Source organism: Culex quinquefasciatus, chromosome 3 (genome assembly GCF_015732765.1).
Source record: "Culex quinquefasciatus strain JHB chromosome 3, VPISU_Cqui_1.0_pri_paternal, whole genome shotgun sequence".
NCBI classification, from domain to species: domain Eukaryota; kingdom Metazoa; phylum Arthropoda; class Insecta; order Diptera; family Culicidae; genus Culex; species Culex quinquefasciatus.
This window is the reverse complement of record NC_051863.1, coordinates 31,115,425-31,187,513: the sequence shown is the minus strand read 5'-3', so window position 1 is coordinate 31,187,513 and position 72,089 is coordinate 31,115,425. Positions and strand designations below refer to the sequence as shown.

The 72,089-nt window shown below is 38.9% G+C and overlaps 2 protein-coding genes across 2 annotated transcripts; both read right to left on the bottom strand.

Annotated features, from left to right (window-relative positions):
* Positions 1-59,418: 59,418 nt before the first annotated feature.
* Positions 59,419-61,082, bottom strand: LOC6034992 (mitochondrial import inner membrane translocase subunit TIM50-C). Its single transcript, XM_001845186.2, has 3 exons — positions 60,771-61,082; positions 60,524-60,710; positions 59,419-60,471 (listed from the first exon to the last, which is right to left on the bottom strand). Exons 1-3 carry the CDS (start codon positions 60,970-60,972, stop codon positions 59,622-59,624), a joined length of 1,239 nt encoding a protein of 412 aa, XP_001845238.2. The 5' UTR covers positions 60,973-61,082; the 3' UTR covers positions 59,419-59,621.
* Positions 61,083-61,309: 227 nt separating this feature from the next.
* On the bottom strand, positions 61,310-71,850 carry LOC6034993 (dnaJ homolog subfamily B member 12). Its single transcript, XM_038264381.1, has 7 exons — positions 71,661-71,850; positions 71,387-71,594; positions 71,094-71,265; positions 70,636-71,038; positions 70,462-70,577; positions 61,947-62,110; positions 61,310-61,880 (listed from the first exon to the last, which is right to left on the bottom strand). The coding sequence occupies exons 2-7, from the start codon at positions 71,511-71,513 to the stop codon at positions 61,771-61,773; spliced, it is 1,092 nt and encodes a 363-aa protein (XP_038120309.1). The 5' UTR covers positions 71,514-71,594; positions 71,661-71,850; the 3' UTR covers positions 61,310-61,770.
* Between the last annotated feature and the right edge of the window lie 239 nt (positions 71,851-72,089).

Here is a 72,089-nt window from a genome sequence, read left to right as displayed (position 1 = left end):
CAAGCCGTTCATAACATTTCTCGACTTTGCCGGGCGCAGTTCCGGACGGAAAATCCAAGGATCGCCCTCGTCCCGCAGGAAGCAGCCAAGGTGGCCCCCGAGACGGTGGAGCCACGGAGAAGGAAGCCGGGGAGGTACTCTACAGTTCGGCTGAGCTGTGGGGGATTTTCTCCGAGTACATCGGCAGGTTCAAGACCTGCAAGACCCGCTTGGACCAAGTAACCCTCGTCAGTTACATGATCTCCAAGTATGGAATTTAAGGAGTTTTTTTTTGTTTTATATATTGTTTTACTGATCCTCGGTCCCAACCTGGTCACAGCACCTAAAAGGACCTAATAAAATAAGTGAAGAAAAAAAAAAACATTTCTCGACTTGAGTCATGCGTGCCACCTTGAAATCAATTCGTCCAAGAGCTGAATGATGTCGTTAGAGCAAAAAAATCCGCTGTCTTTCAAAGCTTAACCAACTGACCATTATCCACTGCAGGTCCGTGTGTGCTCAGATCAAATCGCGTCAATTTCACGTGTGCATGTTACAACGCGAGATGCTTGTCAGTCAGCTCCGTCCCAGAGAGGACGGCGACGATCGCGCGCCCACGATGGTCGAGATTTATTATGGTTTTATCTGTTTCGCGATCAACTTGGGCTTGGGAGACCCGCATTTTCATTTTAGGATTTCACTTGGCGTTTTCGAGTACAGGTGGCTTCTGTTGATGAAACACTGGATTTAGATATTGTTTTTGTCAAGGTTACAAAGAGTTGAAGAGTTCACGTGTACGTGCTACCTAATATATCTCATGTGAGAATACTACTTAATGCTATGATGCTGCATGATGGTCTTCGGACCACTGTACGACTGCCCGGTGCAATGGACGTTGCAGCAGCAGCCTTGTCTACGATGATGGCCACGCGAGATAACGAACCACGACGGTGGAAATCCAGGTGGGTTACCCGTCTGGCAGAAATCTCGCGCACCAGATAATGAATGGCAAACGGGGTTGTTTCAGGCGGTGGTACTAACCATCAAATATTGCAGCCGGTAGCAACGCTACGTGGACGTTGTCGCCGAACGTCCATTTGGAGATCTGGCCCCTAAAGTGGTCGCGTCGTCATCATCATGCTGTCCGATGTTGGGGAGTTAGTTTTGCCCAGGCACTTATCGTTATGTTGATTTAAAACGCGTTTCTGTATAGCGAAAGTTATGTTTGCGGATTCGTTAATGGGACTGTTTGGTTGAATTGTGAAGCGGAGTCCATAGTTCATTTCAATATAATGGTTGCCTGTACTCCCGGTTCGATCGTGGGTCAATCACCTTGACATTAAGCTATATGTTATCTAGTTGAATATCAAATATTCACGATCATTAGGAACAAATCTTTAAATCAAATTTTGTTTTGCAAAACTTGCAACCAAGGATGCATTCGAAGCATTTTGGTTGCTCATCACTGTTTACTTACATTTCTAGCATTATCTTAAGTCTATATCAACTGAGACTAATGCACCCTAGCAAGGCATTACCTAACCAGTCGCATATTTCACCACGGTCGTTGACGCTCAAGGTAGATGATCCGCGCAATCACCACTTCTAATTAAAGGTTCATAGCTGCACTTCATCAGCAGCAGCATCGTCACTAAAAGACCACGATAATTCATTATTTCCGCTGCAGCTTCTTCATCGTCCCACCTAAATTGACTCGCGAAGCGATACCGTGCTGATATTTCAGGCCTCTTAATTGCATTAGGCCTTGAATTTCAAAACAATCTGTAACAGCAGCAGCAGCTACGACAACAGCTTAGCGGTTGGTCGCGATAAAATTTCGAAAGAAAGTGAAAAAAAAAATCTGGTTTCAATTTCTTGCTCCAAGCCCGGGATGATGACACGCCACTACACGTTCGCGTATATCAGCTGGGGAAGAGAAATGGGGGGAAACCTTGGGGTAATATGGATCAATAGACATATTTATTTATTGACAGTATCAATAAAACCACCGACGCGGAGCGGCAGAGAAAGTGTCTCGGAACGGTTGGTTTGGTTGGGTAGGTATTTGCTACACATGTGGACGAACCCACCCCGGGTAAGTCGTCCAGTTTGTTGGCCTTAGATGGCAGGTTCCGTCCCCCTTAGGGAGGAGCAACGTGACAGGTTCATGGGTGGTTCTCCAGAGCAACAAGACGATTTTATTTTTGAATTTTCCTTAACTATAGAATTTATTTGAAAATAGAAGATTGAGATTTTTAAATTTAATTTTTCTGTCATCATACTCATAACAGTGCAGTCTGCTTGTCTGTGGAGCAGTCGTGAGTTCAACCGTTGCAAAACGTTGACTCAACAGCTTGTGATCGTGATTATGGTTTTCCAGTTGTCGAAGAAGAATGTGGGGCTTTGACCGTCGAAATGGTCAATGGTCAGGGTCTTGCACCGACTGCATCAATGTCAGGTCGTTATTTTGTCATTGACCAAAGAACAGCCTGCAGCAGTCAATAAAAAATGTTCGTTGTTTATGCAATGAAGTATCTTAGAAAAAATACAGTTAAAATTAACGATTTTGCAGGTGACCCGATCCCTGGGGGGATCTGATCCCGGTCCTGTATCTCGTCAGCGTTTGAGTAAAAAATGTTATGTCCAGAAAGTTGTGTTAACTGGTCCTGACCTCATACTCATCTACTACGTGATAGTTGGTCGGAGATGCTGTCGGTTCTCCTGCGAAGCTTTTTATGACTAAAAGTTAAATCCCCAAAACTGTTTTTTTAGGTTTTTTTGCATCTTAGTCAAAGTATTGTGACAGAGCTTAATTTATATCTTTGAGCCCAACATCTTTGCAAAGATAGATGTTGTCACCTTAAGAGGATCTTGTCCCTGAGATTTTGCAATTCTATAAGATTACATGCAATATGATAAAAAAAAATCATTGTTAAAAGCTGGGGAGTGAATAGACGGGGCTCAAAAGTGGAACCATTTTTGAGCTGTCAAAGCGGGACCATTATACTGTTTGCCAGAAGCAGCAAGTATTGTAATCGATCATTGGTTTGTTGATTTTGGTGAATGGTGAGCACGGCTCTCGCTTAAATTTTGGTTCGAACCGTCTTCTCAAAACTCCACCCACTTCTGACGCAGTTCTTGCTCTCCCGAAAAGAAATCTCCCGGAAGAGTCCTTTTTTATCCGACCGCAATTGGTGAAATGTGCAGAAATTGGCGAAACCTCGGGAGACACATTTCATACTGTATCAAAAAATTGAAAAAAAAAGAATATGCACAACAGATTTCAACCAAATTATTAAAGTGCAAGAAAAAATAACTACGCTTGTGCTTGAACCACCTCTTACATTTTCGATGTAAACAAAGTGGGATCATGCGAAAATCACGTTACGCGTTCTCTCTTTTCACCCCCAGGTTGAAACATTCAGAAACTTGATGCTTCTTTAGCTGACTTTTCAAGTGTTATTAATTTTTTTAAGATCTAGAAACATATGTGGACCGAGAAACCCGAGCAGGGGTAAATAACACGGGAATACCAAATTTTGGTATTACTTGGGCAAATAACAGCGACCAAAATGTGCCCTTGGTTGCCCAGTAATAGATGGTAAAATACCATGAAATCATACCAAAATCTTGTATGTGTAAGGGCACAACAATACCAAACCATGTTATTCCAAGGGTAAAATAATACCTCAAAATAAAACCATTTCAATACCAAGTTGAGGTCTTCTGGATTTTTGAACATCGCTTGAATACCAAAACTTGGTATTGCCATGGTTTTATTTTTAGGTATTCCCGCGCCCTTGGAAAATCATATTTTGGTATTTCTGTGGTCTTTCACATACATGACTTTTATGATTTCATGGTATTTTACCATCTATTACTGGGCAACCAAGAGCACATTATGGTCGCTGGTATTTGAACAAGCAATTCCAAAATTTGGTATTTTCATACCATTTTTAGTGCAGCAGTTGCAGTTAGTGAAAAAACGGAAATTATTCATATGCAACAGCCAAATCTACTCACCTGATGATTCCATGTTGTTATAAGTGATATTCTTCACCACACCGAATGCATTTGTCATTGATGAACGGCCTGTGCTTGAAGTTCTTGAAGCTTCTGAAAAATAACAAGATTGAAAAATAAGTATTATTAAAATGAAACTGAATTGAAATTCACCAAAATTCATTAATCTGTCGATTGACTCGTTTTTCAAAGTATTTGGTTATCCCGACTTAGAGATATTTCAACGTTTTTGAAAAAAATATTAGTGGGTATATCACACTAAATTTTAAAATCATCTTTAACATTTTTGGGTTTCAAGTCATTTTAGCGCAAAATTAATTAACTCGTAAATTTTTTTTAACATAATGCCCATAGTTTCAGAGAAAATTGATGAAACCTTTCAGTATTCAAATAATACCAAAATGTGCCATCCTGACTTAGAAAATCTTCCACAATTTCAAGTCATTTCTGTAGGGGTTAAATCAAAAATGTTTAAAATAAAGTTTGAAATTTCCGGTTTTGAATGAAAGCATTCGCTTTGAGACATGATTTTAGCGCAAAATTAATTATTTTGTCAAAATCGGTCAAAATTTTCCCATAGTTTCAGAGGAATTTTGATAAAACAATTAAATACCAAAATAATACCAAAATGTGCCATCCTGACTTAGAAAATTTTCCACAATTTCAAGTCATTTCTGTAGGGGGTATATCAAAAGTGTTTAAAATAAAGTTTGAAATTTCCGGTTTTGAATGAAAGCATTCGCTTTGAGACATCATTTTAGCGCAAAATTAATTATTTTGTCAAAATTGGTCAAAATTTTCCCATAGTTTCAGAGGAATTTGATAAAACACTTAAATACCAAAATGTGCCATCCTGACATAGAAAATTTTCCACAATTTCAAGTCATTGCTGTAGGGGGTATATCAAAAATGTTTAAAATCATGTTTGAAATTTGCGGTTTTGAATGAAAGCATTCGCTTTGAGACATCATTTTAGCGCAAAATTAATTATTTTGTCAAAATTGGTCAAAATTTTCCCATAGTGGCAGAGGAATTTGATAAAACACTGTAATACCAAAAGAAAACCAAAATGTGGTGTTCGATCATTAACAAATTCTGCAATTTTGCAATATCAGAACAGTACCTTAAATTGGTATGATACCACATTTTGCTCTTGCATAATCCTTAAGACAAATTTTAAAGGGTCCAGGAATACCAAAATTTGGTATTGATACCAGAGAAAGGTATTATTACGCATTTCCCTTGTTATTTACCCATGCTCGGGAATGTTGTTCAATTGGTTAGCTCAGATAGAAATAATCTTGAAAGTTTCAAAAATCTTTTGCAATCTCGCTGTGAAAATACTTAATCTTCCTGTCATTTTAGATCCACAAAACACCCTTCTCATCTCTAACAAAAATAACAGATTCGAATTGAAAAACTTTTCAAAACAAAGGTTTAAACTTTTACTTTTTAGCACTGAACTTCAACTTTTCAGCACTTGTTTCGAAAAGTAATACTTTTGAACATTGTTTTGCTTTTAACTGTGAATTGACTTACAATTCTGTTCAAAGGGTGTTTTCCAGAATTGCAAAAATGTTGTATGAAACTCGTTGCAATACTTGAGTTTTCAGTACTTGTCGTATTTATCACATTCGTGCTGAAAAAATATTCTTTTCGCAACATGTTGCATCAATTACTATATTCAAATCCAAGCGAAGAAACGGAAAAGAATAGAAATGTTTTAATATCCCTTATTTAACCGTGTTGAGATGTTGAAATTTCATGCTTGACTGTTGTTGAAAATTATTGTCATTTTTTTTTGTTGATGACTAGTGGAAAATGTTATAAAATTTAATCAAAATGTCTTATAACGTAAGTTACTATGGTAAAGCATAACAAATACTTTCTTCTACGACACAACGTTGAAATGCATTTATGCTGCTGCTGTGACTGCCCTTGCATGCAGGCACCTCTTCATCCAAATACATAAAACATTAGTCATACAAACCCTCGATGGGTGCGCATTGAGGAAAACGCAACCAACTTCCAGCCTCCAACAACTGGTTCGTCAATCTCAGAGCAAATAGAGCGAGTGAGATCCACTGGTTTCACCGAGGAAAAAGAGAGAGGGAGAGAGAGAGAGAGTTTGTAAGGGTTGTAAAAGGAAAAATTGAAAGAAAATTAAGAGGAAAGTTATGTTGGCACAACGGTGTGGCACTATTGTTTTAGGTATTACCGATTACCGATAATGATGACTATTAGTTGATTTAGATTGAAGGTGAAAAGTTAGAGTATTTTTTGACAACTATTTGTTTTTTAGAGCTTCAAAATTATCGAAATACAATCATAAACTTCAAAAGAAAGTGACTACAGAGAGACATGCTCTAAACTGAGAGGAAACAGAGCATTTTCAATTGGCTATGTTTGCTGTATTGTTAATGTCGAATAAAACTGAACTTTCCCAGGAAAGAGCTCTCTGTGGAAAAGGTGGAATTAAATTTATTAATAATAGATGAAAAATTATTTGTTAAATGCCCATATGAGACCCTGGCAGACACGTGCAACAACGAAGAGGTATGTGGATGCGACCAAACGACCTCCCATCTTATGCCGAGACAAGATTCACTTTCGTTCGTTTCGGCACGATTTAAACCCAGTCATTTAGTTTGGGTGTACTTTCATTTCTTTGAATTAATGAGCAAAAATTAATGTCTGCTTGTATAAATGGAAGAGCATTTAGGAAGGGGCGCGTTGCAATGAGAGAGATCTATGAGCTCTCTTGCTGGTGATTTATTTAAAGTTTCATGTTTTTGGTATGTTACAGAGGAATGTTGAGTGGAATTTCGCATCCGGTCTGTATAATATCAATTCTCCACGAAATTGGCCGATTTGAAGAGGTTTATATTTTTGTACAATTTTGGTGGCTGTTAATTACAAAAATAGTATGTAAATATTTCGTTTACTTTTTAAAGTCGCGTGGGTTCCCCGAAATTTTGCCACTAGTAAACTAAAAAAAACTTGTCTCCTAGGGCGTAGCCTTGAAGCACAGTGTGGAAATTTACGTTCTCAGATATTTTTGATTGTACCGGGCAACAGTTAAATTGTGTACCTTTTAGCTACACTCTGAAAAATAACCTTTTTTTTTTAGTAACTAATTAGTAACAATTACATTCCCAAAAAATAAATATTCTGATCGATTTGGTGTCTTTGGCAAAGTTTGAGTTATTAATAAAAAGACTAGGAAAAAATTATAAAGGTTAAAAAAATACTCACTACAAGCTTTGAGTAAAATTTGTAATGACCTTAATCTTAAAAAATAAATTCATGATGTTTCCAATCATATTATTTATACTATTGATTAATTATATTGTTAAAAACTTTACACTTTCTACCCCTTTTAAAATGACACAGACAAAAAGAAAGCCATCAATAAACTGCTGCACAGTCAATTAGCATTCACATCTTTTGACGGAAGCCTTTATTTTACATCCGAGCACAAAAATGCACCTGTAGGTATTCAGTTTTGCTTTAGTTTTCTCCTTACACGCTGCTGCTGAACTGTAATTGATGGGCTTTCTTCCACTCAAAAGAAGGTTGCATGCACGTGCGCGAGAACAGGCGGAAATGAACCACAATCGCTGCAGCGTTCGGCTGCATTCAACCGAATGGTGCATGCAACAATCAAACATTTCCAAGCGGAGCAAATCTCTAGCTTTTCCTTCGGAGGTGCCTCAAGTAATCAGGGGCAACTTTATACGCCGCTCTCTCCTATGACTGTCAATAGTCAGTCAAGGGCTGCATTTCACGGCCATTGACTAATATTTATAAAATTGATGGAAAAGCAGGACCATACCATGTCATCAATTGGTAAGGGAAGCAAAAACTGACAGGTAGATTTGTTTCTCGCTTGTCGCACCTGTGTGTCCTCTGATGATGTGCTTATGGCCTTGCGTGAGGCGTACTCCGCGCATGACGACGACAATTTTTTCGGCGTTCCATCCATCTTCGCCGCCGCCGTGTTTATTTATTTTTGTTGTTTTACTTTCTTTTGGAAATTTTTTCGGAATTTGATAATGATTATTGTTTGAATTTTTCGTTTGCGCACGTTTCCCAAAAGTGAAAGCGCCACGCTCGCGCACGTTGGAGCTGAGGTGATCGCAGCAAATAGATTAATTATGACAAAGATGAACACGCGCGACGCGCAGAAAAGCGTCGCTCGTCAGCGCCGCCGCCAAGACTCGCAACGTGACGAACGTGGTTCGGGGAAACACGTAGTTTTGGCGGCAAATGTGGTTGAAACAATTTTGGGGAGGTGGTTTTGACTAGTTTGCACAAGTGTAGCGGAAAATTATAAAGCTGCAAGTCGGTGATCAATCATTACGGCGTTGTATTCAAACTAATGCTTTGAGTAAAGCAGACAATCGTAAAAACGGAAATTTTTTCCAGCTAAAAACTAAAAACTAAAAACTAAAAACTAAAAACTAAAAACTAAAAACTAAAAACTAAAAACTAAAAACTAAAAACTAAAAACTAAAAACTAAAAACTAAAAACTAAAACTAAAAACTAAAAACTAAAAACTAAAAACTAAAAACTAAAAACTAAAAACTAAAAACTAAAAACTAAAACTAAAAACTAAAAACTAAAAACTAAAAACTAAAACTAAAAACTAAAAACTAAAAACTAAAAACTAAAAACTAAAAACTAAAAACTAAAAACTAAAAACTAAAAACTAAAAACTAAAAACTAAAAACTAAAAACTAAAAACTAAAAACTAAAAACTAAAAACTAAAAACTAAAAACTAAAAACTAAAAACTAAAAACTAAAAACTAAAAACTAAAAACTAAAAACTAAAACTAAAAACTAAAAACTAAAAACTAAAAACTAAAAACTAAAAACTAAAAACTAAAAACTAAAAACTAAAAACTAAAAACTAAAAACTAAAAACTAAAAACTAAAAACTAAAAACTAAAAACTAAAAACTAAAAACTAAAAACTAAAAACTAAAAACTAAAAACTAAAAACTAAAAACTAAAAACTAAAAACTAAAAACTAAAAACTAAAAACTAAAAACTAAAAACTAAAAACTAAAAACTAAAAACTAAAAATTTTGGAGAAACACCATTCAGCCTGGAAAATTCGTAGTACACGTGGTTCTAGGAACCCTAAAATGAACCTGCGAAATTTTGTTGGTAGGTGTAATTTTTATTGAAAAGATCGGAAAATTTCAAAAACATTGAAAATCGAATCAATTGTTTCCAAGATATCGTTAAGTAACGCTTAAATAAAACTCATTTTCATTGATTTTGAAAAAAAATAAAAAAAGGGAAAAAAATTAAAACTCTTAGTCTTAAAGTCTCAGGGAGAAAATTGAAGAAAATTTTCACAACTTTTCAATAATATTTTTTCAGGGGTGGCTTTTCTTCATGAAGTAGGTATTGAAAAAAGAATAATTTCCAAAAAATACCTAAAAGTAACTAAAACGGTTATCAAAAAATCAGTTAAGGTAAGGCTACCAACTCTTGCTAAGCAAAAATCCCTACACTTTGCCGATATGACACCATGGTGTAACAAAAACTGTCAATGAATTATTTAGATAAATTAAATTTAATAATTTTGAGAATTGAAAATATAAAACTGTGTCGTTTTCACAGCTAACAAATTTCACAAAATGCTATCAGAGTGCTTATGACTTGCACGTTTCATAGTATTCATAAAATAATCCGTGATTTCAACCAAATCATTATGTTCTTTTTTTTTGTTAAACGTTTAAAAGTTTACGAAATGACAAGTTTGCTTTTACGAATAATATCGTTCCAAGTGTTTTCACGAACTGGCTTCCATTTTCCAATTCCCAGATTTTTTTTATTGAAAAGGTCTTATAACATGTGAAACACAACAGTTTATAGGACCTTTAAAAAACTCTAGATTTGTTAATTCAAATGTTCAAATGTTTTCACAAGTTTTAGAAAGCTTTTGGAAATGGATAATAGTAAGGAATTTCTAAAAGAACAATTCTAGAGTTTTTTTATAGGTCCTATCAACATATGAAAGAAAATAGTTCAAAAATTAAAACTTTAGAATTATTGATAATCAAGTTTGAATTGAGGAAACCCCGGAAAACTCTCCCTTTTTAAATCAAACTCACAGAAAAATAAACATTTCTTGTTAACAAAAGCTTCGACCAAATCAAAAAGCAATTCAATTATTAAAAAGTTGTTAAAATTCCGTACAAATCCGTATTATGCGTAAAATTCCCTACAAAAATTCCGGCCTGTTAAAAATCCGCGAAGTGATTCGAAAATCCGTATGGTAAGGAAAAAATCCGTACAGTTGGTAGCCTTAGTTAAGAGTTTTTCTATTGTAAATTTGTTAAGCCCTGAAAAAACTTTTTGCTACCGCTGTTTCAATATTATTTTTAAAAAATCAAAAAATTAATACCTCTGGATCCTGATTTTGCACCATCATGCTCTATGGCTCAAAATGTGTATTGTTTAGTCCCATAATAAATAATTTCGGGAATTAAAAAATATTATTTTTGAAGCATGGGTATTTTGCCTTCCTCACTGAGGTAAGACTATAATCCTGCTCTAAAAATTAACTTTTCACATAAAGCTCATAGACCCACCATCATGTTTACCTATCGATTCAGAATCGAAAACTGAACAAATGTTTGTGTGTATGTGTATCTATGTCTATGTTTGTGTGTATGTGTATCTATGTGTTACTAAAATTGTCACTGAGTTTTCTCAGCACTGGCATAACCGATTAAGACCAAACCGGTTGCATTTGACTTGGTTTAGGGTCCCAAAGATCGAGTTTCAACAAAGTTTAAGTTTCTATAAGTAGTTTAAAAGTTATGCATAAAAATGTGTTTTCGCATACATCCGGATGTTAGATAAATGACCTAAAATCGTTTCAAATATTACCATTCTATACATCGTTGGATAGACCTTTCCAACTAGTCCAAAACGTTGAAGATCTGGCAACCCTGTCTCAAGTTATGACCACTTTAGTGATATTTATGTACTTTTTTGAAACCGGATCTCCCTTATTTGTATGTAAACTATGTCCGGATCCATATTAGAATCTTTTAGTAAGAAGTGAAGAAGGGACCAACATCATAGGCGAATTAAGTAAGTTTTTTAAAAGTGTTACATTTTTTTTCGAAATAGTCTTAATTATAATCTACAACATTACCGAAGACACCAAAAAAACGAAGTTGACTTTATAGCTGTCGGCCACCATTGCTAGTACCAACCACTAGTGTCTTCCTTTTATCTTCAAGGACTTCGCCACACTGGGCTCCTAAGTGTATGAAAGTATGGCACGGAGCGACGGCGCCGAATACCCATATTTACACAAAGAATTTTAGAGCGCCCGCCGCGGGATTCGAACCGGCGAAAGACACCAAATCGATCATAAAATCCCATCTCAAGGAACAGATTTTCATGTATTTACGTACCCAAACTAATTATGGAAACTTGCTTCTTTTTACATAGGGAATGGATAGACGAAGTTTCATCAAAATAAAAATAAAATGCAATGAAAATTCAATCTGGGAAATCGTAGAAATCGCAGTAAAATTTTCTGTAGACCGAAAGTTTCTCAAAATGATCTAATATTAGATTAGATCATTTCGAGAAAAATAAAAATACAGAACAGATTTTTTTCTATGTTGGTTTTTTCTCTTTTAACTAACACTGTGAATAACAAGTAAGTAACACTGTGAATAAGAAGTATCGAAACTTTTAAGACCATCATATTGCCTAAAGAGTGCCTAAACAAACAATCTTCATCGTACAAAAAATAAATAAGTCTCACGCAAAATCGTACGTAACTTTCCGTTTCATAATAACTCAAATCGCCAAATGTTATAATAGTGCAGCACCCCCTCTCTTTAAACCACACACAATAGCTTCTTCGAAAATTTCTCCTCTGTTTATCGAAAAAATTACGAAACTTCGCTTTGTACTGATTGGTCTTCATTGACTGCCACTTATTCGCTGATGCTATTTCTCTCGGTTGTTCGCCGATTGCAGCCTCCTCTTCGAACCATCGACGGCTTTGCTGATCGTTCGCGACCTCCGCCTGGAGTTGCTTTGCTGGATCCGCGCACAACGCCCGCTGGAAGTTGATTAAACCCACCCCGAAAAATTAATTACAAGTTTCGCTTTTCAGCTCGGACTTGCGCGTGTTCGCCGTCCATATGAAATTTCGATTTCATGGACGATTTCTTGCTGCAGCAGCTCAACTCCTCCTGCTGTTGCTGGTTGATATTAGAAAACAGTGATTAGTCATAACCCCGGGGTCGATGGAGTAACGAGCTTCGCGGTTGATGGTCTGGTCTCCAGGCCGGGGCGTGCGACTGTTTTTTTTTTCAATACGCGTGATGAAAGTTACACAACCTGTGCGTTAATTTCTTTCTATCGTTGTTTTTTTTTTTGTGGAACGGTGACATGCAATCGGAACGATTTGAATTTTGGAGGAATTTAAACGACTATTGTTACCTCGCAGCAGGTTAATTTGGCGGTTTGTTTTTCGGATTCCAATCTGCGTTGAATTTTCGGCGTGAAAAAGAAAAGACTAAACGCAGCTATTATATCACATGTTTTTTTTATTTGCTACTTTCACTGTTTATCTGAAACATTTCACCTTAAATAAGATTTTGCCTAAGGAAATTTCACAGAAAACTAAGTTTTTTGGGTGGACTTTTTGTCGAATGTGTTTTGTTGTTGTAATAATTGCATAATTTTAACATTGCAATGCAAGGGTACAGAAATCATCAGAACGATGATAAACTTAATTATATTTTCTGAATATTATTATTATTAATATTATTATTATTATTATTATTAATATTATTAATATTCTGAATAGTTTGTTTTTAAAACAATCAGAAACTCTAAAAAAACTAACTTAATCCACCTATGTGGTTGATGCCTTCCTCACTTTTTACCAACAATGGATAATATGAGTGGTTTGGACACAATTTTTCAGCTATTTTTTTAGGTCCAGAAAAATAAGTACACAGATATAACTTAAGTTGTCATAACTCGAGACAGGGTGGCCAGATTTTCAATTATGTAGACTCGTTGGAAAGGTCTCTTGATTACCTAACCAACGATGGGTCGGATGATGGATCCTGACATAGTTTACATACATTTAAGTGAGATCCGGCTTCAAAAAAGTACATCAATATCACTTAAGTGAACATATCTCGAGACAGGGTTGCCAAATCTTCAATGTTTTGGACTCGTTGGAAAGGTCTTTTGATAACCTAACCAACGATGGGTCGGATAGTGGAGCCGGACATAGTTTACATACATTTAAGTGAGATCCGGCTTCAAAAAAGTACGTCAATATCACTTAAGAGGCCATATCTCGAGACAGGGTTGCCAGATCTTCAATGTTTTAGACTCGTTGGAAAGGTCTTTTGATAACCTAACCAACGATGGGTCGGATGGTGGATCCGGACATAGTTTACATACATTTAAGTGATATCCAAATATATGTGAAAACACATTTTTATACATAACTTTTGAACTACTTATCGAAACTTCAATCTGTATAAAACTCGATCTATGGGACCCTAAACCAAGTCGAATGCAACAAGTTCGGGTCAAATCGGTTCAGCCAGTGCCGAGAAACATGAGCTAGTTTGTTGGTCACATACATACATACACACACACATACACACACACATACACACACACATACACACACACATACACACAGACATTTGTTCAGTTTTTGATTCTGAGTCGATATGTATACATGAAGGTGGGTCTACGACGTTTTTATACGAAGTTCATTTTTAGAGCAGGATTATAGCCTTACCTCAGTGAGGAAGGCAAAAATGCATATGGGTATTATAATGGGTATACCCAATGGGTAATTCTCAACCAACTCACACGAAATCGGGAAAAGTTGCCCCGACCCCTCTTTGATTTCCGTGAAACTTTATCCTAAGGGGTAACTTTTGTCCCTGATCACGAATCCGAGGTCCGTTTTTTGATATCTTGTGACGGAGGGGCGGTACGACCCCTTCCATTTTTTCACATAAAATGACGTTTTCGAAAAAAATTTACAGTCGAATAACGGAAAATGGGAGAAATTTTAAAACTTTTTTAATGTTCTTTTTCGATGAAAAATACTTTTTCGGAATTCTGAGTACGCCATCAAATCGGGCGTCTAATTTTACATAAAAGTTCTTTTGACATCAAATTTCTATCTCATCACCGTGTCAGGCTGCAAATTATTGAAAAACACCACTTTTTTCGCATGTTCAAAAATGGAAGGGGTCGTACCACCCCTCCGTCACGAGATATCAGAAAACGGACCTCGGATTCGTGATCAGGGACAAAAGTTACCCCTTAGGAAAAAGTTTCACGGAAATCAAAGGGGGGTCGGGGCAACTGCTGTGTGAGTTGGCGGAGAATTACCCATATATGATATAAAGTTATAAAAAATATAATATTAAAAAAAATACTTCAAAAACATATTTCATGTACATTCATATTAAGTTTTAACAAACTGATTATGAATAGGCCTGGTGATTTTTCACGGCTCAAAAATTGAAATTTCACGGCATGCCAATTTCAAAACATTAGAATTTCACGGCAATTTCGTGGTTCTCGAAAATCTGCTTGAAATAAATGCAAAATATGTTATTCTAGAATTATTGTGTACAGGAAAGTTGCTTTGAGAATTGCCAATAGTCCAAAAGAACAAAATATTACCCCGTGACACAAAATATTCATTGCAAATTTGTATGAGTCCAATTTGTACCAGTTTAACATCTGAATGACTTTAAAAATTAAACATCAAAATAATTGTCTCTCCAAACGAAAACCATTATCAATTCACCAAAAGTAGAATTAGAATATTTGATTATTTCGAATTGGTTTGGGCAAAGCTCCATTTATGACATTTTCTACAGGATTTGGTAAGGGACCATCCATAAACTACGTGGAAAACAGTGTGAAAATCTCGACCCCCCCCCCCCACCCTTCGTGGACAATTGTCCATACAAAAAAATGTATGGAGCGCGGACAATTGCCATCCCCCCCCCCCCAATCCCCTAAAGTGTCCACGTGGTTTATGAATGGCCCTTAACAATAATTACAAAAACCATTCAAACTACTTTAAAAATGATTTTTTATCAATATATATTATAGTTTAAATTGACTCAAAAAAATAATTTTTACTTAAAATATTCAAAATATTTGAATTTTCAACACATATAATGAGTAACTTTTTCACTTTTTCATCGATATTTTTCTAAATTTCAAAATTTCTAAATTTCTAAGTTTAAAAATAAATTAGTTAAAATTGTTTTGGAATTAATTTCATTGAATTTCACATTGTGTTATCCATGGCATGTTGCAATCAAATTTCATATCGCTGTATATTTAGACAGCAATTCCATTTGAAAAGAGCCTAAACCAAAAAAAAAGTTCTCGCTGAAATTTTTAAGTTATCGAAGTTTTAGTGAAAAAAGTTGTTTTTTTGCCGATTTCGTCATTTTCCCGTTTTTGCGCGTGGCGCGTCGAAAAACTCAGTTTTTATTTTCAAAAAATCATATCTTGAAAACGTACGGTTCGACATCGCCAATTTTTTGATATGTTACGTGAAATTTTCCGAGGAATCCGATAAAAATATTTTCAGACATATGCTCTTCGGTCCAGACACGGTCAAAACGCCATTTTAAGTTTTCATACGACTTTTTCAATAGTAAACTTATCACCTTTCTTTTGCGTCTAAGACAGCTAAAATCGGATGAAATGGCGCGGAGCTATGATTTTTCGAAAAAAGTGTTTTTTGCGAAAAATGACGAAAATTGCAATTTTTCGAACCACCCTAGCACGATGTAGGTCACCCTAATGGCCACACAAAAAAATACGGGTCTAATTATTTTGGCCAAGGAACCCCCAGAAAAAATTTTAGCCCGATCGGAGAACTTTTTTTTTGGTTTAGGCTCTTTTCAAATGGAATTGCTGTATATGTAAAAATCAGCATTTCGATAGAAATATTCATATATCAATATCTTCAAAAAATAAGATCTAAATTAACCATACAATATTTTTTTATTTGTTTTAGTAACTGGTTCCAATGGCTTGTGATTCGTTTCAATTCATAAATCAAATTATCAAATACTGAGGAGCAATTTATCAAGTGATTTTTCAAATTTCGCGGCATTTCACGGTATTGACTAAGTTTCACGGCCAAGGGCAAATTTCACGAATTACGCGGCTTCCGTGAAATCGCGAAAAATCACTAGCCTTAATTATGAAGATCGAACAAAATATAAAATATAAGTTAAATTTACATACATACATTTTCATATTTGTCTTCGTTGTAGGGTATTTTTACTTTTCTCTCGCTATTCAAAATATTTCATATAAAAAAAAAACTAGAATCGTGAACTAAAATTTGTGTTGTGAAACTATTTTGGTATTAACCGGATATTTTTTCTTTTGTTGCTTTTTTAAAAACAAACACGCGCATACACCAAAGGGAATGTCTAAAACTTTCCAATCTCAGATTTGATTGAATGTGAAATTTCAAATTTGAATCGTATTTCTTTTTTTTTTCAATCAGATAGCTGAAAATACGGTGCAAACTCCGAAATAACAGGCAACTTTTTCACGTATCATGAAGTTTAAAAAAACTGTTCTTCCCCGCTACTAGGATTGTTAAATAATTTCCTATTGTCGGCTGTAAAAATGCTTTTGAGCCACTTTCAAATGTTGATACATATTATCAAATTTTTGAAACTGACGGTATTACATTTGAAATGATCTTATGAAAACATAAAATGCTGTTTTGAAGGTCTCGGAACTGTCTGAAAATATGTTCATCGAATTTCTCGGAAAATTTTAGATGACATATAACAAACTAGTGAAGTTTTATTAAAGCATGTAGTTATTAGACTACGACAAACAAACTCGCACTTTTTGAAAGTTTGGCATTTTGCCTGATTTGTTTGTTTGATTCCATTAGTTCCCAAAAAAAATCAGCCTGCATACATTTTGATTTGTTTGCGAGTTTGTGCACGGTACAATTCTAAACAACTTGTTCATAGGATTCTGTAAAAATATTGTCAGGGAAGCGAAATTTCTATCTTTGAACAAAAATTCATCGCAATGGAAAGCGTTACTGTAATAGTTTACAATCTATGACATTTTTGGCAAGAAACGGGAAACGGGAAAAAATAGTTTTTTTTATTTTCCCTGACAGTTTTCACTTTCAAGCAACTGTCTACATTTTTTTCCAAACCTCGCACCCCATGTCGTTTCACCGTACACTACCTACAACGCCCGGTAGGCATATGCCTAGAAGTGTCCCGTGAAGTTTCGCATCGCAATCAGAAACCGATAAAAAAGAGTGAAATTGTGTGACTACCGCATAAACATAGTGTTTACCGAAAGCTGCTGGTAGTGGCACAACATCTTCGAGCGTACCGGGCATAATGTATAGTTAACACTTGAAGTGCCAAGTGTTAATAGTTTTAAGTTCAACATTAGTTTTAGGTTAATTTTTTACCAAAAAATGTTGTTAGTTGTTTGAATCCTCATAACTTGTTAAATTCGATGTTGATTTATTATTTTTAAAACCATTTTTTTTATTGAAACATTAAATTGAAATTCTGTACTTGTGACATTTAACAGCTACTTTTGAATTTAAAATCATCAACGATTTGCAACATAGGGCCTCCAACTGTTGGATACTACCCTGAGTAGAGAAGCCTCGAACAAGCTGGCAGAGATAGGTGCCGAGACCTGACGTTCAGCCTCAGCGCAAGGTGCCAGTACTTTGTTTGCATACACTATGCCCGGAGGCACAAACTGGTTGCAAAGCTGTAGAAGATAAAGAGGAAAATTCACTTTTCAAATGGCAAAGACGGTCATTATCACCTAATATGAAAACCGCAAGTTGTCGAGGAAACTGACGGAAAGTACTTGCGGTTTTTGCGGAGCAACTATATAATTGACAGCAGGGAAAATATGCGACAATAGAAAATCGGAAAAAAGTACAATCAATATCTAGGGGAACAGCATCTAATTCCAGCGTGCCTCTAATGTTGCCATATCGGCACTTTGACGATCAATTACAGCTCATAAAACGCGTTCTCAACTGAAATCGAATGATAATTAGTTCAATAGGAAGTGAGCAAGCAAGTTTCTAAATATAGTTTTGCAAAAAAAAAGTTGTTTAAATAGTGAAAATCAGCAAATTGGACGGAATTAGGAGCGAGTGTTTACCCTGCCAAACATACGAGAATTTCCCCTACCTTTGGTTTTCAACATTAAATTTTGAAAAAAAAGGAATCTCTAAAGCATATTCGAAGAATTTGAAGTCACTTTTTTGTTAAAGTTTTGAGCGGGTGTCTCCTCTTTTCAGAGTCTGGATACGACACTGATTGTATAGAAATAATAATAGTTTAAAAGAGGTTATAGCAAGATTTATTGCGTTAGAAGCCATTCACAAATGGCATAGAATTTTTAAGAAGATTTGGAGTAAGATAGAAAATGGGTCCATTTTCTAAATATATTTTCTTTGTAAAAATATTACAATACCTAATCTACAAATTAAACAAAATTTCTGATCAAGGCTTTAAAAAAAACTGGGTTTTACCAACAGTTGAAAAAATTGACATGTTTTTTTTTCTATTTAATTAATAATGAGTTCCAACATGACCTTGACATCAAGTCCCTGCTACCTTCCACACCAATCCTCCCTTTCGACTCATAGATCCCATTACAACCATCCCATCCACTAACTATAATCCAACTGCAACGCAGAGCTTCAGTGCCTTCCACTTTGCAGTGTGCAACGTTTCTCTGAGCGTTTCGTCCAAACAGAGGGCAAGTGCCTCAGCACGGCTCAGCTTGGCAGTTCTGCTCGAGTAACTGCTGGTCTGCAGAGCAGAGCGTCAAGGAGAAAGTTGACCGAATATCTTTCTCTTCCTTTCCATTTCTCGAATTTGCGATCATGAACGACGACGACCAACCCCATATAGGTTGGTGCCGGAGAGAGGGGGAAAACACTAAAGAGTTACTGCCACCACCCCTCGCAGCCTCGTTTTCTTCCGTTTCACGGCGATCTGGTGACTGACTGGCGGTGAGTGACGTGAGTTGCTTTCCAATCAAGACGAGACGAGGAACGGGGCGGCACTCAGTGTCAGCTTCGGCCGAGGTCTTTGGAGGTGAGGTAATCGAATCAGATTATGATAGTGAACTTTAGTTTTAGCATAAATAAGGGGAAATTCTCGTATGTTTGGCAGGTTAAACACTCGCTCCTAATTCCGTCCAATTTGTTGATTTTCACTATTTAAACAACTAATTTTGCAAAACTTTTGATAGAAACTGGCTTGCTCACTTCTTATTGAGCTATTTATCACTCCATTTCAGTTGAAAGCGCTTTAAATTAACTTTAATTGAATGTCAAAGTTCTGACCTGCCAACATTAGAGGCACTCTGGAATTAGATGCCAATTTCACTTTTTCATATTTATTTACGTTTATCAAATCAATATTTTTTTGTAGATTTAAATCTTATTGCACGGAATAAAAAGAGTACCCAAAACCGTGAACAAGCGTTCATGAAATTCGGAACCATGAACAAAGTGTATAAATCCTAAAGCTCTTTGTCAATTTTTATGTACAACGATTAAAAACCATTTCGTATCATTTTTTATATTTTTATGCAAACAAATAAATTGACGAGACATTTTCTGTCGAGAAGAGCCGCGAAGTTAATTTTTCAAAATTGATTTAAAAATCCATTGTAAACCCATTGCGGTCGAACAAAGGGACATTTTGGCCACAAAAATAATCTTTTTGAGTAATTCTCTACCAACTCACACGAAATCGGGAAAAGTTGCCCGGACCCCTCTTCGATTTGCGTGAAAATTTGTCCTAAGGGGTAACTTTTGTCCCTGATCACGAATCCGAGGTCCGTTTTTTGATATCTCGTGACGGAGGGGCGGTACGACCCCTTCCATTTTTGAACATGCGAAAAAAGAGGTGTTTTTCAATAATTTGCAGCCTGAAATGGTGATGAGATAGAAATTTGGTGTCAAAGGGACTTTTATGTAAAATTAGAGGCCCGATTTGATGGCGCACTCAGAATTCCGAAAAAACGTATTTTTCATCGAAAAGAACCCTAAAAAAGTTTTAAAAATTCTCCCATTTTCCGTTACTTGTCTGTAAAAAAATTTTGGAACATGTCATTTTAAGGGAAATTTAATGTACTTTTCGAATCTACACATCATACATAACTGCGGCGTCTTATTTTAAATAAAAGTCCCTTTGACACTCTTTTTTCGCATGTTCAAAAATGGAAGGGGTCGTACCACCCCTCCGTCACGAGATATCAAAAAACGGACCTCGGATTCGTAATCAGGGACAAAAGTTACCCCTTAGGACAAAGTTAAACGCAAATCGAAGAGGGGTCGGGCCAACTGCTGTGTGAATTGGCGGAGAATTACCCTTTTGCAATTCCGTCGTGAAACTACTTAGGAGAAATAAACCCATTTTAATCACACTAAGCCGTTCGACCAATTCTAATCACTTTTGCCGTTTTCCGCTATTAAATCAACATTTTCAGATGCATGAACAAACAGAGTTACTTGCTCACTTTTATTTGAGCTATTTATTACTTTAGAACAGTCAAAAACACATTATTTAAGCTGCAATTCACGATCAAAGTGCTGATAGGCCGATCATAGAAATAGGCTGAGAAAGGGTATAGTTCCCCTACTTTTCCTCTCATTCTTGAACGACGAAATAGCCTACTTTTCAGCACTTGTTTCGAAAAGTAACACTTTTCAACATTTTTTTGATTTAAACGATTTATTGACAAAATACATGAAAATTTGACATAAAATTTCACTCAGTGTGTGTTTTTTGGAATTGCAAAAATGTTGTATGGAACTCGTTGCAAAATTTTATTTTTTCAGCACTCTTCGTATTTATCCAACTCGGTGAACCTCGTTGGCTAAATGTACGACTCGTGCTGAAAAAATCCTCTTTTTGCAACTTGTTGCATAGACAACTGTTATCGCTGTGAACAATAAAATCAGAAATCCAAGCTTAATGTTAGGATCCGATTGCATGGTACGTTTATCAAAAACGTACCATTGGGATTTGAACACATTGTTCGAAGCTCCGATTTTCGAGGACGCTTGTTCACGATTTTGGGAAACCTTTTTCTCATTGTCTAAATGATTCAAAATGGCGGTTGGGTAAAACAAAATTCAACCTCTATTTTAATATTTTTTAGGTAAATAGTACCTCTAAATGGGCATAATTGCTCATATTGACGTCGTCGTGCTATCTTGTCGCACCCGCCATTTTGACGTTCCGAGAAAAACGCGTTTTAATGTTTGACCTTGAATAAACAAAAACTAGAGCACGCAATGTTTTGTTTTGTTTGGCTGACCATTCTGTGCATTGTCCCGAAGTTGGGTTGAAGTTGGTTGCTGGAGTCCCGAGTTATAATTACAAATGTTTACGGTAGTCTAACTTTTAAGTGCGTCAAACGCGTTCTGACCTGAAATCCCTTTGGCCAGTTGTCGCACTTACATCAATTTTCAGGGAGTGACAAGATAGCACGAAGAAATTGAAACTTCTTTCATATGTAAAGTGACAAAAATGCACGGAGTTTTTTTTTCGGTTTTTATTGAATATCTCAGGATTGAAATCGAATTTTGGGGATCTGTGACGGTCGAAAGGTGAGGCATTGTTAGCTGCACAAAATGACGTTCTTAACTCAATTTGGCCTAAAATGCATGTACGACAAGTTAGCACGACGGCGACTATATGCTTTCGCAAAAAAGGCAGGACAATCCAAATGTTATTTCAAGCTACAGTCCAGATTTGATTATCCGAAGCCTCGTTTATCCAGAGTTTTGATTATCCGAAGGTTTATATGGGACTTCTGATATTTAAATCATAAACAACATTTTTGTTTTGTTTTCAATTTCTCAAATTCAAGTCCTGCGAGTCCCCATTTTAGCAAAATTTGAATGATTGATTGCCTATTAAATTATCAAATGCATGTCTATTTTTTAATATTTCATCTCTGCCGTTCCGGCCGCCATCTTTGATTCAAAAATTTCAAATCCCTTTAGAATTCGTCAGTTATGTGCTATCTTGTGACAACGACCATTTAGTACTTTTCGAGAAAATCGATTTTTAAAGTTTGTTGGTAAATAATTTCAAAACTATGAATGATAGAGCCAAACTTTTTGAAGCAATCGGTTCGTATACTATCGCTTAACAAACGCTCCAAGTTTCAACTAATTTGGTTACACCAGTTAAAAGATACAGTAAATAATGTAAACAAAAATCTAAAAAGCACGTGTCACAAGTGTGTTTCGAAAGTAAAATTGTACTACGAGTCACAAGTGTGCACAGAATTCCCATACAAACTAAAATGAGCTCAAATCAATGGTTAAATCGACTTAATCAGTATATTTTTTATAAACAAAAGGTTGCATTGCCTTTAGAAAGTATGTGTGTACATCGGGTTAAATTCGTGAAAAACAAGAAAAAATTTCCACATTTTCCAACAACATGTATGACGTGTCACAAGTGTGCACAATCATTGTGATGATAAATTGGTCTATGTCACAAGTGTGTATCGTAGAGGTGGGCAAAACCGCTCTTTTTTTGGAGCCGCTCATTTTCGTTCGCTCATTAAAAAGAGCCGCTCTTTTGAACGGCTCTTTCGCTCTTTTTCAAAATATAGATGAAAAGGTTATTTTTAAGAATGCTGTGATTTTTAAGGTTATTTTACATTGGAATTATATAAGTTATTTGAAAAAAATAAACTAAAAATGAAGTTGCCCTTGAGACTCATAGGTCTTGGCGGTCTCCATGTGATTATTTCTACTCGAACCTAAACGTTCGAATAATTGAATGACATCCAAACTCATTTTGAAGAAGTTGCTGTTAATTTTTAAATTGAGTTTATTTCTGCCAAAATTTAACTAAATATTTCATCTAGAGAAAAAAAAGTTAATTTTTCTACATTCTGGTTGATCGATAAAGTCTATAATCGCTAAAGTTCAATCGGCAAAGAAGATTTATTTTTTCCAAAAACTCTAAGCTATTTAGTAGATTTTTGGTAATATTATACAAGTAAAGTAATTTGAAATGCTCAAATTTGTATTCAGGTTATACTTAAATGTACGATCAGTGGTAGAATGAATTGATTTTTTTTCAATTTGTTTAGGAAATTATTTACTTTTGGAGTTGTAAAAAAAGAGGAATTTGTAAATATGAGTTCGAAAGCTATTCGTTGGTGTTCAAATCATGCCTATTGAGAGTCTTTCAGTATGTATTGATGAGAAAGTTGCTATAGACTCCGCAATGAAATACAGTCCAGACGATTATCCGAAGTGAAATTTTTCCATGGCCTTTGGATAATCGAGTCTGGGCTGTATGACGATTCGGCTCTAAAAATGTCAGAAAATAGCCCCTTTTTCACCTCTCTTTTTTATCCTAAAGTACTTGAAAAAGTACACCAAGGTACAATGTTGACATTATTTTTTTATTAGCATTGAAATATTTCAAATTGCATTTTCAATTCTCAAAAAACATATTTAACACTACATTTTTTTTTTGAAAATTCATTAAATTTTATTTATAACAAGTTTAAAATCACTCCATCTTTTAACGGTTCTTTCAAAAGACCGGAGTTTAAAAAAGAACCGCGGTTCTTTTTTTGTGAGCCATGGTTCGTTCGCTCTTCTTAATGAGCCGGCTCTTTGAGCGGGTCGCTCTTTTTTTGCCCACCTCTACTCGGCACATCCTTTCCCCTGTACTCTTCACATGTATAAGGACCAACTGTTCTCTGTATAATTGCCCTGCAGAGCTCCACGGCCCGATCGCAAAAAGTGCTTTGAAGGGACGAGTTTTTCAGAAACCAGAATTTAAGGGCTAGCTGGATATAAGTAAACGTAAAATGTGCACTTCGGTTCTAGCGATACATTTGGACAGTACAGAGTGGAAAAGGCAGAGCCAAAGAGGATTGAAAAAACATTCAAACCTCTTCGGCGGCGAAGTTACGGCAGTGGATCGCTCGACACACTCGCTCAACAATAGCGTGTGTGCGTGTCCCATCTGCCTAATAACAGAAGAAGCCTTTGTGATTCTATAAATAGAATTGCAAGTCCGCAATAGATCTAATTCCTGGTCGCAGTGGATAGTGGCATCGAACAAAAAAAAAAAAACTGCTGTGTGAGTTGGCGGAGAATTACCCATATATAAAAATTTAAATAACAAGCCATGGTCAACATTTGAATGAAAACAGTGTTCTTTAGTGCTTTTTACTCCTGCCCAGTTGTTTTGCAATCATTAGTTTTCAAAATATCCAAGTACTAAAGAGATTTTTTTCGCTGAAAAAAAAACTTTTTGCGGAGGTGTACATTGGAATTCCACAAAAATCGAAAATATTTTTTATCGATTCCAGACATGCTAAATATGATTTTAAGCGCAGAAAAATGCATATCTAATTGTTTTCAGTTGGTTTGACTTTTATTTCCTTTAAAATTTTGAAGTTTTTTGAAAAAAAAATTCTTGTTTTTTACCTAAAATTCAATTTGAAAATAGTTTCCGATTATTGTAAGTTGAAAATTATTGACTTATTAGACTGTTACAAAAACTCATTTTTCCTAAAAGAAACTATTTCACAAAGCAAAATGTATTTCTCAAATTTTCGCAAATATTTTCTTCAAAAATGGACAAACATGGGCATTATTTTTTTTGGAAATTGGAAACTAAACCTAAAAAATGGCTATGACTTAGAATCGGTGCACTTTATCAAAATTCATCTAAGGTACTTTTTGAAGGCAAATTTAATTTTACCTTTTAATTTTTTTTTTTTTTTCAAAAAAACATATTTTGGTCAAAGAGTTTTTGCTCTTCCTGGAATTTTCTAAAAATATGACATTTTATGTCCCATAAAACATATAACAAAAATAGTGTTTTTTTTTTGAAATTTGGAAATCCGTAGTAACAGTTCAATAGGGCGAATCTGCGTTTGTAAACAAGCAGTCTATCCCTTTTGATCAAGTGACAGTTCACGTCAGGTAAGAGGGGGATAAACTGCTTGTTTACAATCGCAGATTCGCCCTATTGAACTGTTACTACGGAAATTTTTGGTGACAAAAAACAGTGATTTAAAAAATCAGCAAAACAACGACATAACATAACGACAACTTTGCTGAAGACACCAAATTCAATCCAAAAAAAAACTTCTAAAGATACAGATTTATGAATTTTCACAAACTTGTATGGACAGTTGCCATATTTGCATGGAAAATTTTATGGACAAACCGATGATGCAAATTGGCTTCTTTTGAAATAGGAAATACATAGACAAAAATAAATCAAAAAACAAAAAAAAATACAAAAAAAAATCCGTTTCTTGGCAATTACTCAAACACAATCTTGATCATCATATTAAAATTTATTTTATTTATGTGACCTTTCACTTCCCCATTCATCAATCATATACCATTTTTGCTCAACGTTCACCACCTTCCCGTTCCCATTTGGTCGCTTTCATCTCTGCTGCCAGAAGGTTTTTTATTATCAATTAAGCTTTTCACTCTCGTTTTTTTTTGCCTCTGGCTGCCGGTGCCGGTGCATTTCCGAAGTCTTATCGATCATTAGGCGGACAATTTATGATCTTTAGCGCGCTTTGTTTCGGAAATGGGTGCCGATTTGGCGCGAAATTTTTGCGCGCACCACGCCAGTCGCGTAAATTTATTGCTCATTTTGCGTGATTGGCAGCGGCGCGGCGTTGATTCGATTCGTCAGAAATGTATGAAAATAAAAATAAATAAAATAAATAATCGCCACAGATTTTTTTTTTGTTGCTGCACTCTCTTATCGCAATTATCGCCGCGCACAATAAGTGACCATAAGGGGGTCGTCCGGGGGAGCCGTAAATTTGCGAAATTGATCCGGACGTAATTGGCGCGATTATTTACGATTATGGAAACCGTCGTCTGGCACAGAGTTGATTCACTGCAGGTGGTGTGGGGATAAGGATCGGTCACTGGCCTACATTTTTTCAAAGTTTGATGAATATATTAACCTGCGATAAGAACCGTTAAAAAAAAACTCTTTGTTAAGTTTCTAGAGTCTGATCAAATCGACGGTATGATAAAATATTGCAAAAACTGTGTTTCATAACAGGTTGATCACCTTTGCTAACAACTTCTTCAGCAACAAACGATTAGGATTTCATAATATGTGCATTTATCGAAATCACTATTAAGGCAACGGTTATCGAACCATCTCAACTAAAAACTCAAGTGCGCTTAACCTTTTGGTAATGATTGCTTTTTTTGCACCCCTTCGATGCACAACCGAAAGTGAAATTACAAAATTCACATTATCTAACACCGCTTTGCTTTTCCCTTATCTAATTTCGGAACCAACGCGGCCGTCCAATGGCGCTGGCCATGGTCAATGGTCAGCAAGAAAGCGCAAAAAAAGTATACTGATTGGTATTGAAATTAGCCATTGATTAAAACTCCAACCATGACTAGTGGGAAATTTTCCACCTAATTCGAAACCCTACCGATTCGATAATCTTCTTTTGGTTGGTTCGCATTTTTGGGCAGATGTAAACGACCATTTTCAATACCTGCCAACCGGCAGGTTTTTGCTTGCTCCGCCGGGACCGAGATAATCAGCAGCAATTCAAATTGTTGCACTTTATTTTCACAGCTTGTAAAACGTTGTATGGTTCCACGCTTACGCTGCGACTCTCAAGCCTGTTATTAAGTTACACAAAAGCATTCCCCAACCTTTCTGCGATCGAGTTTGCGGCACAATTGGCGTTCGGATGGTACCTAGCTCCGAAACCCCCCTCTGGAGAGGAATTACCGCATTCACTTTCACCCACGACTAAAGTGTCAGGCCCTTGGTATCGTGGATGTTGATCGGAACGGCTATGGTGGTGGAATTTGTGGTAATTAAGTTGTTGCCACCCTGTCTGGTGACACAATAATGTGAAAATTTCCATGAAAAGTAAATACCCATTGGCCAATTTTATTTTTCTGAAAGTTTGATTCTGCATAATTAGTCTATACATACCTACAAGTCTTAACACAACTTGGTCAATTAAAATGGTTGGAATTTTTTATCGAAATGGTGTCTCTGGCAATTTTGAAGGTATGAGTAAGATCCAAATAGATTTAGTCGTTTGTCACGAGAGCATTCAATTCAATCAAAACTCATTGTTGCCAAATATGTATATATTGTTTGTAATAGTTCGATAGATAACATTATTGTAGAAAACTTCAAAATTGAACTTTAAACTTTTAAGCAAATAAACAAGGACCTAAAAAAAGGATAAAAACTGCATTTGCAGTTGAAAAGGACTACAACTCTTGACTTGAAAAAACCCAACATGTTCCTAAATAGTTGAGTTTTATAAATCACCCTAATCGAAAAAAAGCAAAGCAATCCACTTTAACGACCCCTGGGTCTTTTGTGATCTGTTGCAAGTTTCTGCTTATTTCTAGGCGTGCGAAGGCTATGTGTGGCACCCAAACCCCTTTTTACGCAAATGGACCGACGTTTTACTTCCCCGCCCGATAGAAGGCCTGGAGAATAAGACGGGAATTGAACCCGCACCCCGAAGCAACTTAGGGATCGGCAGCCACTAACCACCGCGCCACGAGGCCCGCTGCCACCGTAATCGACAACAACCCAAATTTTAAACCAAGCCAAACGTTGCTCCTTTTTATTTGCATCCACTTTTCTCAAGAAACCTAAGTTCCACAACTTAAATTAATTCAATTTTAATTTATCTCATTTTCAAAATACTTCTCACATAGTTGTACCCCGTTCCCAATATTTGACATGAACTGATTGTTGAAGAATTATCTTTGAAAATATTGTTCACTTTAAACCGAAATAATACCTTTCTCTGGTATCAATACCATTTTTTTGGTATTCCTGAACCCTTTAAAATTTGTCTTAAGGACTTAAGGATTTTTTATTTGGTGTCATACCAATTTAAGGTATTGTTTTGATATTCTAAAATTGCAAAATTTGTCAATAAACGGACACCGCATTAATGTATTATTTTGGTATTATGGGAAAACTTTGACCAATTTTGACAATGTAATTATTTTGCGCTAAAATGATGTCTCAAAGCGAATGCTTTCATTGAAAAACGTTTTTTTTTATATAGCACTTGAAGAAACGACTTGAAATTGTGGATTTCTTAAGTCATTTTGGTATTATTTTGGTATTACAGTATTTTATCAATTTATTTGAAACTTTTTAAAACATATGCTGACCAGTTGCTGATAAAGTATGGGAAAATGTTGACCGATTTTGACAAGGTCATTAACTTTGCCCTAAATGACTTGAAAACCAAAAAAAATAAAGTTTATTTTTAAAATTTTAGATATACTTACTAAGAAAATTTGTAAAATCATTGAAATTTATCTAACCCGAGATAAGCCGGGAACTTGAATCCAGTTTTATTTTAATAATATTCATTTTTGTAACCTTGTTCTTTTTCAGAAACTTCAAGCACTTCAATCCCAAGTAGCACTCATAACTTGTCGACTGTTGAATAATAGTTAGACAATTGTTTTTGATAAACAAACGAGAAAAAATCTGAACATAACTTAAATAACAGTTTGTTTCACTGCTTGTATAACTGACTTGTGTAAGTATCGTGTTTTGTGCCACAAAAGTGTTAAAACACAGTCAACTTCACTCTTTTCCAACAAAACACAACATAGGAAAAATTCTCACCTATTTGGAGGGTTCCATCCAATTTGTTGATTTACACTGTTTAAACAACTTATTTTGGAACACCTTCGATAGAAACTTATTTGCTCACTTCCGTTTGAGGTATTTATCACTTGATTTCAGTCGAAAACGCTTTTTATGAGCTGTAATTAAACGTCAAAATCCTGATATGCCATGATGCTGTTCCCTCATCTGCATTGTTTTCCTCGAAAACAGCTTGTTGAATAAGAATAATATTGCACTGTTCTTTTCACTGCTTATCTAACATTGTCATGTGACGGCATCTTCTGAAAAATGGGCGTGGCCAACCATTCTATAAATAACCTTAGGTTTTCTCGTTTTGTTACACAAATGTTATGGGAGAATAGGTTATACAATTGATATTCAACAAACATATTCAACTTGACATTGCGTGTTGTTAGGTGGTGTAAATTTGTACGTGAGGTATTTAGAGTTTCAATAATGTTTATTTATCGAAGATTGCAATAATTTTAATTGTTGACCGATTATTTATAAAAATATCGCCGGTAAAAGCTAAAAAAATTATCAGCTTACGGAATTCATGATAGAGAAAACAACAAATTAAAATCACACCAATTTCCAATGTTACTCCGTGGTACGGTAATCGAAATGACAGTTGAAACGGTTTGTTATAACAAAGTTACATAATGGAGTTATAAAAACTGATTTGAAACAAACTTATATAACTTTATTTCCAATGACAGCCTTTTCTGGAGTTAAGTTGTATAGCTCACTGCAGTATAACAAAGCTGACAGCAGCCTTCTTATTGACGTTTAGGCCAGCTTGTTTACTATGAAGCCTCGTGGAGAGATGTGGAAGCGCGCCTGGACCTGCCTGGAGATAACAACAAGTCGTCGAAGTCATCGGATCGAATCTTGGGAAAGACGAAGTTCATCAAAAAAAAAAATGAAAATTTAAAAGTTCGCCATGAAGAGGGGATCCCATGAATCACAGTTAGAGAGCGCGAAAATATTATTTTATTTTTTTTCATACAATTTCAATTTTTTTTCTAAATAAATCGGGCAGAAACAAGCGTACCCAAATAGTCAGAGATACTATTCATATTGGCTTCGTCGTTGATTGAAATTCTGATAAGAACTGTTTGTTTACATGTAAGTTGGGTAACGGTTAGACAACTGTTTTCAATCTATCTTTCCTTTTCAGTGTGCGCTTTGATTTGACAGCACAGCCGTTAACCACGAGTTGTAGAACTAGTTGTGGTAACGAGGCCGTTCGTTTATACAACCAGTTAGGAAATACGTTTATTTGACAAAGTGTGTTGCTTGGGAAGGATACCGTCATATGGGGCGAATCGGGACTACAGTCTGAATAGGGACAGCAGTGTTTAGAGCATTTAAAGGTTTTAAAATTGGAAATGGATGTATACATTTTGTTGGTAAAAAAATGTTGTCCTAATTCGCCCCATGTGTCCCGATTCTCCCCAGTTGACGGTAAGCCGTTCATCTACAAAAGTATTCGTTGTGGCTAAGAACATCACTAAGAACAACATGGAATTATCAGGTGAGTAGATTTTGCTGTTGTATGTGGAGCAATGCGATTGGTTAAGCCCACGATTGGCGCGAAGCGAATGAAATTTGTATGGAAATTACTATGGGGAAACTTTGTATTTCATGGTTTCTTAGGCAAAGTTGGCAGAAATTAAATTAAAAAATATGAAAATGCTAATTTCCCTAGTAGTTTCCCCATAGTAAATTCCATACAAATTTCATTCGCTTTGCGCCAATCGTGGGCTTAACCAATCGCTACCAAATTTTGGGGATTGTTTGGGACCCTAAAAGAGACCCAAAAAATGTGTTGCTGATTCGATTTTAATCATTTTCAATTTTCCCATATAACTAGATTCCACCCTAGTGGAGCATTGTGATATCATTTCCGTTTTTTTCACTAACTGCAACTGCTGCACTAAAATGCGGTATTACTTGGTCAAACAAAAGCGATCAAAATGTACTCTTGTTTACCTAGTAATACATGGTGAAATACCATGAAATCATACCAGAATCATGTATGTGGAAGACCACTGGAATACCAAAATCTGATTTTCCAAGGGCGTGGGAATACCAAAAAAAAAAACATGGCAATACCAAGTTTTGGTACTCAAGCAATATTTGAAAATCCAGAATACCTCAACTTGGTATTGAAATGGTTTTATTTTGTGGAATTATTTTACCCTTGGAATAACAAGTTTTGGTATTGTTGTGGTTGTTCACACGGATAGAAATCCTGTAAGCAAATCTTGTAACTCTGTGTCGTCGAATTTGACAACATTGTAATGTTTCCAAAATCGCCAACATTCTTTTCGATTTCATTGCAAATGTTTTCAAAATCGACAGCATTGACGAACCAAAAAAAAATGTTGATGATTTTGGAAACATTTCAATGTTGTCTAATTCGACGACACAGAGTTACCGGATTTCTATCCGTGCACATATAAGATTTTGGTATGATTATTATATTTTACCTTTTATTAATGTCCAGTACACATTTTGGGCCCTGTTATTTGTCCGAGAAATAGGGGAAATATACCCATTTTAATCACTCTAAGCCGTTCGACCAATTCTCATCACATTTCCCGTTTTACGCTATTAAATCAAAATTTACAGCTGTATCATCAATGGAGAGTTGCTTGCTCACTTTTATTTGAGCTATTTATTACTTTGGAACAGTCAAAAACACTTTATAAAAGCTGTAAATCATGTTCAAAGTGCTGATAGGCCGATAATAGAAATAGGCTTAAAAAGGGTATAGTTCCCCTACCAAAAATTTACATTCCTATGTTATTTACCTTTGCTCGGGTAAACTTAATTTAAATATCAAGCATAACATTTGAAATAGGCTTAACACACAAGTTTTGTTCTTAATATTTTTTTTCGAAAGAACAGACAATTTCTAAACGGCTTCATAATTTAACAATAAAAAATAAACCATACTACTGAGTTATCGGCTCTCTGGAGCGTCCAGTAATTAATAATTCGTGAGCAAACCTGGACACTATTGTAGGGTTCCACAAACTCTTCAAATTCTTCGAATAAAATATTGTTTTAAAAAAAAAGTATGAAAAACTAAAAATGATACATAAATGGTAATGATATGATAAACTTAACAAGATAATGCAAATTAAACATGAATCTTATTTGTTAAAATTATTCGTGTCAATTGAAAAGTTATTAGTCAACTTATGATTACATCATTTACCTCCGCGTGCACAAATTTCACTTTCCACTGAAGTAGCAAAATTCCTCTAAAAATGGTGTCAAACAATATTTAGTAATGCCATTAGCACATGCACACATCTTCCACACCTCCTCTCAGGTCAGGTACGTGGGCCGTCCCGCTTTTCACTTTCTCAATTTACGACACTTTCATGTAAAGCAAATTCTTCGCGACTTACGTAGTCATCCCGCTGCCCAATAACTGGCTGTCGTTTGAAATAAAGTAAATAAATCTGCACACATTGGTGGGCACAAAAGACGATAAATTGCTCAGAGTACCTACCCCTGCGTCCATGTAGAGCTTTTCTCCCGGTTAGGTTTTGGGATCGGATCGAGCCGGGGCCGGGCCTTGTAATTGCGTATGCAAATGTGGTTTATTCAGCCGCGCGGAATTTGAATATTGGGTCGAATTTCGCACCTTTCTCGCCCGAAAATGGGTGCCGCACCATCGCCGATTATTGCCATTCAATTGATCGATCATTCACCGGTATTGGCGGAGGAATCTTTGGGATTTGTTTTCAATCTTTGAATTTCTCCATTTTAAACTGTTTGGCAAAGGAAGATGGGCGTGATGTCATCGTGAAGGAATTTTGTTCTCAATCCACTATTTTTGAACAAATTTAGAAAAAATAAAAATAAACTAGTTACTCAATATAAATAAACTTCAAATTTCTAATTTAACCAAAAGTAAAATGGTTAAAAGTATTTTCTCATACCGGCTTGAAACGCCAGATATCTTAACTGATGTATGCTGGTCCAGATCAATTAATCATAAGCTAATACAAGCTACAAGATTAGACAACCCACAGGCTTTCCACCACGCACAGAGGATCGTTCACTTTTACTTTTAAACCGGGCCTGCATCGGGAACCTCGCACCAGATATCGGTGGCCACTCCTTCGATGGATGGTGCATGCCAGAGCTCCCCGTTTGGAACGAATCTGTTATATCGGGGTTCCCATCCTGCAACGCAAAAACCGGTTCTTTCTGAATGAGATGCCACAGAAAAGCAAAAAATAACCGCCAGTATTTAGTGCAAGGTTGTCACCGGATCATTATCATAAACATTTGTCCAACAAAGTGCAACTGCAGCTGATATTCCGGTGTTGCTACCACTTTCTAATGATACTGGATGTGCTTGGGGGAAATTTGCATGCTAATGGAATTTGTTTAAGATTTCATCAACTTGTTCCTGTTATCAGCTGTGGTGGTGCAAAATTGAACTTTCAACGAACACTTTATCATAAGCTTGTCAGGTTTAAAATAAAAATGCAAAAAACCCTAACTATAAACCAACGACTACAACCCATATACCTTGACTGAATTATCCTAAGGTTGCATAAACGCCGCTTCAAATATCCCGGAACTTTAAACACGGTGCATAGGACAACACGGCCATAAACAACAAAATTGTTGCCCAACAACTGAGAGCAATAAGATTGCACAACATCACACAAAAATGCTTCATTGTGCGGTTAGTGCGCGACAACTGAGTTGCAGTGCAGTTTCCGCATTGCGAATCAAGAGAGCGATTCATCAATTTGCGAGGCGAGCACATTGTTTTTCGTGATTGCCCTAAAGCGGTTTGTTGCAGGAAAAAGTATACCTACAACATAATGCTACTGTAATATTGTGATGGCGATGGCGTCGTCCCAGAAAAAAAAAATCCTATAACTAATTTGAAGGTTTTGATGCGCTCTTTCGATTGAATTTTGGCCCGAAACCCGGAACTCAAAGCCTGGTTTTTGAGAGCTCTTTTTCTGAAATACTTGTGCGATGTCTGTATCCGATCTTTAAAAAATGTGTCTTCCATTATTGGAAAACCGCTTGTAAAACCCACCATTTTATTTTTCAGATTTGTAGCCGTAGGGTCGGAGACGAGCATTCTATTTTTCGATTTCTCAATTTTCGAGCAGTAAATGTGGTCAAAGCCATTTTAGAGGTATTTTTTGGACTATTTTACAGATTACACTGGGTAATTCTCCGCCAACTCACACAGCAGTTGCCCCGACCCCTCTTCGATTTGCGTGAAACTTTGTCCTTAGGGGTAACTTTTATCCCTGATCACGAATCCGAGGTCCGTTTTTTGATATCTCGTGACGGAGGGGTGGTACGACCCCTTCTATTTTTGAACATGCGAAAAAAGTCCGATTTGATAGCGTACTCAGAATTCCGAAAAAAACGTATTTTTCATCGAAAAAAACACTAAAAAAGTTTTAAAAATTCTCCCATTTTCCGTTACTCGACTGTAAAAAAATTTGGAACATGTCATTTTATGGGAAATTTAATGTACTTTTCGAATCTACATTGACCCAGAAGGGTCATTTTTTCATTTAGAGCAAAATTTTTCATTTTAAAATTTCGTGTTTTTTCTAACTTTGCAGGGTTATTTTTTAGGGTGTAACAATGTTTTACAAAGTTGTAGAGCAGACAATGGAGCACCCGCAGTCGAGTAGTTTTTGACAGTTTGCTCCATAAGAAATACATTGTAGAAAAAAGCAAAAACTGATCTAATGGAAATGCTCCATTACAAAAATTTTAATATATAGACATAAGGGGTTTGCTAATAAACATCACGAGTTATTGCGATTTTACCAACCGGACCCTAACACAGTTTTCGTGAGTTGCGCGTATTCACCGTCAGATGGCAAAAGGTCCTCGTCGAATTCCGCCCATCAAATACGCAACTCAAAATTTGCATAGGAAACTTTGTTTTCGTGACGGCTTTTGCGGCACGCTCATTTCAATTGTTCTAGACTAATATTTGAACGTGGCGTATCTCTAAAAAAGTTTTCAAAGCCCACAAAACGGGGTACGCTCAGTTTGTATGGGAGCTGTCAACATGCTCCCGGGCTGGATTTTACGAAAAAAAAAGTTTTGAATAAGTTGGTCGTCGTTGATCATGGCTGTTCATGGTCACCCGCGACAGACACGGACGACGAAACAAAGGGCAATTCCAGCCCAAAACAGGAATTTTTTAGGTACTTTTTTCTCGACCCTCTCCGATTTCAATGAAATTTTGTAAACATGTTATCCTACGCTTATATAAGCCATTTTTGTGTATATAGAGTCAGTAAGACACTCGATAGTGACATTTGAGAAGGGCGTAAGTGTTTTAATATTTTTGTATTTCGTAATTTAAATATCCAGGTTACTATTATTGTTTAGGTACCAAAATTTTCATAATTGAAAGACGCAACTTTTGGTACCCTAACATCGCTGAAATTTTCAAGTTATCGCAGTTTTAGTGAAAAAAGTTGATTTTTACCCGTTTTCGTCATTTTTCAGTTTTTGCGCGCGGCGCGTCGAAAAACCCAGTTTTTATGTTCAAAAAATCATATCTCCAAACGTTGCGCTCCAAAATTGGTTCAGCCGTTCCGGAGATATGATTTTTTGAAAAATGAATGTGGTTTTTGCGAAAATCGACGAAAACGCAATTTTTTGGATCATCCTATTTCGAGTAGGACCACCCTAATCATCATTCAAAAAAATACGGGTCTAATTAATTGGGCCAAAGAACCGCCACTCCAAATTTGAGCAAAATCGAAGCACTTTTGATTTGGAGACTTCCTGTTTGACGTGGAATGGCTGTTACATTTTAACTTTACGATTTTTTGTTGAAATAATTCTAAAAAACAATCTAAACAACTAAAAATTTTGCGTTGAAGTGACTCGTTGTGTTTTGTCAAACCCTTGTATAAAATAACAACAAAATTATTGCGTTGATTCTACCTAAAAAACGGCATTGATTTAACTAAGCTGTGTAGATTGATTTAAATAAAAATAATTGTTGTTTACACGTGCCCGCCATCTGTCAAAATTATTATTTTTTGATGGTTTGTCAGTTTTTCTTTTAAGTTTTTAAGCCTGTTTTCGCTTTTTGTGTCCGTTCTGTTCGCGTAATGTACCTGATCCCTGACCTGTCTGCTAGTCGATGGGGAAATTTATTAAAATTTAATAATTTTAGGCGTGATATTCGTAGCGATTCCGCCATAAGTGCAAACCAATTATTCCATTGATCAGAGAAGCCAAATCACTAGCAGTGAACATCTCGCTAGATATAGCAGCCGTAACTAGCAGGCCTACCCAAAAGCGGATGCAGCAAACGCCAGAAGTTCACCGCCTGTTACTCCCGGGATGGAGAACCATTCCGGTTCTGTCCCAACTCTGGACGGAACACGCTTGGTAAAAGCCATAGCATTCTATAAAGAAATCTTAAATGACCCTATTTCTAAAGCTTTTTCGTACTTTACAGACCGCTGCTGAAAACAACCTTAAAAGCTCATCATTGATCCCCCCCGGGGGCGCCTACAGCAACATGTGCGGTTCAAGGGCAACGAAAAGGGGTGCTTTAGCTGGAGGCGTAGATGGAAATATTTCGTTCCTTGGAATAAATAAAATAAAATGCAAAATTCCAACATAAATAGGCAATGTAATTTCAGCTCAATGTATTTTTAATACAAATAAATTCCTGACCTTAATTTGAAAAAATGTATGTGTTGTTTCAACAAAAACTAGACGTTGTCTTAACAAAAATCCGATTTGAACGCACCTTCTGTCAAATTTTAATCAGCAAAAATGAGGGTAGGGTGAACAAAAAACTGCTTTGAATCGACCAAAAAACTTGATTTGAAACAACAAAACTTGAGTGTTGATTCGACGCAAAAATTTTGTTGATTATATTCAACAAAATATTTTGTTGAATCAACCCTCGTACAGGCTGATTCTACAAAACATTTTTCTGCGTGTACTTGTTCTGCACGAGTTTTGCAACCACGCAGTGTTGTTGTCATCTCGATGAAAATGTTCAGAAGTTCTTGTGGTGGAAACAAGTCACTACTGCCTTCATCCGTTGATGCTGGTTGGTTTTCCCTCGGTTGCTGACTGAAGCCAGGAAGTGTTGTAAGCTCTGCAACTTTTTGCCGCTGGTTCAACGGCAATGGCTGCAGATTTGGAACCACTCGAACAGATCCCGCTCCAGATGACGCCAACGCAGGAAAATCCACGTCCGTGAATGCTGGTGGTGTTTTGCGGCGATTTGGTTGGTCGTCGCTTGCTGCTGATTTTTTACAAACTCAGCCCGTTTTGGGCAGCTCCGATTTCTGGTCGAATGGTCACCGCCGCAATTGAAGCATTTCGCTTCGATGCCCGAACTGCCTTCAGCTCAGACGGCGTTGTCGATCCTTTCTCGAGATGAACCAGGTACAGTTGATCACGATACTTGATGTCCTTGTTGTGTCTCGTCATGTTGAAGACTTCGATCACGTTCAACTCAAGAGTTTTGAGCTCTTCTTTCAGCACACTCACATCCATGTCATACAGGCACGGAGGACCTGTTTCATGGGGCGTTTACCTGGATCGTCATGGCTGTAGTATTCAATCTTTGTGTTGTTCAGGAAATCCCGAACGTAGTTGTAATCCTTTCTGGTAGGTAGCAGAATTTTAAGTCCATCAGCACACAAGCGAATGGAAGCTCGTAAAGCACCAGATTTGATAAACACGGTCAGTCACTTTCGCACCGAATCCGATGACGATGTTTTCACAAAAATGGGTGGCAACTTTTCCCGTCGTTCAAATTCTTCCTTCTCGATAACGTCCACGGGGAGGGTAGCGAACTGGTTTCCAGACGAATTTTGAGCGTCCTTGCTCAAACTGCCTGGCTTTGCACGTAGCGCATCGGCATTCTTTAACTTCTTCAAATCTGCCGATCCTGCTGGTGTGGACCGCCTCTTTTTCTTGCCCTGAGGCATTTTGCACTTTTTAGCACTTTTTTGGTGTGTGAGGGACGCACGCTTCTCTGGTGCAGACTGTAAAATTTCGCAATTCATTGAGGTACAACCGAAAACCTTTTCAACTACCAATTTGCTGAACTGTGCAAAAAACGACCACCGTTGAACAATTATCCAACTAAATCCCCATTGAGCTGCCCAAAAAAGCGTACACTAATCAAATGCAGCATCAACTAAATAATAACTCCCAGCAAGGCAGGGAGCATCCGGGCACCAGCATGTCGTAAATCCGTCATAGCCGTTACGGAAACAACCAACAGCGCCCAAAGATTTAGCTATCTTGCTGCGCAAATCAAACCAAAAAAACACGACACGAGATTTTCACTTTTGCTTTCAAAGAAAATTTCCAACTTTTAAGTGTCGAGAAAATCAACGTCAACGGACGAAACAACGGAAAAACACACACACACACACACACACCACGAGGGTAGAGTGAAAATTTCCCAAATCGCACGCGGTGATGGTGCAGCGAGCGCAGCATCTTTTCCGATTGTTTGTTGCGCACGAGAGGGGTGGTGATCTTACTCCCACGTGCATCAACCAACAACGGCAAAAGTACACCCAACAGCAACGGTAGCTACCTTAACCATTAAAGTGCTAAAAAGAAGAAGAGATGATCTTAAATGGTGGATTATGTTTAATTTTATTTCGTATTGTTTTCGGGGCCTCGAAATTGCTTTATTTCTTCCCGATAATCGGCTTTTTACATGTCGACTTTCGCACTTTCCAATGACTTAATGGGTTTTATGCTAATTTTGTGCGATTATCAAACGAAGCAGTCATGGAAGTGGCCGTCGACTTAGCAGCAGTCGGTGGCAGTTGTTAAAGGTGTTGGTTTAGAAATAATTGCTTCATTTGTTCCAATATTGTGGAGTTATATTTTTATGTTCATATAAAGGAAAGAAATGATTCAATTGAAAAAAAAAATTGGTTATTTCCCTATATTCAATCTATTCTACAAAACAAATTTGAAAAAATCTCAAAAGTTTTATTTGAAACCCTCAAATGCCCACATTTTGGTTTCGAAATTTTTAACTTGGAACGTGTTCAGGCGGTCAGTTAGTGTATTTTTGTTTTTAATTGTATTTGACATATTCTATCATCTCCTCTCAATTAGGTACTCATCATGTTTTTACAGTCACTTTTTTTCCTTCTCTGTCCAATTTGTTCTCCTTAGTAAGAGTAAACTCTCTCCCCATTAAGAAAAAATCAGCTGTTGGAAGGTAGTCCATATCTCAGCTCAGGATAACAACTGCACCAATGCACAGTGGGCGAAATGGAACCCAAAATCGGACTTAATTGAACGCGGCTGCTTCCGTGGTATGAAAAATAGTGTTTCTTATGTAAAAAAATCCGGGAAATTGATTGGTGATGTTTCATCCACCGCACAAAACGGCAAAGGGTCCATTTTGTCCCAATTCCCCATTTTTTTACATTTTTCTTTAAAATCGTTCTGTTTCTAGAGCGGAGGCTTTTTGCGGCCTCCAAAATGCACTTAACTTATGTGAAAATGACCGAGGAATCCAGTAAAAATAACCACATGCACCGCAAAAATCATCTAGGGTCAATTTAATCCCAATTCCGCTATAAAAGCATTTTTGGCCGTTTTCAAATGTTAGGTCAGATTTTAAAAATCTGAAAATATTTTTATCGTAAAGATCAGACAATTTTACATAAGATTGACGATTTGCATTTGATAGTTTGAAACATTTATATTGATATAGAAATTAAACTAAATAAAAAAATTTAAGAATCAGTTTTGAGCCAATTTTCCCAAACGCAGAATAAACTGCCTTTTACATAATTTTTATTTTTATCAACATAAATGTTTCAAACTATCAAGTGCAAATCACCGACCGATTTTAAAGAAAAATGTAAAAAAATGGGGAATTGGGGCAAAATGGACCCTTTGCCGTTTCGTGCGGTGGATAAAACCATCACCAATCGATTCCCCGGATTTTTACATAAGAAACCGAGGGGAATGTCACTCCGCGATAACACACTAAAACGCACAAAAACGAGCTCGAAAAGCATCAACGCTACTCATCGTGCCGAGTTTTTACATAACGCCACCTTAAAGCAAGTTATCGCAAGTTAACGCGCGTTAAAGCGAGTTAAAGCGGTCAGCGTCTGCTCGACTTTCGAACCAAAGAAATCGATCTTGCAACCATGCCGTCTTGAATCGAGCAGTTTTTGATCGTGTTTGGCAACTCATTTTTTTGTTTTGATTTTTTTCCTGCAGTTTTCATGGAGAAAATAAACACAGCAATCTGTGAGTTTTTTTTATCGCTAACGATCGGAAATGTGGGAAATGTTTACTTTTGTGTGAATGTCGGTTTCAGCCCACTCGGTTTCAAAAACGCTGCTGGTTTGTGCCGCTCCGCTGGAAGTCCCCTGGAGCAGATGGAATCGTTCCGTTTGCTGGCACCGACGATGAACGAGTTAAGTTTAAACCCGCGGAGTGGAACTTGCAGAACCGGAACCTGAAAGACATACAGAGATTTTTGGACCATGAGGCAAGAACGAGGATGGCGAACTTGCGTCGAGGCCGAACGGGACCGAGCGGACTAAGATCAAAAAGATGATGCCCAAGAATCAGCACTAGAACCGCGTGAATTAAGATAAGCTGATCGAGGAGAAGTACGTGCTGCACATCAAGAACTCGGTCGATTATCACCGACGTACGACGTCGGGGTCAATCTGCGCAAAAGTGGTGCCACCGGCCGGTGCTTGCTGCCGTAGACACAAATCCACACCTGAACCGGTCACACTAAGGACATTTCTGCCATCCAGTGGTCCCCAAAATCGGCCCACCTATTGCTGTCCTCCAGCATGGACGACCGGATCATTATCTTGAAGGTTTACTACCAGCGGCATTGCTTGCGAACCTGCTCGGAGCAGGTCGTGCGGGAGGACTCGGAATACAAGAGCATCTGACTAGAAGACCAAGTGAGTAGATTCATTTGAAAATAATTGGAGAAGAAACCTTAAAGTTCTTTCTCTTACAGTGGGACACACGCAGTCTGGGCTCGGTCAACACGATCACATTCGTCGATGATAACCGGCGCTTCGTGATAACCTCCGACCGATCTCGCCTCCGACAACGAATGCTTGTGAGACATTCCGGTGGACATGGATACGCCGATCCAACGGTGCCCGCAGGTTAGGCTATCTACGAACGGCTAGTGGCTCGCCTTCCAGAGCTTGGAAAATAAGAATTGTCGTGTTTCTCCTGCTCCTCGCGGATACTAATGGGTGCGTCTAATGGAGGTCCGCTGTTGAATCTGGACTTCCGTGAGGACAGCACCAAAAGGAACAGCTTGCCCGCACCGGTGCTGGTGGAATTTAACAAGGGGGGGCATTCCCGAGCCACCGGCACTCATTGAAGGGACCATCCCGCGCAGCGAAGATGACCCATCTGCAAGTCCAAAGATCTGCAAGGTGCTGCAGTTCCGTTGCGCCAAGGTGCCGACCTTCCTAAAACATGGCCACCAAGAAAATTCTGCACTTCGCCGATCCGTACTTCACTTACGGCTTCCCCCCGCTCAAGACGATCCACAGTCCGGCTTCGTCAAGCACCGACAATGTTGAATCACGATCACGGACAACTTTAAGATCAAGCGCTGGACGCACCCAACCAGCTGGGCAGTATTCCGAGAAAGAATCGAGCAGCGTTCAATAATGGTGGCAACTCCAAGCTGGACGTTCCCGAGTCACTGGTCTCGCGCATCAACTTTCGCACCCGATCCCGCTTCCGATCTACCACGGCCCCGGTCTGACCCGTTTTCTCCTCGAATTAAACTTATGTTTTGCAAAAGAAATCAAAACAGTTATAAATAAAGAATTATTTATTTTATTTTATTCTGTTCAGTTTCCTTCAGCAAATGATTAGTTTGTTAAAAGAAAACGCATTACTGTCTGTTGCAATTACAGTACTTTGCGGGAGGGGGGGGGGGGGGCCACCACGCCCGGCAGTTCGATGCAGACGCTTCCTCCGCCGTGGACCTTCTGGTGTTTTTGCCGGCTATTGTTTAAGGAACATCCGCTTGGCCGATGTTTGAACCAAGCTTCACACTTCCAAGAAAAGGTTAGACAGCAGCGACGGATTTCAAGCCCGCGTCCGCGATAACTCTTGCGATTCTTGGGAATGTGGTACGAGGACACGTGCGGTTCGTTCAGCAACAGTTGACTGCACCGTGTGGATCGTCCAGAACCCACTAACACTATCTGTGGCTTCAACTCCTTTCGTGTGATCGGTGGGCTGCAGGTTTTAGCCCTGCGCAGGTTCATCGTCGTACATCACTGTTGGTAGGCTCTTCGAACCCAACACCCATCCTGCGAAACAAAGCAAGTCAGTTTTCATTAATGTTCCGTCCGGAAGTTGCACTCGATGAAGCCGGGCTGCTGGTGTCCCTCTTGACCTGCACAACGCGGCGAGAATCTTGCTTCCTCCACTCCGGGCGCCACCGTTTTTTTGACCACCACCACCATCCGTCCGGTGATGGAGAAAAATTGAGCAAAACAAACTGCTCGACTGATTTGACAACGAGAACTGTCGTTTGCTCTTGACAGTTCTCGCTGTCAAAAAAATCGAGCAGTGTGAAGCGAGAACGCAAGAAAAGGCAAGCCAAAAAGCAAGTTATCGCGGTTAACGCGCGTTAAAGCAAGTTAAAGCGGAAAGGTGAAAGTGAACGCTGCAAAGGTTTGAAAAGGAAGCTTTATCGCTCGGTTAGCGCGGAAGTGACGTCCCCCTCGTAAGAAACACTATTTTTCATACCAGGGAAGCAGCCGCGTTCAATTAAGTCCGATTTTGGGTTCCATTTCGCCCACTGTGCAATGTATTTGTTAAAAGTAAAGTAAGTAAATCTTTCCCAGTTCCTGAGGGGAACACCCTTGAAGAGTATCGTGTTAACATGTCGTCGTTTCTGTGCTATCTTGTGACAAACGCCATTTTGGTCGAAAATGAGTTAATGATGGCGTTTCATTAAACTTAACAAACGCTACAAGATGCCATCACCCGATTTTTGAAATTCGTTTCCGTTTCCGGGATATCGTTGGGCACACTTGTGACATAGACCAATTTCTCAATAAATTTTCTGTGCTATCTTGTGACACGTGCAGGGGCAAAAGCAAGCTATAAAACTGTATGGTACCAACAGATGTCACTACACATTTATGTCTAATTTTATAACACCACGTATCACAAGATAGCACAAAATTTTTGAATTGAAAGTGTACTACGTGTCACAAGAAGCCGGGTACTTAGCCTGATGGTTAAGCGATCTGCCTTCCAAGCAGACGATCAGGGATCGAATCCCGCCCGGTCACCTCGCCACCGATTATTCGGTGGCAATTGAACCCCCTTGCTCCCTCTGGGAGCACCAGAACCTCGGTAATTAATTACCACACACACGCACGCCGCTCCCCGCTAGAAAAAGATAGCGGTGGTTGAGTGGATAATGGACCGGGAAGATGACCAACCAACCACACCACAACGAGTGAAGGAAGGAAGGAAGACTCTTCCAACAAGACCCCCAGGAGATCATCATCTACCATCAATACGAAGAACAATAGATCTCGGATCTATAAATAGACGCACGGCTCCGTGATGGCAAGGCCGATTGAGCCAGTTAGGGTATAGGTTAAGATAGAGGACAAAGAATAAAAAAAAAAAATACGTGTCACAAGTGTGTTCCTATGAATAAATTAAAGGGCTCGTTGAATGTTGATGGCGATTTGTATGGTCGTTGTCACAAGTGTGCCACCAATATTTTGATGGCGATTTGTATGGCGGTTGTCACAAGTGTGCCACCAATGTTTGGATGGCGATTTGTATGGCGGTTGTCACAAGTGTGCCACCAATATTTTGATAGTAATTTGTATGGCGGTTGTCACAAGTGTGCCACCAATATTTTGATGGCGATTTGTATGGCGGTTGTCACAAGTGTGCCACCAATATTTTGATGGAGATTTGTATGGTCGTTGTCACAAGTGTGCCACCAATGTTTTGATGGCGATTTGTATGGCGGTTGTCACAAGTGTGCCACCAATGTTTTGATGGCGATTTGTATGGCGGTTGTCACAAGTGTGCCACCAATATTTGGATGGAGATTTGTATGGTGGTTGTCACAAGTGTGCCACCAATATTTTGATGGCGATTTGTATGGCGGTTGTCACAAGTGTGCCACCAATGTTTTGATGGCGATTTGTATGGCGGTTGTCACAAGTGTGCCACCAATATTTTGATGGAGATTTGTATGGCGGTTGTCACAAGTGTGCCACCAATATTTTGATGGCGAATTGTATGGCGGTTGTCACAAGTGTGCCACCAATGTTTTGATGGCGATTTGTATGGCGGTTGTCACAAGTGTGCCACCAATATTTGGATGGAGATTTGTATGGTGGTTGTCACAAGTGTGCCACCAATATTTTGATGGCGATTTGTATGGCGGTTGTCACAAGTGTGCCACCAATGTTTTGATGGCGATTTGTATGGCGGTTGTCACAAGTGTGCCACCAATATTTTGATGGAGATTTGTATGGCGGTTGTCACAAGTGTGCCACCAATATTTTGATGGCGATTTGTATGGCGGTTGTCACAAGTGTGCCACCAATGTTTTGATGGCGATTTGTATGGCGGTTGTCACAAGTGTGCCACCAATATTTTGATGGAGATTTGTATGGCGGTTGTCACAAGTGTGCCACCAATATTTTGATGGCGATTTGTATGGCGGTTGTCATAAGTGTGCCACCAATGTTTTGATGGCGATTTGTATGGCGGTTGTCACAAGTGTGCCACCAATATTTTGATGGAGATTTGTATGGCGGTTGTCACAAGTGTGCCACCAAAATTTGGATGGCGATTTGTATGGTGGTTGTCACAAGTGTGCCACCAATGTTTTGATGGCGATTTGTATGGCGGTTGTCACAAGTGTGCCACCAATGTTTTGATGGCGATTTGTATGGCGGTTGTCACAAGTGTGCCACCAATATTTGGATGGAGATTTGTATGGCGGTTGTCACAAGTGTGCCACCAATATTTTGATGGTGATTTGTATGGCGGTTGTCACAAGTGTGCCACCAATGTTTTGATGGCGATTTGTATGGCGGTTGTCACAAGTGTGCCACCAATATTTTGATGGAGATTTGTATGGCGGTTGTCACAAGTGTGCCACCAATATTTTGATGGCGATTTGTATGGCGGTTGTCACAAGTGTGCCACCAATGTTTTGATGGCGATTTGTATGGCGGTTGTCACAAGTGTGCCACCAATATTTGGATGGAGATTTGTATGGTGGTTGTCACAAGTGTGCCACCAATATTTTGATGGCGATTTGTATGGCGGTTGTCACAAGTGTGCCACCAATGTTTTGATGGCGATTTGTATGGCGGTTGTCACAAGTGTGCCACCAATATTTTGATGGAGATTTGTATGGCGGTTGTCACAAGTGTGCCACCAATATTTTGATGGCGATTTGTATGGCGGTTGTCACAAGTGTGCCACCAATGTTTTGATGGCGATTTGTATGGCGGTTGTCACAAGTGTGCCACCAATATTTGGATGGAGATTTGTATGGCGGTTGTCACAAGTGTGCCACCAATATTTTGATGGCGATTTGTATGGCGGTTGTCATAAGTGTGCCACCAATGCTTTGATGGCGATTTGTATGGCGGTTGTCACAAGTGTGCCACCAATATTTTGATGGAGATTTGTATGGCGGTTGTCACAAGTGTGCCACCAAAATTTGGATGGCGATTTGTATGGTGGTTGTCACAAGTGTGCCACCAATGTTTTGATGGCGATTTGTATGGCGGTTGTCACAAGTGTGCCACCAATATTTTGATGGAGATTTGTATGGCGGTTGTCACAAGTGTGCCACCAATATTTTGATGGCGATTTGTATGGCGGTTGTCACAAGTGTGCCACCAATATTTTGATAGTAATTTGTATGGCGGTTGTCACAAGTGTGCCACCAATATTTGGATGGAGATTTGTATGGCGGTTGCCACAAGTATGCCACCAATATTTTGATGGCGATTTGTATGGCGGTTGTCACAAGTGTGCCACCAATGTTTTGATGGCGTTTTGTATGGCGGTTGTCACAAGTGTGCCACCAATATTTGGATGGAGATTTGTATGGCGGTTGTCACAAGTGTGCCACCAATATTTTGATGGCGATTTGTATGGCGGTTGTCACAAGTGTGCCACCAATATTTTGATGGAGATTTGTGTGGTCGTTGTCACAAGTGTGCCACCAATGTTTTGATGGCGATTTGTATGGCGGTTGTCACAAGTGTGCCACCAATGTTTTGATGGCGTTTTGTATGGCGGTTGTCACAAGTGTGCCACCAATATTTGGATGGAGATTTGTATGGCGGTTGTCACAAGTGTGCCACCAATATTTTGATGGCGATTTGTATGGCGGTTGTCACAAGTGTGCCACCAATGTTTTGATGGCGATTTGTATGGCGGTTGTCACAAGTGTGCCACCAATATTTTGATAGTAATTTGTATGGCGGTTGTCACAAGTGTGCCACCAATATTTTGATGGCGATTTGTATGGCGGTTGTCACAAGTGTGCCAATGTTGTGGTGTAACCATTTAAGGTGTAATCATATTACGGTGTAACGAATGTTACACCGTAACGAATGTTGCGGTGTAACAATGTTACGGTGTAATCATATTACCATGTAACTATGTTAGGGTGTAACGAAAGTAACGATGTACTGAATGTTGTGGTGTAACAAGGTTACGGTGTAACAATGTAACGGTAATATTGGTGGCACACTTGTGACAACCGCCATACAAATCTCCATCAAAATATTGGTGGCACACTTGTGACAACCGCCATACAAATCACCATCCAAATATTGGTGGCACACTTGTGACAACCGCCATACAAATCTCCATCAAAATATTGGTGGCACACTTGTGACAACCGCCATACAAATCACCATCCAAATATTGGTGGCACACTTGTGACAACGACCATACAAAACGCCATCAAAATATTGGTGGCACACTTGTGACAACCGCCATACAAATCACCATCAAAATATTGGTGGCACACTTGTGACAACCGCCATACAAATCACCATCCAAATATTGGTGGCACACTTGTGACAACCGCCATACAAATCACCATCCAAATATTGGTGGCACACTTGTGACAACCGCCATACAAATCACCATCCAAATATTGGTGGCACACTTGTGACAACGACCATACAAATCGCCATCAAAATATTGGTGGCACACTTGTGACAACCGCCATACAAATCACCATCAAAATATTGGTGGCACACTTGTGACAACCGCCATACAAATCGCCATCCAAATATTGGTGGCACACTTGTGACAACCGCCATACAAATCACCATCAAAATATTGGTGGCACACTTGTGACAACGACCATACAAAACGCCATCAAAATATTGGTGGCACACTTGTGACAACCGCCATACAAATCACCATCCAAATATTGGTGGCACACTTGTGACAACGACCATACAAAACGCCATCAAAATATTGGTGGCACACTTGTGACAACCGCCATACAAATCACCATCAAAATATTGGTGGCACACTTGTGACAACGACCATACAAAACGCCATCAAAATATTGGTGGCACACTTGTGACAACCGCCATACAAATCACCATCCAAATATTGGTGGCACACTTGTGACAACCGCCATACAAATCACCATCAAAATATTGGTGGCACACTTGTGACAACGACCATACAAAACGCCATCAAAATATTGGTGGCACACTTGTGACAACCGCCATACAAATCACCATCAAAATATTGGTGGCACACTTGTGACAACCGCCATACAAATCACCATCAAAATATTGGTGGCACACTTGTGACAACCGCCATACAAATCACCATCCAAATATTGGTGGCACACTTGTGACAACCGCCATACAAATCACCATCAAAATATTGGTGGCACACTTGTGACAACGACCATACAAAACGCCATCAAAATATTGGTGGCACACTTGTGACAACCGCCATACAAATCACCATCCAAATATTGGTGGCACACTTGTGACAACGACCATACAAAACGCCATCAAAATATTGGTGGCACACTTGTGACAACCGCCATACAAATCACCATCAAAATATTGGTGGCACACTTGTGACAACGACCATACAAAACGCCATCAAAATATTGGTGGCACACTTGTGACAACCGCCATACAAATCACCATCCAAATATTGGTGGCACACTTGTGACAACCGCCATACAAATCACCATCAAAATATTGGTGGCACACTTGTGACAACGACCATACAAAACGCCATCAAAATATTGGTGGCACACTTGTGACAACCGCCATACAAATCACCATCAAAATATTGGTGGCACACTTGTGACAACGACCATACAAAACGCCATCAAAATATTGGTGGCACACTTGTGACAACCGCCATACAAATCACCATCCAAATATTGGTGGCACACTTGTGACAACCGCCATACAAATCACCATCAAAATATTGGTGGCACACTTGTGACAACGACCATACAAAACGCCATCAAAATATTGGTGGCACACTTGTGACAACCGCCATACAAATCACCATCAAAATATTGGTGGCACACTTGTGACAACCGCCATACAAATCACCATCAAAATATTGGTGGCACACTTGTGACAACCGCCATACAAATCACCATCAAAATATTGGTGGCACACTTGTGACAACGACCATACAAAACGCCATCAAAATATTGGTGGCACACTTGTGACAACCGCCATACAAATCACCATCCAAATATTGGTGGCACACTTGTGACAACCGCCATACAAATCACCATCAAAATATTGGTGGCACTTGTGACAACGACCATACAAAACGCCATCAAAATATTGGTGGCACACTTGTGACAACCGCCATACAAATCACCATCAAAATATTGGTGGCACACTTGTGACAACCGCCATACAAATCACCATCAAAATATTGGTGGCACACTTGTGACAACCGCCATACAAATCACCATCCAAATATTGGTGGCACACTTGTGACAACGACCATACAAAACGCCATCAAAATATTGGTGGCACACTTGTGACAACCGCCATACAAATCACCATCAAAATATTGGTGGCACACTTGTGACAACCGCCATACAAATCACCATCCAAATATTGGTGGCACACTTGTGACAACCGCCATACAAATCACCATCCAAATATTGGTGGCACACTTGTGACAACCGCCATACAAATCACCATCCAAATATTGGTGGCACACTTGTGACAACGACCATACAAATCGCCATCAAAATATTGGTGGCACACTTGTGACAACCGCCATACAAATCACCATCAAAATATTGGTGGCACACTTGTGACAACCGCCATACAAATCGCCATCCAAATATTGGTGGCACACTTGTGACAACCGCCATACAAATCACCATCAAAATATTGGTGGCACACTTGTGACAACGACCATACAAAACGCCATCAAAATATTGGTGGCACACTTGTGACAACCGCCATACAAATCACCATCCAAATATTGGTGGCACACTTGTGACAACGACCATACAAAACGCCATCAAAATATTGGTGGCACACTTGTGACAACCGCCATACAAATCACCATCAAAATATTGGTGGCACACTTGTGACAACGACCATACAAAACGCCATCAAAATATTGGTGGCACACTTGTGACAACCGCCATACAAATCACCATCCAAATATTGGTGGCACACTTGTGACAACCGCCATACAAATCACCATCAAAATATTGGTGGCACACTTGTGACAACGACCATACAAAACGCCATCAAAATATTGGTGGCACACTTGTGACAACCGCCATACAAATCGCCATCCAAATATTGGTGGCACACTTGTGACAACCGCCATACAAATCGCCATCCAAATATTGGTGGCACACTTGTGACAACCGCCATACAAATCACCATCAAAATATTGGTGGCACACTTGTGACAACCGCCATACAAATCGCCATCCAAATATTGGTGGCACACTTGTGACAACCGCCATACAAATCGCCATCCAAACATTGGTGGCACACTTGTGACAACCGCCATACAAATCACCATCAAAATATTGGTGGCACACTTGTGACAACCGCCATACAAATCACCATCAAAATATTGGTGGCACACTTGTGACAACCGCCATACAAATCACCATCCAAATATTGGTGGCACACTTGTGACAACCGCCATACAAATCGCCATCAACATTCAACGAGCTTTTTAATTAATTCGTAGAAACACACTTGTGACACGTAGTACATTTTCAATTCGAAAATTTTGTGCTATCTTGTTACACGTTGATCTGCCATAAATCATAAAAGGTTTGTGTCTAGGATGAAATAATTTTCCATCCGGGGTTATTGTCTTTGCTTTTCGGATATGCGGGAAAACCTTTGATTATCAGGGGTTTTCTCGATTTTTCCAACTTTCTTTTGATTGTTTTTGTTGAATGCGTGTTGAATGTTTTTATTTTTTGTATTTTCCAATAATTTTTGTATGAATTTAGTTGATTAAAATGACTTTTAGTGCCATTTTACCAGCAGTCACGAAAATAGCCGGAAAATCCAAGAAAATCGTGAAAATTTTAACTTTTTATTCCAAAAAATAAAAAAAAATAATAGTTTCTAAAGAATGACAACATTGGATTAAAAAATAATATTATTTAAGTTCATAAAAACATCAATTTGATGTTAACTTAGTTTGTATGGGAATTTTGGGCACACTTGTGACACGTAGTACATTTTTTACTTCCAGGGCACACTTGTGACACGTGCTTTTCTGATTTATGTATACTTTCTGTACTATATCTTTTAGTAGGTGTTACTTAATGAGTTCATACTTGGAGCGTTTGTTGACTGATAGTGTACGAACCGATCGCTTCATCCAGAATGATTTTATCAGTAACTGATGTAAAGATAATCAACTTCAAACTTTTAAAATCGATTTACTCGAAAAGTACTAAATGGCGTTTGTCACAAGATAGCACAGAAGCGACGATGTTAAGGTTAATGTTAACATTCCATAGGTCGCCTCCCTAAGGTGTCGTGATAAGGTCCAGTTCGTGACGATACACTACCTTCCCTTTACTAAGCAATCGATTCCAGAAGGGAAAAGATCACCAGTTGTGTTGGTCCGAGCCGGGATTTGAACCCCGATCTACCGCTTACGAGGCGGAAGCGTTACCACTGGGCTACGTGGCTCGGTCTTTTTTGTTGCTCGGTGTATTTGTTAAAGCAACCAAATAAATGAAATGAAATGAAAATTAAATCGATTAAAAATGTAAATTCAAAAACTTAAAAAAAAAACTATTTTTTGAAAAGGACATAGGGGAACTATACCCTTTCTCAGCCTATTTCTATTATCGGCCTATCAGCACTTTGATCATGAATTACAGCTTATATAAAGTGTTTTTGACTGTTCCAAAGTAATAAATAGCTCAAATAAAAGTGAGCAAGCAACTCTCCATTGTTGAAACATCTGAAAATGTTGATTTAATAGCAGAAACGGCAAAAGTGATGAGAATTGGTCGAAAGGCTTAGTGTGATTAAAATGGGTATATTTCCCCTATAAGCTATTGTGTTTTATATGGGTAATTCTCCGCCAACTCACACAGCAGTTGCCCCGACCCCTCTACGATTTGCGTGAAACTTTGTCCTAAGGGTTAACTTTTGTCCCTGATCACGAATCCGAGGTCCGTTTTTTGATATCTCATATCTGACGGAGGGGCGGTATGACCCCTTCCATTTTTGAACATGCGAAAAAAGAGGTGTTTTTCAATAATTTGCAGGCTGAAACGGCGATGAGATAGAAATTTGGTGTCAAAGGGACTTTTATGTAAAATTAGATGCCCGATTTGATGGCGTACTCAGAATTCCGAAAAAAACGTATTTTTCATCTAAAAACACTAAAAAAGTTTTAAAATTTCTCCCATTTTCGGTTACTTGAATGTAAATTTTTTTGGAACATGTCATTTTATGGGAAATTTAATGTTCTTTTCGAATCTACATTGACCCAGAAGGGTCATTTTTTCATTTAGAACAAAATTTTTCATTTCAAAATTTTGTGTTTTTTCTAACTTTGCAGGGTTATTTTTTAGAGTGTAACAATGTTCTACAAAGTTGTAGAGCAGACAATTACAAAAATTTTGATTTATAGACATAAGGGGTTTGCTTGTAAACATCACGAGTTATCGCGATTTTACGAAAAAAAAGTTTCGAAAAAGTTGGTCGTCATCGATCATGGCCGTTCATGGTCACCCGCGACGACACGTCAAACAAAGAGAAACGCATAAAATAACTTTTTTTAAACTTTTTTTTCGTAAAATCGCGATAACTCGTGATGTTTATAAGCAAACCCCTTATGTCTATATATCAAAATTTTTGTAATTGTCTGCTCTACAACTTTGTAGAACATTGTTACACTCTAAAAAAAACCCTGCAAAGTTAGAAAAAACACGAAATTTTAAAATGAATTTTTTTGTTCTAAATGAAAAAATTACCCTTCTGGGTCAATGTAGATTCGAAAAGCAAATAAAATTTCCCTTAAAATGACATGTTACAAAAAAAATTACAGTCGTGTAACGGAAAATGGCAGAGTTTTTAATTTTTTTTTGTATTTTTATCGATGAAAAATACGTTTTTTTGGAATTCTGAGTACGCCATCAAATCGGGCCTCTAATTTTACATAAAAGTCCCTTTGACACCAAATTTCTATCTCATCACCGTTTCAGGCTGCAAATTATTGAAAAACACATCTTTTTTCGCATGTTAAAAAATGGAAGGGGTCATACCGCCCCTCTGTCAGATATGAGATATCAAAAAACGGACCTCGGATTCGTGATCAGGGACAAAAGTTAACCCTTAGGACAAGGTTTCATGCAAATCAAAGAGGGGGGGGGGGCATATGTTTATAGGACCTATTCAAAAAAATACTCTAGATTTATTAATTATGAACAAAATTGAGAAATCAAAATTTAAAATTTCTAAAAAAATAAGAAAAATAAAAAATTATGAATTATGTAATAATGAAATAATTGAATAAGAAAATTAGGAAATAAGAAAATTAGGATGTTAGGAAATTGAGAAATTTAGGAAATTAGAAAATTAGGATATTATGAAATTACGTAATAATGAAATAAAGAAATTAGGAAATTAGGAAATTAAGAAATTCGTAAATTATGTAATAAGGCCGATGCAAATATTTAAAAAAGTTTTTGTCCCTCGGCCCTGGCCGAGGTCAAGGGGGCAAAAAATAAAAAAAATATAAAAATTTAAATAACAAGCCAAAATCTTCACATTTAAATGAAAAAAGTGTTTTAAAATGCATTTTATACTAGTTCAGTTGTTTTGCAATCATTAGTTTTCAAAAAATCTAAGATCTGACAAAAACAAAAATTGTATCGAAAAAAAAGATTTTGCATCGAAAATTTTCAAAAAATCTTAAGATTTTTTAACAAACCCAAACATGCTAAAAATGATTTTAAACGCAGGCCCCCTGATTTTTCGGGCCAATTTTCAAGGGGGTGACAAAAACTTTTAAAAATATTTGTATCAGCCTAATGAAATAAATAAATTGGGAAATTGGGAAATAAGGAAATTTGAATGTTAGGAAATTGAGAAATTTAGGAAATCAGAAAATTAGGAAATTAGAAAACAAGGAAATCAGAAAATTAGGAAGCTGGGAAATTTGGAAGTAAAGAAAAAAGGAAATTAAGGAATTAGGAAATTAAGAAATTAGAAAATTTGGAAATTAGGAAATTATTATGTTAGGAAATAAGGATATTAGGATGTTAAGAAAAAAAAGGAAATTAGAAAATTAGGAAATTAGGAAGCTAGGAAAAAAGGGAATCTAGTAAGAGAAAATTAAGAAGTAAGGAAATTCAAAAATGAAATAAGGCTGGTACAAATATTTTTAAAAGTTTTTGTCACCCCCCCCCTTCAAAATTGTCCCGAAAAATCAGGGGGCAAAAAAAAATTTTTACAATAAACTTCAAAATTTCAATGAAAATTCAAGTGCAACCAGTTGAAATCAAATTAAAATACATTCTCCTGCGTTTAAAATCATTTTTAGCATGTTTGGGTTTATTGAAAAATCTTAAGATTTTTTGAAAATTTTCGATGCAAAATCTTTTTTTTCGATACAATTTTTGTTTTTGTCAGATCTTAGATTTTTTGAAAACTAATGATTGCAAAACAACTGAACTAGTGTAAAATGCATTTTAAAACACTTTTTTCATTTAAATGTGAAGACTATGGCTTGTTATTTAAATTTTTATATTTTTTTATTTTTTGCCCCCCCCTTGACCTTGGCCAGGGCCGAGGGACAAAAACTTTTTTAAAGATTTGCATCGGCCTAAAGTAATTTGGAAATAAGAAAATTTGGATATAAGAAAATTTTGAAATTAGGATATTAGAAAATTAGGAAATCAGAAAATTAGGAAATTCGGAAGTTAAGAAATTTTGTTATAAGGAAATAAGGAAATTAGGAAATTAGGAAATTAAGAAATAAAGAAATTAGGATGTTGAAAAATTAAAAAAAAAATTGGTAATTATGAAATTAGGAAATAAGGAAATTAAGAAGTTAGTAAATTAGGAAATTTGGAAATTAGGAAATAACGAAATCAGAAAATTAGGAAATGAGGAAGTTAGGAATTTTGGAAATAAGGAAATTTAAAAATTAGGCTATTAGGTTGTTATTTTAAATTCTTAAATTTTAAAATTTCTGAACTCCACATTTTTCATTCTGGAATTTTTGAAAAAATAGAGTTTTTGAATGTTAGAATTTCGGGTTTTTCGTAAATATGTGTTTTCGAATTTCTATATTTCAGACTTTTTTTAACTTTTGTAATTTTTACTTGTAATTTCTGATTTTTTTTAGGTTTTGAATTTTTATTTTTTAAGCTATTGAATTTATAAATTCTTATATCGACTTTATATTTTTTTTTATATTCTGCATAGTTTTTATTTTGAATCTTCAAAATTAACATTTTAAAAATGGTTGGAATATCCTTCATATTTTTTTTTGATATTTGATATTTCTGAAATATTTGTTTTTTCAATATTTTCGATTTTTTTCATTCTTGAATCATTTGTATTGTCGAATATCAGATTACTATTGAATTTTCCAGTTACAAGAAAAGTCAATATTAACCCCAGAAAAAAATCTCAATGAATTTAAAAAAAATCAAGTATAGGCATTTTTTCTAAACACAGAAACTAAACAACAAATAAAAAATAACTTCAAAAATGGAATTTCATTATCATGATTCAGAGTAGAAACACAAACAATTAGTCTTTGAAAAAATAATCTGAAGTTCAACAAATACTTATAACTTCCATGTTATTTTTTAAATTGGCAAACGTATAGTTTTTGATACTTCGTTTCAACTGGAAATAACAAAAAGTTAAAGATAACTGAACTTAAAATATCGTTCCTATTTTTTTTTAAATTTCATCATCAAAAAAATATTTTTGCCAAGTTTCCTTATTAATTTTGTAATATTTGATATTAAATTTCAATGTTAATTTATCTAGTTATCAGTATTTAACTGTTTTTTTTTTCAATGAAAATTCAGTTTGATATGATTTTATGTTTTTCCACTTATTTTAAGAGGCAGCGAATGACCACCCTGGTTTAAGCTGCCATAAATAAATGAACGAACAACAACAACAACTTATTTTAAGCAAAATGTTTGAAGAGACAATTTTGCAATAACTCAAAATTTCTTGGATTATTTTTTTGCAATTTCAATATTTTCTTTATGTTTTCAAAACGTTAAAAAGTTTTTCAATTTTGGATTTTAATCGATATTTGAGTATTCCGATGATTCAAGCTTTATTAAATATGGTAAGTAATTTACCCATAATCACAAAAAAAGTTCAAGGGCAACATTTAAAAAAACATATTTTAAATTACTTATTGAATTTAGTTAAACAATTAAAAATATTTACAAAAAAAAACCATTGCCAAACTCAAGTTGGAATCTGTTTTATTTTCAATTAATAAATAGAATCATAATTTTAAGCTGGCCATAAGGCTCTATTTTTATATGAGTTTTTCATTAACTTTACCTCTTGTTTTTAATAGCGATCATTTGATTCATAAAAAATATTATGAAAATCTGTGTCAATGACTCCAATATTCATTAAGATTTTGAATGTCTTAAACTGCTTTTCATACTCAAATATATTGAAATAGTGAAAAGAACCTTAAATTTAAAGTAAGTTACTAAAGCAGCAATGAGTGAATTCAATTTGAAAATTGTACAATATATTACAAAATTATTCAAGAGTTAAAACATAATGTTCAAACAAGTATGCTCAGAATTTCCGACTTTTTCCCTACTTTCCCGATTTCCCGACTTGAGTGGCCACCCTGGGACCTTTTCGGCCCCCCTTTCATTGTTTCTGACATTAAATTTACAGTATACCTAATTCCAGAGTTTTTTTTTTTTTTTTTTTTGTAAGGTCCTATAAGCTATTGTATTACACAGAGTCTCGGCCCGAAACTTCAAACACCAACAAAAGCAGCGAACCGAAGATTGGCAATGACGTTTTGGAATTTTGACAGATTAGAACGCAGGAATTACCTCATTATCGGTTTCCCGCACGGGTGATGAGGAAATTGTTTCACTTGGCTGAAGTAGGGAATTTTGCAACTTTTTTTAATGTATGTTAAATTTCAAAATTTAAACACGAATCTACAGCGAATCAATGTGGAAACTAAAGATACACTAAAGGCACGATGATTTGCTGTGCAATCTTAACCCTCTCCCGCCCATGGTTACTCCAGAGCACCAAAACTTTGAACTCAAATATCTCGGAACTGACACAACTTTTCATGGTGCTTTAAGTTGCAGGTGTTCATGTAGAATGTATACTAACATCTCCCCAAATTTCATCAAATTTGGTTAAGCACAAGCAAAGTTACAGTGTGCAATGTAAACAAAAATGGGCCAATTTTAGGGAAATAAATAAGAACTGTTTTCGAAAGCCCGTAGAAATTACCAAACACAAAATTTTATGAAACAAAAAATGTTTTGCTATCATTTGAACCTTGGACAAGAACCCCTGTGAATAACATTGTGAGTTTGGACCGGTTTTAAGTGTTTTTCAACCTTTTTCATTTGGTGCACCAGAGCACCACCTAGGCATATGAGCAACTAAATATTCAGGAGCACTTTTTTCTAAATTACAGAAAAAGCTTATTTTTATCAAAACAAAAGTTTATAAACGTTTTGACTGTTCATAAACAAAACAAAACATTGTTATTAGATCGATAGTTTTATTATTATTTTCCTCATTTTTCATGAAAATGGTTGTTTGTGGGTTTTGAATGAGCCAATCAAAGAAACCTGAAAATGCAGAGATTTTAGAATTTGTAGTTAAAAACTTCAGAAATATGGTCTTACAGCAAAGAATAAGTAGTTTTTAACACATTTCGAAGCGTTTTCAAACAAATGAACCAATAGATATGAAGAAAACGAGATTTTGTGGTTTAAAAAAAGTTGCTCATTTTCCTGATGGTGCTCTGGTGCATCACTTCAAATTCTACTTTTTTGCCATAATTCGATGTTTGTGGGTCAAAGTAAAGTATTTCCTGCATTATTGTACCAAAATTAAGCCATTTACTATTTCTACGATAAGCAAACAGCTCTGGGCGTTAGAGGGTTAATCAGAATCACGATAAAAGAGGTTAAAATTGAAAAATATTAATAAAGCAAATTCTGGTCCAGAATTTAACAAAATTTTGTCTGTTTTGTAAGACTTAATGTTAATGCACAATAATTATAGATTATTTTTATAAAAACGTAAATTTTTCGGTTCATCCAATCTCATGTTTGTAAACAAACGACGCCATATTGCCAATATTGTTCGGTTGCTCATATCAGGCCATCGTCGGGACCCTGGTATTTCATATATGGCCGCTCAACACGGGGAGACAAACTTGTCGGTTCACTCAGAAGCGACGGTGTCAACGACACCAGGTGCGGTTCTAGAACAGCAAAATGGCTCACGGTCTCACTGGCCAAATTTGCTGCAACACTTGAAGGAACAGATGGAAATTATTTGAAATTTTCTATAAATAAAAAAATTAAACATCAATAAAATACAATTTTTATTCCAATTCAACATTTTGTTGATTCAATTCAATGACTAACCTTAGTTTGATAAAAATCTTGAGTTGTTTCCACAACGAAACCAGCGTTGATTCAACAAAATTCTGATTTGAATGCGCTTTCTGTCAAATTTTGGTCAACAAAAGTGAGGGTTGATTCAACAAAAAAGCTGCTTTGAAACAACGAAATGTATCGATTTGAAACAACAAAATTGGAGAGTTGATTCAATGCAAAAATTTTGTTGATTATATTCAACAAAATATTTTGTTGAATCAAACCTCATACAGGCTGATTCTACAAAATATTTTTCTGCGTGTATGTTTATAGAGCTATCTAAGCCCGATCTCACGCACACTAGCTTACCATTTGTTTTTGCTGGCGGGTACAAATTTTAACCTAAAAATCCATCGTGTACGTACACACAATACATGCGCACGTAGATAACTCTATAGGACCTATCTGGAGCAACATTTGAAAGGGGCGGTACGACATTGCTCTTACGGCCTTTCGTCCCATTTAAACGCGTGTAATGAAAGGCCGTAAGAGCAATGTCGTACCGCCCCTTTCAAATGTTGCTCTGGCTATTCAAAAAAAAACTCTGAATTGTATATTTTACAAAACTAATAACGGACGACCCTAGGAAAGCGTCCATAAGAAAATTACTTACTGGTTCCCTGGTTTCAAATGAAAGCTTAGGTAGAATATATCCATTCCGAAACTGACTTATAAACCCGGATTGGGTCACTGTAGCCACCGAGAATCTGCTACAACACAAAAAAAAAGAAATTTTTTGAGACCCCAATTTTGACTACCTGTACTGCCGTTCTACGCATAATTGTCCCATGTTTAAAAAAGGGCAACTGAGAAAAACGCGATTGAAATTTTCCGATCGATTTCTGTGTTTCTACGCATAATTGTCCCGTGGGTCCCTATGCGCCCTTTAAGTCCCTATTCACCCCGGTTAACATTTGATCACCCTTATTTCTAATCCTCTTGCAGATAAACAAGTAAACAACATAAAATGCTTCGTGAAACTCAGGATTTCGTGATAGAAAATATTTGGTGGGACAATTATGCGTAGAAGTTCAACGATGGGACAAACAGACTTGGTTGTGTTTTCAATGTTTTTCTTAACAAAGTACTAGATTTTATGTGTTTTTCAGAAATTATACATTAAACTTAACTTAAAATTGATAAAAAGTCAGAATCGTCCAAAAATTACATGGGACAATTATGCGTAGAACGGCAGTGTATCTCCGGCAAATGTAAATCAATCAGGATGCTCCGGGTTGCATTCGACAAGTATTTTCCTATATTTATCCGGTTATCCGGAACATCTGGAATGTTAAGTTTTTACTACTTTTAGCGTGTTTGCGATAGTTGAAGTATGAAGGAAAACAAGATGCAGACGCGCTTCTCCAATTAAAAACAACATTTACGGTGACCATTCAAAATCGGCTTCACGTGATTTATTCTTCAGTCCAATGCAAGAGGTAAGCGTACACAATGTAATAACAATTTTTCCGAACCTTCCAGCGACCGACAAACTTTTGTATTTGAAATGGCATCTACGTTCTACAGCGGAGTTTTAACGTAAAATTAGGGCAGGAAAAAAAGAATAAAGAAAGAAAAAACAGTTAACGTCCCCCGCCGAGGAAGCTGGGCCGCCACTTGGCCACGGCCGGTTTCGCCCGCTGCTTTTCCTCCTGCTCCCGTTCGGCCATCTGCTCCGCCAGCCGCCGCTGGTTCTCGCGGAACTGCCCCAGCGGGTTGTCGAACTGCTTGTAGTAGGTCATCACCTCGCGCACGTCCTCGACCTCGCTGTTGGCGATCGTCAGCAGGAACGAGGCCAGATCGAACAGGGTGGTGTCGTCGTCGTTGCCACTCCAGCGGGGAATATTGAACGTGTTTTCCGGGTGCAGTTTGGTCGAGTTCGGGTCCCAGTCGACGACGACCACCTTGTTGAGGTCGCGGTTCAGGTTGTCGAGGTTTTTCACGTGGTGCCCGTCGACGAAGTGGGTCGCGTCGCGGACCAGCCGGAACATGATGTAGCCGTGGGGATCGAGGGCGTCCAGGATGGGGAAAACGGTCATGCCCTGGTCGGCGGTGAAGATCACGATTTCAAAGTGCCGCGCGAGCGATTCGAGGAATTTGTCGATGCCGGGACGCTTCTTAAAGCGCCAACCGGTCTGGTAGGTCCAGTCGGGATGGACGAGGACGTCCTTCATCTCCAGGACCAGCGTGTACGGGGGCTGAATGTACGGGTACTTTAGGGGGTCCGGTAGGAGCTTCTCCCGGGAGGGTTCTTGGATCATTTTTTGGTAGTACGTCATTGACTTCCACATGCGCTGGAAGTACTGCTGCGCCATCGGCAGCGTGGTGAATTCGTCCTCGATGGGGTTACCTTCCGGGTCACGGTCCGGGGCGCCAAAGATGTACACCGTGTAGACGGAGAACATGGTGACGGATACGCCGAAGATTACAAATCTGAAAATGTACTCAGTTAGATCACGCAAGCTAAGACAAACCAAGAACCTACCCCAGCTTCATCCGCTTCCAGGACGATTCCTTCTCCTTTTTGGACTCTTCCTCCTCCTTGCGCTTCTGCTCCCGAACCTGTTCGGCTTCGTTGGCCTCGACGGCCGTTTGTGGGAACAGTTTAGATATGAGCTGCGGAGCGGCCACTTGGGCGGCTAACTTTGAATCGTCAACATTCTTGGAGGTCACTGCAAAAACAAATCAACATCATTACAAGAGCCAAGTCACAAAATGGGACCGCATCTTACCACAGGAGCTCAGGTGCAGGAAGCGATAGCCGCTGCCGGTGTTGAGGAAACTGGAGCCGGGCTCGAGCTGCCGGAACCGCAGCGATTGGCCCCCATTCTGGTTGAAGGAGTATCGGCGCAAGAACGCCGCCGACAGGGACAACACCTGCGGATTGTGTACCTTGACTAGACGGGACAGCTGCAGCAGGTTCCGGTGCAGCATTTTTGGGCAGTTTTCTGTGAATATCGGTGTTTTTCTTGCGCAAATCGTTCTCCCAAGGACCTTTTACACAACTTTGCCATCTGCTTTTGCGAGGTTTTGACGTTTGTGACAGGCGTTACGTTTTGAATGTCAAGTGATTTGAGAGTTACACACGCTCAAATGAACTTAATTATGTTTTTTCGTGTGTTTAGCTCAAAGTACAGTGATCTTCCAATTTCAAAATAATTTCCAGAGTTTTTTTAAAGGTCCAATAAACTATTATGTTTTATATGTTTATAGGACATATTAATTTTCTTTCATATGATTCACAAAGTAAACATATTAAGCAAAACAATAGTTTTTACTCGATCATCTAACTTTTATTGATGAAAATTTTCATTTGTTAAATTATACATTTTATAAACAACATAAAAACACGGCTCCTGCACAAGAAATCATCAACAACCCGTAATCCCACACAAAGCATTCTTCATGTAGACTAGAAACCAAACTAACTATCGACGACCTTTGCTATCATGCATGCAATCAAAAATTAAACAAAAAAAACCTTGGTGCCAGAACCGTGAAAACAGGAGCTGATGTGACGAGGAAGATTCAAGAAAGGATCATTCACTAACACACAGCACTCACAACCCCCCTTTTTTTGTTCTGCTACTGCTTAAATTCGATTCCCGTTCCGAGAGGGGGAGGCGGCACGCTGGAATCTCAATCGTGTGTATTTTTTCAACAAATATGCATAGTTGCGATAAAAACTGTTACCGACGACGTCTTTTGTTTTTTTACTTTTTAAATATTTGACTAGTTGTGTAAGCTGTGCAGCTTGTCGCACGAGGGCGTGTTTATGTTCTGCGCCTTAAAGTACAGATCTCGATCGCCAAAGTTGCGTGCCTTCATCAGCATGGTTTCCTCTGTGAAAACCGGAGAGACAAACGATTAAAAACTATTGCAAATTATCAAGTTTCTTCAACACTCACTGTAGTTGCGTTCCCGGTAGCACGAGTGTTTCAGGTTGTTTAGATATTCTTCCTCGACGGATGCCTCCAGCCGGCCGACCGAGCCCTGGTACTCCGAGTGGAAGTTGTCCTTGACGTAGTACGGGATCTTCAGCTGGTTGGTCTTGCGGGCGACGGAGAATTTTCTAAAAGTGAAGATTAGATTGATTTTAGAAATAATTTTCCCTCTAATGCTCACATTTTCCCCTCTTGTTCCGGAGGTCATTTTGAGCACCTTTTTTTCTTGATCCCAGCCTGGGCTTCCACGGGGCTAACCCCTGAAATCAAAGATTGGCTAAACTGGGCTAAATTATAAATTTGAGCTCATTCTGACCACGGGAACCTCTCCCTCTAATCGCTTGAAGTTTATATGGAAAAAATCGTCAGCAAGCTACTTTTTTACCTTTTTTAACTCTGGTGGTAATTCTCACCATTTCTCAGATGTAGAACCTTCATTAAATTCAGACCAACTTTCCTAAAGACACCATATTTTTAGGATTTTTTGGAAGACTTCCGAAAACTTACATATTTAAAGAATAATAATTATTTGCTTATATTGGTTGAACTAGCATTTTAGGGGTCTTCCATTAACCGACACAGAAGGTGTCGGAGAATGTCCCACATAGTTGATACGAGATAATTTCTTTTCGTGTTTCGTCATCTATGGGACGACCCAGAGATGCTTATTATCAAAGGCCGGATTTTGTTGTTTGCTCAGAATTAAACAAAACAGAGAACAAAAATAATAATCTATAATAATTATTCAAGATTCGTGCAAAATTTAAAAAATAGAGATTCAGAAATTTAGAAATAAAAACAAATATATAATAAGGCCGTTGCAAATATTTTTTGCAATTCCGTCGTGAAACTACTTACTTTTCCTGTCATTCTTGAACGACGAAATAGCCTACTTTTGTCTACCAAAAATAACAGAATCGAATAGCAAAACTTTTCAAAATAAATACTGAAAAGTTCTACTTTTCAGCACTCAAATGGGTGCTGAAAAGTTGAACTTTTCAGCACTTGTTTTGAAAAGTAACACTTTTCAACATTTTTTTGATTTAAACGATTTATTGACAAAATACATGAAAATTTGACTTAAAATTTCACTCAGTGTGTGTTTTTTGGAATTTCAAAAAATGTTGTATGGAACTCGTTGCAAAACTTGATTTTTTCAGCACTCTTCGTATTTATCCAACTCGGTGAACCTCGTTGGATAAATGTACGGCTCGTGCTGAAAAAATCCTCTTTTTGCAACTTGTTGCATAAACTACTATTTTAAAGTTTCTGTCGCCCACCCTTGAAAATCGGCCTGAAAATCAGGGGGCAAAAAAAAAATTGTCGAGAAACTTCAAAATTTTAATGAAAATTAATGTTTAATTAACTGAAAACCAGTTAAATGCTTTTTTCTGCGTTTGTAATCATATTAAGCATGTTTGAACTCCTTTGAAAATTTTCGTCGATACCTTGATATTTTGAAAACTAATGATTGGAAATCAACTGAGCGCGTGTAAAATGCATTTTAAAACACTTTTGACAAAGAACTTTGTCCTAAGGTTTCTATACGTGGTGTCAATCCAAAATTTTCGCGAAGCGAAAACGTTACGTGACGAATTCCCCTCTCGGCAAATTTCCCCTCTTTTTGGTGCACGCTGGGAACGTTTCCCAATCAGTCAATCGAGAGACGTGAGATTGATGTATCTAAAATCACCCCCACTCTACCTCATAATTTTCGGATCGTCGACGAGCCAACAAAACTCGGCTCGGTCGGTCCCGAAAATTCATTCTATAGCAGGACGTCGACGAGAACACATCAGAAGCAGATGGCCTGGTGGCCCGGTAGCAGACGGCCTAGAGGTCCGGGAGCAGATGGCTTGGAGGCAAGGACCAGCTAAGACATGCCAGTCGCGGGAGTCGATCATTGGAACTGGCCAACACCTAGACTGGAGTGGCCGGAAGCCCCGGGGATGTTCCGATAAGGGGACATTTGCGGAACCATAAGAGTTGGGCAATATGGGTATCAAACTTTAGGGATTTTGATACTGGACATGAAATTTGACGTTCGGCAGTTGTGACCACAATCCGGAGTGGCCGGAGGCCCCGCGGATGTTCCGATGGGGGGACATTTGCCGAACCTTAAGAGTAGGGGCAATATGGGTATCAAACTTTATGATTTTTGATACTGGATATAAAATTTGACATTTCAGCAGAAGTGGCCACAATCCGGAGTGGCCGGAGGCCCCGGAGATGTTCCGATGGGGGGACATTTGCCGAACCTTAAGAGTAGGGGCAATATGGGTATCAAACTTTATGATTTTTGATACTGGATATGAAATTTGACATTTCGGCAGTAGTGGCCACAATCCGGAGTGGCCGGAGGCCCCGGGGATGTTCCGATGGGGGGACATTTGCTGGACCGTAAGAGTTGGGGCAATATGGGTATCAAACTTTATGGTTTTTGATACCGGACATGAAATTTGACATTTCGGCAGTAGTGGCCACAATCCGGAATGGCCGGAGGCCCCGCGGATGTTCCGATGGGGGGACATTTGCTGGACCGTAAGAGTTGGGGCAATATGGGTATCAAACTTTATGGTTTTTGATACTGGATATGAAATTTGACATTTGGGCAGTAGTGGCCACAATCCGGAGTGGCCGGAGGCCCCGCGGATGTTCCGATGGGGGGACATTTGCTGGACCGTAAGAGTTGGGGCAATATGGGTATCAAACTTTATGGTTTTTGATACCGGACATGAAATTTGACATTTCGGCAGTAGTGGCCACAATCCGGAATGGCCGGAGGCCCCGCGGATGTTCCGATGGGGGGACATTTGCTGGACCGTAAGAGTTGGGGCAATATGGGTATCAAACTTTATGGTTTTTGATACTGGATATGAAATTTGACATTTGGGCAGTAGTGGCCACAATCCGGAGTGGCCGGAGGCCCCGGGGATGTTCCGATGGGGGGACATTTGCCGAACCTTAAGAGTAGGGGCAATATGGGTATCAAACTTTATGATTTTTGATACTGGATATGAAATTTGACATTTCGGCAGTAGTGGCCACAATCCGGAGTGGCCGGAGGCCCCGGGGATGTTCCGATGGGGGAACATTTGCTGGACCGTAAGAGTTGGGGCAATATGGGTATCAAACTTTATGGTTTTTGATACCGGACATGAAATTTGACATTTCGGCAGTAGTGGCCACAATCCGGAATGGCCGGAGGCCCCGCGGATGTTCCGATGGGGGGACATTTGCTGGACCGTAAGAGTTGGGGCAATATGGGTATCAAACTTTATGGTTTTTGATACTGGATATGAAATTTGACATTTGGGCAGTAGTGGCCACAATCCGGAGTGGCCGGAGGCCCCGCGGATGTTCCGATGGGGGGACATTTGCTGGACCGTAAGAGTTGGGGCAATATGGGTATCAAACTTTATGGTTTTTGATACCGGACATGAAATTTGACATTTCGGCAGTAGTGGCCACAATCCGGAGTGGCCGGAGGCCCCGCGGATGTTCCGATGGGGAAACATTTGCTGGACCGTAAGAGTTGGGGCAATATGGGTATCAAACTTTATGGTTTTTGATACTGGATATGAAATTTGACATTTGGGCAGTAGTGGCCACAATCCGGAGTGGCCGGAGGCCCCGCGGATGTTCCGATGGGGGGACATTTGCTGGACCGTAAGAGTTGGGGCAATATGGGTATCAAACTTTATGGTTTTTGATACTGGATATGAAATTTGACATTTGGGCAGTAGTGGCCACAATCCGGAGTGGCCGGAGGCCCCGCGGATGTTCCGATGGGGGGACATTTGCTGGACCGTAAGAGTTGGGGCAATATGGGTATCAAACTTTATGGTTTTTGATACCGGACATGAAATTTGACATTTCGGCAGTAGTGGCCACAATCCGGAGTGGCCGGAGGCCCCGCGGATGTTCCGATGGGGAAACATTTGCTGGACCGTAAGAGTTGGGGCAATATGGGTATCAAACTTTATGGTTTTTGATACCGGACATGAAATTTGACATTTCGGCAGTAGTGGCCACAATCCGGAATGGCCGGAGGCCCCGCGGATGTTCCGATGGGGGGACATTTGCTGGACCGTAAGAGTTGGGGCAATATGGGTATCAAACTTTATGGTTTTTGATACTGGATATGAAATTTGACATTTCGGCAGTAGTGGCCACAATCCGGAGTGGCCGGAGGCCCCGCGGATGTTCCGATGGGGGACATTTGCTGGACCGTAAGAGTTGGGGCAATATGGGTATCAAACTGGATATGAAATTTATGCAGTAGTGGCCACAATCCGAGTGGCCGGAGGCCCCGCGGATGTTCCGATGGGGAAACATTTGCTGGACCGTAAGAGTTGGGGCAATATGGGTATCAAACTTTATGGTTTTTGATACCGGACATGAAATTTGACATTTCGGCAGTAGTGGCCACAATCCGGAATGGCCGGAGGCCCCGCGGATGTTCCGATGGGGGGACATTTGCTGGACCGTAAGAGTTGGGGCAATATGGGTATCAAACTTTATGGTTTTTGATACTGGATATGAAATTTGACATTTGGGCAGTAGTGGCCACAATCCGGAGTGGCCGGAGGCCCCGCGGATGTTCCGATGGGGGGACATTTGCTGGACCGTAAGAGTTGGGGCAATATGGGTATCAAACTTTATGGTTTTTGATACCGGACATGAAATTTGACATTTCGGCAGTAGTGGCCACAATCCGGAGTGGCCGGAGGCCCCGCGGATGTTCCGATGGGGAAACATTTGCTGGACCGTAAGAGTTGGGGCAATATGGGTATCAAACTTAATGGTTTTTGATACTGGATATGAAATTTGACATTTCGGCTGTAGTGGCCACAATCCGGAGTGGCCGGAGGCCCCGCGGATGTTCCGATGGGGGGACATTTGCCGAACCATAAGAGTAGGGGCAATATGGGTATCAAACTTTAGGGTTTTTGATACTGGATATGAAATTTGACATTTCGGCAGTAGTGGCCACAATCCGGAGTGGCCGGAGGCCCCGCGGATGTTCCGATGGGGGGACATTTGCTGGACCGTAAGAGTTGGGGCAATATGGGTATCAAACTTTATGGTTTTTGATACCGGACATGAAATTTGACATTTCGGCAGTAGTGGCCACAATCCGGAGTGGCCGGAGGTCCCGCGAATGTTCCGATGGGGGGACATTTGCTGGACCGTAAGAGTTGGGGCAATATGGGTATCAAACTTTAGGGTTTTTGATACTGGATATGAAATTTGACATTTCGGCAATAGTGGCCACAATCCGGAGTGGCCGGAGGCGGATGTTCCGATGGGGGGACATTTGCTGGACCGTAAGAGTTGGGGCAATATGGGTATCAAACTTTATGGTTTTTGATACTGGATATGAAATTTGACATTTGGGCAGTAGTGGCCACAATCCGGAGTGGCCGGAGGCCCCGCGGATGTTCCGATGGGGGGACATTTGCTGGACCGTAAGAGTTGGGGCAATATGGGTATCAAACTTTATGGTTTTTGATACCGGACATGAAATTTGACATTTCGGCAGTAGTGGCCACAATCCGGAGTGGCCGGAGGCCCCGCGGATGTTCCGATGGGGGGACATTTGCTGGACCGTAAGAGTTGGGGCAATATGGGTATCAAACTTTATAGTTTTTGATACCGGACATGAAATGTGACATTTTGGCAGTAGTGGCCACAATCCGGAGTGGCCGGAGGCCCCGCGGATGTTCCGATGGGGGGACATTTGCTGGACCGTAAGAGTTGGGGCAATATGGGTATCAAACTTTATAGTTTTTGATACCGGACATGAAATGTGACATTTTGGCAGTAGTGGCCACAATCCGGAGTGGCCGGAGGCCCCGCGGGTGTTCCGATGGGGGGACATTTGCCGAACCATAAGAGTAGGGGCAATATGGGTATCAAACTTTATGGTTTTTGATACTGGATATGAAATTTGACATTTCGGCAGTAGTGGCCATAAACCGGAGTGGCCGGAGGCCCCACGGATGTTCCGATGGGGGGACATTTGCTGGACCGTAAGAGTTGGGGCAATATGGGTATCAAACTTTATGATTTTTGATACTGGATATGAAATTTGACATTTCGGCAGTAGTGGCCACAATCCGGAGTGGCCGGAGGCCCCGCGGATGTTCCGATGGGGGGACATTTGCTGGACCGTAAGAGTTGGGGCAATATGGGTATCAAACTTTATGGTTTTTGATACTGGATATGAAATTTGACATTTGGGCAGTAGTGGCCACAATCCGGAGTGGCCGGAGGCCCCGCGGATGTTCCGATGGGGGGACATTTGCTGGACCGTAAGAGTTGGGGCAATATGGGTATCAAACTTTATGGTTTTTGATACTGGATATGAAATTTGACATTTCGGCTGTAGTGGCCACAATCCGGAGTGGCCGGAGGCCCCGCGGATGTTCCGATGGGGGGACATTTGCCGAACCATAAGAGTAGGGGCAATATGGGTATCAAACTTTAGGGTTTTTGATACTGGATATGAAATTTGACATTTCGGCAGTAGTGGCCACAATCCGGAGTGGCCGGAGGCCCCGCGGATGTTCCGATGGGGGGACATTTGCTGGACCGTAAGAGTTGGGGCAATATGGGTATCAAACTTTATGGTTTTTGATACCGGACATGAAATTTGACATTTCGGCAGTAGTGGCCACAATCCGGAGTGGCCGGAGGCCCCGCGGATGTTCCGATGGGGGGACATTTGCTGGACCGTAAGAGTTGGGGCAATATGGGTATCAAACTTTATAGTTTTTGATACCGGACATGAAATGTGACATTTTGGCAGTAGTGGCCACAATCCGGAGTGGCCGGAGGCCCCGCGGGTGTTCCGATGGGGGGACATTTGCCGAACCATAAGAGTAGGGGCAATATGGGTATCAAACTTTATGGTTTTTGATACTGGATATGAAATTTGACATTTCGGCAGTAGTGGCCATAAACCGGAGTGGCCGGAGGCCCCACGGATGTTCCGATGGGGGGACATTTGCTGGACCGTAAGAGTTGGGGCAATATGGGTATCAAACTTTATGATTTTTGATACTGGATATGAAATTTGACATTTCGGCAGTAGTGGCCACAATCCGGAGTGGCCGGAGGCCCCGGGGATGTTCCGATGGGGGGACATTTGCCGGACCGTAAGAGTTGGGGCAATATGGGTATCAAACTTTACGGTTTTTGATACTGGACATGAAATTTAACATTTCTGCAGTAGTGGCCACAATCCGGAGTGGCCGGAGGCCCCGCGGATGTTCCGTTGGGGGGACATTTGCTGGACCGTAAGAGTTGGGGCAATATGGGTATCAAACTTTATGGTTTTTGATACTGGATATGAAATTTGACATTTCGGCAGTAGTGGCCACAATCCGGAGTGGCCGGAGGCCCCGCGGATGTTCCGATGGGGGGACATTTGCCGAACCATAAGAGTAGGGGCAATATGGGTATCAAACTTTAGGGTTTTTGATACCGGACATGAAATTTGACATTTCGGCAGTAGTGGCCACAATCCGGAGTGGCCGGAGGCCCCGCGGATGTTCCGATGGGGGGACATTTGCCGAACCATAAGAGTAGGGGCAATATGGGTATCAAACTTTATGGTTTTTGATACTGAATATGAAATTTGACATTTCGGCAGTAGTGGCCATAAACCGGAGTGGCCGGAGGCCCCGCGGATGTTCCGATGGGGGGACATTTGTCGAACCATCAGATTAGGGGCAATATGGGTATCAAACTTTATGGTTTTTGATACTGGATATGAAATTTGACATTTCGGCAGTAGTGGTTACAATCCGGAGTGGCCGGAGGCCCCGCGGATGTTCCGATGGGGGGACATTTGCCGGACCATAAGAGTTGGGGCAATATGGGTATCATACTTTATGGTTTTTGATACTGGATATGAAATTTGACATTTCGGCAGTAGTGGCCACAATCCGGAGTGGCCGGAGGCCCCGGGGATGTTCCGATGGGGGGACATTTGCCGAACCATAAGAGTAGGGGCAATATGGGTATCAAACATTATGGTTTTTGATACTGAATATGAAATTTGACATTTCGGCAGTAGTGGCCATAAACCGGAGTGGCTGGAGGCCAGGGGATGTTCCGAGGGGGGGGGGGGACATTTGCCGAACCATAAAAGTAGGGGCAATATGGGTATCAAACTTTATGGTAATTATGAATCTAGTGAATCTTGGGAAATTTGGACCAGACAATGTAATCGAAAATTTCAACAACCATCTTGCAAAGTTCTTTGTCATACTGGTCATGTGTAACATAACCACCTGCACCTTTTTTTCCAAGGTTTAGTTTTCGAGAGGTGTGTTTCGCCGCATTTCATGCTGTGTTGCTGGAGGTTGCACAGTCACAGGATTTGAATTTTAACGATAATTCAGTCGAAGTACAACAAGTATAGTTTGTGCGTAGCTGTTTGCTAAAGTTTGAATTGAAAGATACTCACTGGCTAGGCGTCAAACTGTAGATCGGATCCGAAATGAAGAACGAAGACATCATGGAAAGACCGATCAGCAAAATGATCGGCAACAGATTAATAAACGCTGCGTATCCAGATTGAGGCTACGAAAGTAAAAATATATAGATTTTATCATTAAAAGGGAAAAAATAACTCGCTCACCTCCCGGTACTGCTGCTGCTCCGCCCGGTGGAAGCGACGCTGCCGGGTGTAAACGTGCTGGGTGGGAATATTCCCTCCAAAAAACATGTTAAACAGCTCCTCGGCGGTGAATTCCGTCTCGAACCCACGCGAGTACGCATACTCGTACCGGGCATGTGACCGCCGGGCCGTGTGCGCCGCCGGATGGTGCTGTTCGTCCGCTCCGTACAGGTCGTACGACTTACGCTTTTCGGCGTCGGTCAGGATGGCAACCGCGTTGCCGATGGCCTTGAAAGCCTCCACCGAGCCGGGCGCCTTGTTCTTGTCCGGGTGCAGCTGCAGCGCCAACTTCTTGTAGGCCTTCTTGATGTCCGTGTCGGTGGCCTCCTTGGTCACGCCCAGCACCTCGTAGTAATCTTTACATCTAGAAATTGACTAGAAATTTACAAGAATCTGATCGTACAAAGCAATCACATTACTTTTTAATCCGCTTCACGGCCTCCAGCTGTTCGGGGGAGTACTCCGGCTCGGCTGCCGGTTCCGGTTTTGCACTCTGGCCAGCCGTTGCCCTCTGCCGAACGCCATCGTCGGAGGTGTTTCCAGACGAAGCCCGCTTGGTGTACGCTCCACACTTGATCTTTTCCAACAGCTCTGCACGAAGCAAATTAAAATAATGGCATTGAAACACCACCGTACATGACTGCAATTACGCATTGCCCCAGTCCCCCAGTCTTTGAAAGACAAACAAAGCTTCTCCCTCCACCCTGCTCACCTTCAGCTCGTTTCGTCGGGTGCAAAGTGATCGATTTGGTCAGCAACTTTTCCGCCTTTTCGATCTTTCCCTCGGACAGGTAGGAGACCGCCTTCTCCACGCAGTCCTCGGCCGCTTCCTTGTTCATGGCTGCTGCAGCTGCCGTCTCGGTTTGAAGGTCTATTTTTATCCTGCGCGCACGTTCCCGTTCTCGGCGATGAAAATCTCTCTAATCGAAGCAAAGAAAAATGTTCTAGCAATGTTGCAAGCCAGAAAGTGACCAAACCAAGCTTACCCAGCTGAACCGATGAAGGTTATTACGGCGCAGGTGGGTCTAACGGTAGTCTGTAGACCTTGGAGAAGCAGCCAAACACAATTAATTTGCTGATTATTTGCTTATAATCATTATTGAACCATGGAGCGCAGATTTCCTCCAAGGACCGAGTAAAAAAACAGTGAGTGAGAAAATCGTGAAAACACTGACGTCAGTGGTGACATTTCACTTGAAATGTCAAAAGTCGCGTTATCATGTTGATAAAATCGTAACGTTTTGTAACGCGCAGTCCCTGATAAGAAAAATTGCAGACCAAATTGAGCCCGACAAATATGACAAAATAGGCTTTTTGTCGAGCCAGTTTAGGCGGTTCATTGTTTACATAAAATTGAAACATAGAAAGATTAATTTTAAGAAATCTTTTCAAAAGTGATTAAATTATGGAATTGT

Excerpts from the sequence above, each read along its gene's own strand:
- LOC6034992 (XM_001845186.2), bottom strand. The coding sequence starts at position 60,972 with ATGCTGCACCGGAACCTGCTGCAGCTGTCCCGTCTAGTCAAGGTACAC. Across the intron at positions 60,711-60,770 it reads CCTGCACCTGAGCTCCTGTG|TGACCTCCAAGAATGTTGAC; the intron begins GTAAGATGCGGT and ends TTGTTTTTGCAG. Across the intron at positions 60,472-60,523 it reads TGGAAGCGGATGAAGCTGGG|ATTTGTAATCTTCGGCGTAT; the intron begins GTAGGTTCTTGG and ends GTACATTTTCAG.
- LOC6034993 (XM_038264381.1), bottom strand. The coding sequence starts at position 71,513 with ATGAACAAGGAAGCGGCCGAGGACTGCGTGGAGAAGGCGGTCTCCTAC. Across the intron at positions 71,039-71,093 it reads GCCGTGAAGCGGATTAAAAA|ATGTAAAGATTACTACGAGG; the intron begins GTAATGTGATTG and ends GTCAATTTCTAG. Across the intron at positions 62,111-70,461 it reads TACAGTTTGACGCCTAGCCA|AAAATTCTCCGTCGCCCGCA; the intron begins GTGAGTATCTTT and ends CTTCACTTTTAG.